This window comes from Eublepharis macularius, chromosome 7 (genome assembly GCF_028583425.1).
Source record: "Eublepharis macularius isolate TG4126 chromosome 7, MPM_Emac_v1.0, whole genome shotgun sequence".
Lineage (NCBI taxonomy): Eukaryota > Metazoa > Chordata > Lepidosauria > Squamata > Eublepharidae > Eublepharis > Eublepharis macularius.
The window spans coordinates 12,044,189-12,115,497 of record NC_072796.1 but is presented as its reverse complement, the minus strand read 5'-3'; the positions used below and the strand labels follow the sequence as shown (position 1 = coordinate 12,115,497).

The window sequence follows — 71,309 nt, the reverse complement described above, 5'->3', positions numbered from 1 at the left end:
AATGCGCGCCATGCTTTTCTGTGAAGTCTGCATGCATATTCCGCAAAGCTGCTCACACCAACGCAATGAAACAGACTATATACCATGTTACAAAAATCCTAAAAAAGGAATAATAACTAGCTATGCCTGGGAGGTGGGGGGGGGGTGAGATCAACAGAGGGCAAACTCAGGGCATAAATGGAGCTGGCAGCAGCAGCTACATCTGACTCTGCAAGGCTGCCCAGAATAGCACATCCTTCTGGAACTCTTAGGGAGCAACTTGTAAGCTGTGGTGCCACTACAGAAAAGGCAACACCTCTGATAGAGCTTTAATAATATACAGGACCTTGTGCTCTGCGGATAAGCAACTAATAGTGGTCCCCTGCCCGAGGGACGTTCGCCTGTCCTCAGCCAGGGCCAGGGTCTTTTCAGGTCTGGCTCCAGCCTGGTGGAATGCACTAGTGTTGGACATTCGGGCCCTGCGAGATATGTTGCAGTTCCGCAGGGCCTGTAAGACAGTGATGTTCTGCCAGGCCTTTGGCTAAGAACCAGCATATGTCCTTTTTCCATCTTTTTTCCTGACTGCCATGCCCCGTTTTCCATCCCTCTCTGGTGCCATTCTATAGCCAACTCTGCAGAAGTTGACCTTATGCCTTTTATAGTGGCTTATGTATTTTAACGAGGCCTGAAAATGGATTACTTTGATTGGTGATAGCTGTTATAGTTTTATGAGTTTTAAAGACTGTATTTATTGATGTTAACCACCCTGAGCCCATTCGTGGGGAGGATGGGATATAAATCTAATAAAAATAAGCAAATAAATGTGGGCAGATGAAGGCAAGGCGAAACCTGAAAACATACATTTTGAACCAAAAAAAAACAACAACACCGTAATCAGAGTGTGCAGATTTGGCCTGGGATCTTTCTATCCAGCCGGAGAACAATCGTGGCTCACACTGGTTTGGAAAACAAGACAAACATTTTCCCTGGCCTCAGCTAAAAAAAAGTGGTTTGTTTTGGACAAAGGAATCCCCCAGTTAGCAAGCAGCTTTCCCACCTATTGACCTGCAGATAGTTCCCCCCTCCCCTCCCCAGGGCTCTTGTAGCCTTTCGTCCTGGCAGAGGCGTCCTTACTATGGAAACCAGGAGAGTTTGATAAACAAAAGAAGCACCTACTTCTCCCACTCCTTCTCAAGTTCATCTGTCAGGGATTATCGAGGTTAAATGTCCTAGAAAATCACAGTACTTTTTTTCTCTGCAGGGTAAAACAGACCTTGAAATGTTGCTATTGTATTTATCTGTGGGCAATTTGATCTGAACATCGGTTCCAGTGCTCTGGGCACAAAGAATTCTTTTCCTAGAAATATGCATTTTACTACGGGAAGAGGATTGTAAATCCTGACCATTCCCACTGATGGTTCTGAAGGCAGCACTTTGAACCTTTTAATCTTCCTTTCACTGTCTTTCATTGTATTCGATTTTGCGTGACCCCTGTCTTAGACACTCAGGTCGCACGTTTCAGACAGGAGCTTGTTTCCTGAGTAAGGCTGTCCCGTCCCTATACCTTCCAGGTGGGGGGGGGACTTACTTCCTGCTGGTTTTGTGCTCCTTTTCATGAGAGCGCTTTGCACACGCATGCTCCAGCACCTCATAGAATCACAGAGTTGGAAGGGGCCATACAGACCATCTAGTCCAACCCCCTGCCCAGTGCAGGATCAGCCTAAAGCATCTCTGACAAATATTCATCCAGCCTCTTCTTGAAAACTGCCAGTGAGGGGGAGCTCACCACCTCCCTAGGCAGCTGATTCCACTTTTGAACTACTCTAACTGTGAAAATGTTTTTCCTAATATCCAGCAGGTACCTTTGTGCATGTAATTTAAGGTACCAACTTAATGTACAGGGTCCTACCCTCTGCTGCCAACTGGAACAGCTCTTTGCCCTCCTCCAAATGACAGCCTTTCAAATACTTAAAGAGAGCAATCATGTCCCCCCTCAACCTCCTCTTCTCCAAACTAAACATTCCCAAGGCCCTCAGCCTTTCCTCGTAGGGCTCAGTCTCCAGACCCCTGGTCATCCTCGTTGCTCTCCTCTGCACCCTCTCAATTTTGTCCACATCCTTTTTGAAGTGAGGCCTCCAGAACTGCACACCTGTGTCACTCCTGGAAGTGATGTCATTGCACAAGCCGGGGGAGCTCGCCTGCACTTCATGTGGGGCCAATTTGGCCTGTTTGAGGCCAAAATCAGCCCCAAACGAAATGCAGGCAAGCTCCCATGGCCGGCGCAGCAGCAGCAGCAGCAGCAGCAACAACATCATAACAACAACAACGACAACAACATTCGATTTATATACCGCCCTTCAGGACAACTTAATGCCCACTCAGAGCGGTTTACAAAGTATGTCATTATTATCCCCACAACAATCACCCTGTGAGGTGGGTGAGGCTGAGAGAGCTCCAGAGGGCTGTGACTAGCCCAAGGTCACCCAGCTGGCTTCAAGCGAAGGAGTGGGGAATCAAACCCGGCTCTCCAGGTTAGAGTCCCACGCTTTTAACCACTACACCAAACTGGCTCTCATCACTTCCAGGAGATACATCATTGCGCCCCCCTGGGAGCACGTGCAGTGCACATGCTCTCGCGGTGCCTGCCAGTGGTGGGTGACCTTTGAACGTTTGTCACCTTGCGCCAATTGCTGGCAGATTGGCAGGCAAGGGTGCAATCCCCCCCCCCCGCAGTTTGCCTGCCACCAATGGGCACCAGAGCCAAACTGCCAAGGGCAGCAGCCACAGGTCCGTCCCGTGGCTGCTAATGCCATTTGGGAAGCATTTGTAGTTCTTTTAAAATAAAGGGAGAGCAGCCAAAATCAGAACTGGAGACAAAAGCTCTCTCTGATAAAACAGTATTACAAAACTTCTTTCAATTTATAAAGTAGTCTGTAGAGTTCATCCGTAATTAGTAAAGTGCTCTGCAAAGTTCATCAAAAGTCACTGATTACAATATAACCTCATACAAAAATGTCAACAATAACAACAAGATTTCATACAATACAGCATGTAACTAATCATTCAGTCCAGTCAATAATGCATGGAGTATCCAGTCCGTCTGAATATCAATGAATTACTGATGAACTTCGCAGACTACTTTATAAATTGAAAAAAGTTTTGTAACATTGTTTTATGAGAGAGAGCTTTTGTTTCCAGTTCTTTTAAAATGGTCATAAGGCCCTGATTCGGAGCATGTGCATGGTGCAGCAGCCCCTGGAGCAATTCTCCCCCATCCAGGCCTAGGGCTGCCAAGTCCCCTTACTCTCCTGGAGCGGGGAGGGACCTGGCATTCACCTTTGGGGATGCCTTCGCAAGTGCAAAAAGTGTGCACAGGCTCCCGGGACAGCGTGATGACATCCCAGAACTGACATCATCGCACCGGGGCAGGAGTGCTCCCACACTTCTCAGCGGGCCATTTTGGGCCCACTGCAAAGCACAGGAGGGGCCAGAATAATAATAATAACAACAACATTCGATTTATATACCGCCCTTCAGGACAACTTAATGCCCACTCAGAGCGGTTTACAAAGTATGGTATTATTATCCCCACAACAAAACACCCTGTGAGGTGGGTGGGGCTGAGAGATCTCTGAGAGAGCTGTGACTAACCCAAGGTCACCCAGCTGGCTTCATGCAGAGGAGTGGGGAATCAAACCTGGTTCTCCAGATTAGAGTTCTGCCGCTCTTAACCACTACACCAAACTGGCTCCTGTGCTTTGCAGCGGGGCATTGTGGGGCAGCATGATGACATCACCTCTGGGAAGTGACATCATTGTACAGGGGCAGGAGCAGGGCTTTTTTCAGGCGGAACGTGGTGGAACGGAGTTCCGGCACCTCTTGAAAATACTCAGCAATAGTGCTTGAAAATATTATTTCAAAGAATCCCGTGTGTCTCTTCCACATTTCCTTCTTGAGAGTTCCGCCACCTCTTTTCCTAGAAAAAAAATCCTGGGCAGGAGTGCTCCCACAATTCAAAGTTGGCTGATTTCAGCCCCTTTGGGGCCCAAATCAGCCCACTACAAAGCACAGGAGCACTCCTGAAGTGCCGCAATGATGCCACTCCTGGGAGTGATTCTATTGTACAACCCCCGGAGTGCACCCGGGAGGCCCGTTCCCTCACCTTTCCCCCTTGCCATCAAGGTAAGTGTTGGTGGGGGACCGAGGGTAGGGCCCCCACCCCCACCAGGGAGCCTGGAATCCCTACCCAGGACTTTACAGGTACCAAAACAGCCCCTCCCCATTGCTGTTTTGGCACCTGGAAGGGCGGAGGGGCAAGAGCTCCTGGAGCCATCATGCCACATTTGCTATTTGGGGCCCACAGCAATTATTAAAGAACTACAACTGCTTCTGGAATGGTGTTGATGGCCACAGGATGGACCTGTGGCTGCTGTAGCTTGGCTTCATTGCAGTCCTAATTGTCACTTCTGGTACTAAACTGAATGTGGTATCATGATAATGTCGTACATTCTCTTTACACATTCTCTGTTTGTTTATTTCATTTATAGTCCGCCTTTCTCAGTGAGACTCAAGATTACATAGTGTAAGTCAATATGAACTATGGCTAGAACACCCCATAAACAACGTGACAGGTTACAGCAACAGTCAGTACATGATAGAATAGTCTGCAGTCACTATCTCTTTTCCAAAGTATCTTTCTGAACCATTTCTCCTGGTGGTGGTACAAAGTGCTGTCAAGTCATCGTTGACTTATGACGACTCCCCCCGCCCCCGGGGTGGGGTTTTCATGGCAAGAGAGGTGGTTTGCCATTGCCTGCCTCTGCAACCCTGGTCTTCGCTGGAGGTCTCCCATCCAGGCCCTGCACCTGCACTGCTCTGTTCCTCGCTGTTGGGTGACACCCGCTCTTCCTCACCTGCCCAGGCTCCCACACCACTTCCTCCACATAAGGGGGTGGCCCTGGGGCTGAGTCTGGGACAGGTAGCCAGGCCAGCCCCCACCCCCAATCCAGCCTCCTGCATGGCCCTGCTGGGAATGGCCAGCCTGCCTTCCTGCTTACCTGCTTGGAACTGAGGGCGGAACAATGTTGTCACTTCCAGTAGTGACATCATTGTGCCAGGGCTGGGAGCCACCACCTCCCCCTGGGGTCCAATATTTTTCCAGATCCCATCTGGCAACCCTAAAGTCAACACGCCATGGTAATATCATAGAGTTTGGGAGGAATTCTAGAGCATCACCTGATGTCACATCCAGGTGACAAAGAAAATTCCCCCCCCCACACATTTCTTCCAGATTCAAGGGCAGTTGGCAGAGCTGAACACCTTCTAACCAAGGCACACAAATGATAAGCCTTTATCAAACAAGCTGGTTAACAATAGGATTTTTGAAATACAGAACTATTTTTTTAAATATAAGTGTCCGGGGTCTGATGCTCAGCCCCCAGACTTGCCAAGAGGAACAGGTGGGGGACAACCGGGAGGCAGCTCCTCTGCCGCCCCAGCAGACCAGGTCCCAAACTTGCCAACAACAGAGGGAGGTAAAGAAGCACCTAAGCCTCAGAGGGCTAAACGGGGCAGGTGGAAGCCAGCTAGCCCCACCCTCCGCTGGGAGGCTGGGAACCCAGGCAGGGAAAGTGAGGACAACCAGGAGGAGATCAGACCAGAGGGAGAAAGCCCAGGAAGCCGGGACAGCCAGCTAGCAGCAAGACAGTCAGCAGCCTTACCTGCAGTAGAGGAAGGGCAGCACAGGGCCATGCCTCAGCCTACAGGCAGGCTAGAAGGAATCAGCCAGAACTAGGTGGGGCTGAAAGCAAAGCAGCCACAGGTGGAGCTGCCTGAGGCCCTTAGCAGAGCCGGCCAAGGCAGCCAGCAAATCATCCACAGGTGTGACTGCCTAGGACAGCCAAGACCGTGGCTAGGGTGCTGGAGGCGTGGCTGGCAGGTGGGGCCTGGAATGGATGAAAGGATATAAGGGAAGTCCACTCATAGGGTGGGGTGGGGTGTTGCGTAGGAGTGTGGTGGAGAGTTAGGAGCCGAAGGACAGTCGGTTGGTGGGTCGGTCAGTCTGAAAGGGAGTTGTAGAGACAGGAGGCAGGCAAGGCGGAGAAGCAGATGAGAGGGTGAGGTCTACCCCCTCTGGGGCTGTTGTCCCGAGGCCTCTTCCAAGCCTACAGGAGGCCTCACAGAAGCCCTAGACAAGCACTAAGGCAGCCAAAGCAACTGTGTCCCAACTGAGGCGGGGCAAGGCTGCCTATAGACAGCCCAGGTGCAGCACTAAGGCCCCCAGCACAGCAATGTCCCAGACCCGGCTGGGAGGAGCTGACACCCAAGGGCACGCAACAGGCAGCGGTCCAACCAGTGCAGCTGCACCCAGACGTGGACCTGACAATAAGTTTTACAAAGTTTAAGAATCCAACCAATTCAAGCTGTTCCCATAAATGGCATCTCTGAGTATACTCCCATCAATCCCTTGATGGTGGACTTTATGATTCTCAAACCCTCCCCCCCCCCACCGCCCATAGGGAGCCGCATAGCTCCTAAACCACATTTTTCAGTACCTCTTGCTGAAAGAATCCTATTTATGGGATATCTGACTATGAAAAAATAAGAGCCATTTAAGGCAACCCAAAAAAGGGCCTTCTCAGTTGTGGCACCAAAACTTTGGAACTCCCTCTCCAGGGAGATTCATATCTCTCCACCTCTATTGGTATCTTCTGCTAGCGGGTGAAGACTTTTGTTTTGTCTGGTATACCCCCAATAACTGTTACTGGCCCTCCTCCCCATTCTCTGTATTGCGTGTTTGTGTAGCTGTATTTATTGTATTAATACTATCTTAAATGCTGTTTTAAATTTAAATTGTTTTAAAATGTTGTTTTGAATTGTTTGTTAATGTTTTAATATGTATTAGGAGCCCCGTGGCACAGTGGTAAGCTGCAGTAAACAAAAGTCTGCCAAGAAAATGCGACGTCCCCCCATGGGTCAGTAATGACTTGTGCTTGCACCTTTACCTTTACCTAATGTGTGCCTCCTTGGGGACTCTGTTTTGGGTGGAAAGGTGGCATACAAATGTTTTAAATAAATACATCAGTTTGCACTGTCAAAGTACAGAGGATAGAAAATAATTGTGAAATTCGTATGAAGCTCTTTTATGGTGGAGAGTGCCCTCAAGTCATAGTTGACTTATAGCAACCCCTGGTGGGGTTTTATGGCAAGACACTAACAGAGGTGGTTTACCATTGCCTGCCTCTGCAACCCTGGTCTTCCTTGAAGGTCTCTCGTCCAATTACTAACCAAGGCCGACCCTGCTTAGTCTTTGAGATCTAACAAGGTCAGGCTCACCTGGGCTATCCAGGTCTGGGTTTTCTCCGTGGGTTGCCCTCGGAGAAAATGGTCACATGGCTGGTGGCCCCGCCCCCTGATCTCCAGACAGAGGGGAGTTGAGATTGCCCTCCGCGCCACTTGGCATGGAGGGCAATCTCAACTCCCCTCTGTCTGGAGATCAGGGGGCAGGGCCACCAGCCATGTGACCATTTTCAAGAGGTGCCGGAACTCTGTTCCACCGCATTCCCGCTGAAAAAAAGCCCTGATCACAGCATGCCAGGAGAGTGTGCACACTTCGTGTGTGAGGAAAGAAAAAATGTGCGTGCCGGGTTCCCCCCCTCCTGCCAGGAGGGTAACGGGATCTGGCTACCCCAAGCATGGTCCAGCAGTGCAGGTATTAAAATTATATCCAGAGCTCTCAGGCTACAAGCAGGTAGCCTGCCATAAAAACAGTTCACAAGACGGAACCCTTCACTTCAAATAATTCAGAATTTTAAAAACCTCTATTACATCAACCTTGAATCATTCTTTCAAACAAAGCGGTTTTCAATTCTTTGATCATTTTGATAGCTCTTTTCAGTTTGCTATTCTTTTTCTGATGGAACAACCAGAACAGCACACTGTGTTCCATGTGAACAGATCACAGATTCATACAAAGGCATTGTTCTGACAGCAAGTGGGTGGGTGACCAACACCCACCTGAAACTGTGATGCAGACAGCAGGATTTGGGTCTAGTGGCACCTTAGAAACCAACAAGGTTTTCTGGGTATAGGCTTTCAAGAATCAGAGCTCCCTTCTTCAGACACCTAAAACTATGATACTGACAGTTTCATTTTCAACCCCTTCCCCCAAAATAAAAAGGTTTTCTCTCAATTCTCTGTAACTAAGCATTCCGAGACAAGGTCATGCTAACAAAGGATGCGATGTTTGCTTCCATACAAGATGGACGTCCTCTTTGGTATCAACAGTGCAATCCTAGGCAAAGTTATTCCAGTCTAAACCTGTTGATTTCTGTCCTTAAATTGGAAATACTCTGCATAGGATTGCACTGTTAAGAACTTAATCAAACAGTGGCCATTTCCGCACGTCCTTAAAGAGATGGCCCACTCACCGAACATGGGTGGCTTTTACACTTCACTCCAGACCTCTACGTTTTCAAAATGGCTGTTTGGCTTTTGTTTTTTCGGGGCCTTTTCTGGAAATGCATTTTCCCATGGGGCCAGAAAAGGTGCCAAAAAAACAGAAGCCAAACAGCCTGCAACCGTTTTGAAAACGTAGACATCTGGAGCAAAGTGGGAAAGCCACCCATGTTCGGTGAGTGGGCCGTCCCTTTAAGGATGTGTGGAAATGGCCAGTGGCTGGGGAGTCTCAGATCTGAATTTCCTCCATATAATTTATCTAGTTGTCGCAACTTTCATACATTGTGCCATTTCAACATATATGTGTATAACGCTGAAGGATTTTTTCCCCTGAGGATGCGGCACAATGAGTAATCTTTGCTGCCCTCTGGTGTATGTTAGCTGGACTTATCGTTCCAGATCTTTAACACACAACAGCACCACCAAGGGGAACAAACCACAATCCACAGAATACATTTATTAGGTCCAGAACTCACAAAACAGCGCACAAGCTTTCACATTCCCCAAAGCTTTTCCTCAGGCTGGATGCTTCTAAGGGCCTTCTCTCCAGTCATCTTTGTGCTGAATGTTGGGGCATGTTGGTGCCTTTGATGTATGGTTGAACTCACGTCCTTCTGGGCAAGAGAGAAAAATAAATGGCATTTCTCCACTGGAATCACAAAGGCCAGTAGCCTTCCTTTCATCTCTCAAACACCTGGTGAAATATACAGATTCCCTTCCAAGGCAGGGAGAGCTGCAAGCATGTGACAGAAGCCAGATGATATCACAGCCATGTTATGCCCAGCATCAATGGACAGGCAGCTCAGATGGCGGCTGGGGCAGCACCTCATGAGCAGAGGCAGAGACAGCCAAGGCGCATCCCCTGGAAAGGCCCTGCCAGCCCTGTCCTGCAGGGAAGACTAAGGGAGAAGGGAGGGGGAAGGAAAGGAGGCGCACCTGGGGGGAGCCTCAGCTGGGATACATTCTCGTTTAACCCCGCCCAGCTAGAGAGGCAAGGAAGGCCAGGAGGTGTAAGGGAAAGGGAAGGAACACCTGAGGGCAGACACAGCTGGGCAGCATCAGGGGAGGGAAGGAGCGTGGAAGGAAGGGTGGGGGAAGGTGAAGGAAACCCTATAAAAGCTGGCTCAGGAGAGTGTCCATGGTGGGTTGTGTAGGAGTGATGGAGTGGAGCGAGAGAGTGCAAGGAGGCGAGAAGGCAAGCTGATGATGGCGGAGGAGATCAAGGGGGATGACGGAAGCAGGTTGAGCAGGCCAGCGAGTGGACTGAGAGGGAGTCTGGGTGAGGTATACCGCCCCTCCTTCCACAGAGCAGGGTCCTGCAGTATCCCTGACGCCCCTTGGGAGTCAGAGCCAGGTACGCCGGCGCCCTGCCCAGCAGCAAGCCCTGACATAAATGAATAAATAATAACTAATCCCAATAACAACCACATTCAGCCGCATGGAATGGAAATCTATCAACCTCACAAAAAATTGCATAGGTACAAACTAATCTTTCTTACCAAATGCAAAAGACTGGATATTATACTCAAAGGACTGAATATTTTAAAAATCCACTACAAATCACTTATACCCTGAAAATCTTGTTGATCACCGGACTCAAATCCTGCTGACATTCATAATTAGTCTTAACAGGGCTTTTTTCTGAAGAAACAGGTGGTGGAACTCAGGGTAGCGGCTGCCAGCAGCTGGGGCAACTCCTAGATGGAGGCGGCTACCCTGTCACCACATGCGCACCAAGTGCAAAGCGCGCTTCCAGGACCATGCAATGACATCACTTCCAGGAAGTGACATAATCACACAGGGTGCCACCGCCCCAGGAGCGCTGTAAAACAGAGGGTAGGGGAGAAGTCTTGTTATCCAAGCAAGGGGCTCTTTAAATTTTAATTACCCTATGACATTGTTTATGGAAGTGTTCTTGATACTGAATGTACTAATCTCACACTGTGTAATCTGCCTTGGGTGTCAGTGAGAAAGGCAGATTATAAATGACATAAATAAATTTATTATAAATTATGCTTAAATTACAATCTACCCCAAAATAATTAGCTCCATGTGTACTAATGTTCATATTTTTAGTATGCAATTTCCTTTAATTAGCTATGAAAGAGGATGTTAATTACTGTTATCATTTCATTTTAAGCCAGTCAAATACATTTCAAAAAGAACCTCAATTAATACTGTTTAAAATACATTTCAAAATAAATCAGATGGCACAAACAAAAGCATTTCAAAAGGAACACCATTCAAAAGGCCATATTTGAAGAAGGTAAAAAAAAATAGTATTGGTCTCTTTCACAATATATGATATGCAGTGAAATGAGAATTAAAAAGTTGACCAAAAATGTCTATTTCTGGACCAGCTCAAGCAAGGTCAGAAATAAACTGATTTATTTTTTATTTATTTACATTTCAATTTATATACCGCCCATCCTCAGGGGCTCTGGGCGGTGAACAAGTTAAAATCAATAAAAACAAGAAAACAACATTACTAAAATCAACATACAAAACAATAATGAAATAAATTAACCAAGTGTAATGGTGACGAGAACCCCCCACCCCAAAGGTGGGAGACCGACCTGCACATACCGTGATACATGCCAGAAGAGTCATACTTTGGCTTTCATCTGTCATGTTAGCATTAGACAGTGCTTTTGCGCCAAGGAGATTAACCTCAGGATGTATCCCATTCTCTAGAAGCATGGGACTACCATAGAGTTCCCAGGTACCCGCTGGCGGCAGGCAAACTCCCAGGGATGTGCCCCCTTGTTCACTGATCGCTGGGCAGGCATCTCAGGAGTGACATCATCGCGCCAGCCACAGGAGCGTCCCCGTGCACAGGAGCCCTTCGTTTGGGGCTGCCGCGGCCGGCCCAACGATGTCACTTATGGAAGTGGCATTGCCACACAGCCAGTGCTCGGTCCCAGAGCACATGCATACACAAGGAATTTTAAAAAAGAAAAGGTAAGTGCCAGGTCCCAACCCTCCTGGCAGGAGGACAGAGGGACCTGGCAACCCTAGACTACCAGGAGAATAAAAATTAGGATTTGCATTCATATTCTATTCGTATCTGAAAAAGTGAGCTCTGGCTCACATAAACACATAGCCTACCACAAATGTGTTAGTCTTACAGGTGCTACTGGACTCTTGCTCTTTTCTACTGCTACAGACAGACTAACATGACTACCCATCTTGATTCATATTCCAGCATGATATAGCAGTTAGATGGGTTATATTGGAATGTGGGTGATCCAGGTTTGAATTAGGGTTACCGGCCTCCAGGTGGTGGCTGGAGATCTCCGGGAATTATAACTGATCTCCAGGTGACAGAGATCAGTTCACCTGGAGAAAATGGCTTCTTTGGAGGGTGGACTCTATGGCATTATACCATTCTGAGGCCCCTCCCATCCCCAAACCTCTCGCTCTCCAGGCTCCACTCCCAAAATCTCCAGGAATTTACCAGCCTGGACCTGGCAACCCTAGTTTGAATCCCTATTCTGTCTTGGTAGTGGCAGTTGCTCTCTACCAGACTGATCCACCTCACAGGGTTGTTGTAGGGATAAAACGGTAGGGAAGAGCCATGTGTCACCCTGAGCGATTTGGAGAAAGAGAGAAAGGTATTAACAAATAGGCTTTTCCATTGGCAGAAGACTAGGACTGCAGAGGCAGGCAACAGCAAACCATCTCTGTTAGTCTCTTGCTTTGAAAACCCCGCCAAGGGGGCGGCATAAGTCAGCTATGACTTGAGGGCACGCTCCACCCATCAAGCGTCTCCATGGCTCCCACCCGCCAACAAAACTCCTGACTCCACCCAATCCCTAAAACTTGTGAACAGCCCTGGTATGGGTGGCTACTCTATTGCCTGTTTGGATTCAATGCGATGCCGCTGTCTTACCCGAGCAGCGGTTTCCGGCGAAGAGGAGACGGAAAGACGGCTGTTGAACGGGGCTGACGGCGCTTAGGTCTGTTCTCGCTCAGGAAAAAACACGGCGCTCCCATTCAGGCGGGCACTTCTGCAGATAACTATACGCCGCCTCGTCCTGCAGGGGGGCCCTTCTTCTTGTGCGTCGCTCGGGGCCTTTTACCTCAGTCGCGGGTGGGTCGAGCGGACGGTCGCCGTTGCTTTCTGAGGCGGGTCGAGGCGCGGCGCATGGGCCTCCGCCGCCGGCCGCACCATGATGCCCGGGGAGACCCCGCCGGCGGCCGCGGCAGCGGGGATCGCGGCGGAGGCGGCCACGGCCTGCGCCAACTGCGGAGCCCTGCAGCAGGTGAGGCGGGCGGGGCGCGCGCGGGCAGGCTCCAGCCTCATAGAGGCTTGTGTTTGTGATTCTAGGCTGTGCCTCTGACCATGTGCAGAGTGCATTCGCCTTTGGTTGCTGAGGCGCGGGGCTTTACGAGGAGGCGAGGTTCTTTCGCGGAGGGAAAGCTAAATAGCCCTGAAAGCTAAATAAAGGGCACCTCCAGCTTTTTTCTGCCCTTACGTTTTATGTATTTACTTTCTTCCGTCCCGCTCTCTCTACTAAAGGTGGTTTCTGATACAAAATTCTGATACAAGCGCAGCATCAGAATTTACCAGTGCGAAAAATAGGCATTTGTTAAAGCGGTAGCAGTAAATGAAGATGCTGCTGCTCTAACAGTAAATGCTTCAGTGGCGTCGGAACAGAACCTTAAAAGAAATTTTAAGGTTTAAAATAAGCAGTTGAAATCCTGAAAGCTAAATTGTGCTGCTTTAAAAATGTTACAAATTTATAATAACAATGATAATGATAAATTCAATTTATATACTGCCCTTCAGGACAACTTAACAGCCACTCAGAGTGTGTTATTATTATCCTCGTGACAATCACCCTTTGAGGAGAAACCAATTTAGGCTGTAATGCTTACCATTTTTTAACTTGCAGATAGTTTCCAGGACTTAAAATGTGAAACTGCTGGAAACATTGAAACAGTTTTTAAAAACTGTTTATCTTCTTGGTGGTATTAGAAGGGGTGCATTATGTACAGTTGTTACTTTCTTACAAAATGTAAGATGTGATATACTTAGTATAAATAACTTGTCTTATCAAAACAGTTATTTACAGTACCATCAGAATTACTTAGAATTACTCTAAGTGGTTGAGTTGCACATCAACACCCTGCTGGTTTAAATCCCGCTACTGCCATGAGCTCAGCAGATGGCCTTGGGTAAGTCACTCCTCTCAGGCCCAGCTATATTGTGGGGATAATAATAAGAGTGACTTCCTTCACCACTCTGAGTGTGGTACTAATCTGTCCAGAAGGGTGGTATATAAGCATAGTTATTATTGTTATTACTCTTAAATTAGAGTTATTTTGAATAGGATTAATCTGTTAAAGTGCTGATGTAGTGCAGTATCCTATGACTTATGTGGCTTGGGTTCAAATCCTTATCCATCTGTGAAGTTTGGCATCATCACTGTATTTCAGTTTATCATGTATGCTTTTCTGAGTTGCTTGGAAGAACAAACTATTACAAATTGGCAAGGGCAAAGATTAGACCCTTAACTGACATAGGTAGATACCAATCTAGCTGACCTTTTAATGGTTTTATTGCCTTTTGTGAAGTATACTGAAGCTCCCAAAATGGTCTATGCAAGGACTCAGTATGAGTGTGTTGAGGCTTTATATTTGTGTTTTCTTACTTCATTTATAACTTGACATTATCTTCACAACAACCCTGTGAGGTAAGTTAGGCTGAGAGTATGTGACTGGCCCAAGGTCCCTGAGCAAGCTACCATGACAGAGTGGGAATTTGAGCTTGGTTCTCTCAGATCCTGGTCTGACACTAACCACTACACCATGCTGACTGTCTGTTTATGAGCTGCAGTTTCTGATCTGTTTTTTCCTCGGTGTAAATGTATCTTTGATCTGGGCTTAAACCAGGAGAGGTCTTTTTGCTTTTTTCTGCATTGTTCTTTTAAGGATTTTTTCCCCTCTAAAACATAGATTGTTACACGATACCTTTGTTAGCATTGTTCTGAGGTCTTTAACTATCTGAGGTCTTCTCTGATAATAGTATATTTTAAAGTTACAGTTGCGTGCAAAATAGCAGGCTGTTGCATCATAAGATACCCAAGCATCCCTTGGTTTTTTTTAATGGAAGCCTTGAATATGGACAAAAGGAGCCTTTATTATTTTGCTTTAGAAACAATAGACTGTATCTAATGCGCCCCAGGCACACTGCTCAGAGAATGAAGCTTCCCTTTCTTACCGCATCCCATTGCACTCCTGAAATGCTGTTCAGGGGACCTAGGAACTGTGCTGGGTGTGGCTTCTACTGTAGAAGGAAGTATCTCAAAAATTTGGAGAGGCTCTCCTTTGGAAATACCCTTTCGCCATCAAGAAAGTAGCACTGGATCCAACCCAGTACATTGACCACTAATTTATCATATAGAAAGGGGGGGAAATGCCTATTTTTGGAACTTTTTTTCTGAAGATGGACATCCCTATAATGCAACAAAGGAATAGCAGTAAAATGTCATAACAGCTCTTCAGTAATATATCATCATACAGTAAGTATGTGGCTGTATTCGCACATGTACCTGGGAGTGAACCACTTAATATATTTATTGGTACTCGCTTCTGAGTGAATGTGTAATATCGCCTAGAAATGTAATAGTTATTGTGGACAGAATTAACTGTTCTGAACATATTTTAGAGTCATTTTCTTGCTAGTGTTCCTGGAAATGCTATCATAATTCAAGATTATTTTATTAATCAGAAAGACCCATAGCTGCTTATTCTGAACTTTCATGTTGATCTTCATGAACCTCATTAAATAGAGGATTTCTGTGAATTAAAGCAAGGTGCTCAACTTTCACATGTTAGTTTTGTTCCTTGATTGCGTTGTAAGCGATTCCTTGTTGGTTAAGTGACTGTTCCCTATCAGTTTGTGCTGGTTCTTTTATCTCCTTTCACTCTTTTGCTGTGAACAGCATACTAATGTTGCCATCCGTAGCAGATATAATCAGAATCCTGTTCCATGGGGCTTACTCCCAGGAAAGTGTTCCTAGGATTGTGCTGTAAATTTTAACAATGTGCCTAGTTTGGTTAAAATGTGTATACAGTATACTTACTTTATTAAAATACTTTTGTATTGTTTCATGATCTAAAGCTCCCCCTATAGCTAACATTAACAAGAAATAAGCAAAACATTTAGCAGTATAGTAACTGAAAATGATAAGATCAAACAGAAAAGCCATGTATCAGAGAAGCAACTGATCAGTTTTACACTGTCCACCACAATGGATCCGTGTTAAATATGTGCTGTATATGCCACACACCAGTCAACAATCCAAGCATTACTATGAACCATTTTTAGTTTCTGGACACTTCTCAGTGGTATGGAGCATATTACACTTGTTACATGCAGTAGAATCAAATGTTCTGTTTTTTAGAGTGTTACTTGTTTAACTTATGTTTCTTCTTGCAGAATTTAAATGAATATTTAGCTGCCTTAATTGCCTTAAAGCAAAAGATAATTGATACAGAGTAAGTATATCTTCATATTTTGCAAAAAATGTAATTTTGATGGCCTTTTTCAAATAAACTTGCTTTTACGTTTGCAGCCCCACATGCCATTCAGGTACTTAAACCTCGTTAAAGTAAATTGAAAGAATTTCCACTATGCAAGATTGCAGGTAGATGCACAACCCTTGTGTTGTCCCAAAAGACAGCTTCTCAGTTCCTGTTTGTGGAAGAGACAAGAGACTATAAAATACTGAGAGTTGTCTTCATGCAAGTTCTGTTTGCCCTGGTGCGGACTGTTTTATACATGGTAGCTGAGGTAGGGAAAAGGTAATCATATGCTTGCAATCTGCTTTGGTTTTTGCAGAGCCGAGAGAAGGCATAGAATATTACCATCAAACCTCTTTGACCTTTCCTTCTCCCCCTCTGTCTTGGTGACCAAAGCCAGCTCTTCTCTGCTAGTCACATGTGGCCAGGAACATCAAGAGTATGCTAATTCAAAAGATCTGGCTGCTTTAGCACTCAACCCTTAAAAATAGATAAACCTCTTAGTAGTATTTTTGTTGAAAGGTGCTACATTGACACTGGCCTAAGTGCACCAGTTTGAATTTCCTGATGCCAGTCCCAGCTCTGTGCCTCTACCACCCATTTCTCTCTACCCAAAGACTTTCTTTTCATTGCTTATTTGGCAATGTTCCCAAGAATCCAGAAACTCCTTTCTTCTGCCAATCGGGGAATATACCTGTGAGTTTGTCTGGATTCCCCTCCCTTTTCTCCAAGCCTGAGAAAGAGGAATTGCTTGTTCTCATTTAAGCCGCTAACTGATGCCAGAATCTGTCCCCCATTTCAGCTTGTGCTCTACTCCCACTATGTACCCTGAGCGTGGGGTCATGCTGTGCTTAGCTCTGTCTTCGAATTACTTAATATGCTCTGAAGCATTTGTTCTCATTTTCTGCTTCAACTTATACCCTGAAATGCAAATCTCCGCTGTGCCCAAGGCTACTGCTATACTCCCTTTCTGGATTATCTTTGGGGGGTTATTGGTTGGTGAGCTGTATGAACCTCTGTCTAAGGTGGATGTGTTATGACTACAGACAACAACAATTTGCCTATGTTAACCACTCCTCAAAACCCAGAAACCAGTTTCAGTACAGAGCAGAGTACAGCAATATTCTGTGAGTACTGGCCTGGTTTTGGATTTGATGTGCAGATCCCTAATTTTGTCATATTTACAGTTATCTTTAAAGTGTGAAGCGATAGCTAATCCTTTTTCTCTCTTTTTTCTTACAGCCATTTGTTGACAGATTATGAACAGAAGTGCAATGATATCCTTTGTGTTTCTTTTATTAGATTTGATTTGTAGTTTTTGCTTGCTCAGTGAAGTGTTATAGGAAATTGTAATTCAGTAACCAGTGTCAGAGGCTCCCACTACATCCCTTGCAGGGCGCTGTGCTCTGTGGACAAACAACTCCTGGTGGTCCTTGGCCCAAGGGACATCCATCTGGCCTCCACCAGGGCCAGGGCCTTTTCTGCCCTGGCCCCAGCCTGGTGGAGTGCTCTCCTCCTGGAGATCCGGGACCTATTACAGTTCCGCAGGGCCTGTAAAATGGAGATGTTCTGCCGGGGCTTTGGTTGAGGACCAGCAGGTGTTCCCCCTTATTCCATCTAAGATCACCACCGCTTCTATGACTGCCCTCGGCTATGCGTTCTGCCCACAGCTATGACGTATGCAGGTTTTTGATCAGTATCTAAAGTAGCCTATGTATAATAGCGCCTGGAGTATTTTAGTGACAGTTTTAAGTGTGTTTTTAAAGATGATTATTAACTTACTGTATTTTATTGATGATGTAAGTCACTCTGAGCCCATTTGTGGGGAGGGGAGGATATTAATCAAACCAAATCAATAATAATAAGTGTATTGGGAGCCCTTTTGTGTCTTCTTGCCGAACTGCAAGCTTGGTGGGCTTGTGAAAAAACTACCCGCAAACAGGTGACTTCTGCAAACTTGAAGTCATAATATGTAAAAGCTCCAGTTACCTGGAGTTGCATCATACAATGATACACAGTTAGGTGGCAGCAGCCACAGCACTCGTAGAAGGAAACTGGCACCTCATTTCCACGGCAACAGAGCATTTGAATCCTGTACTAAAGAACCCTTGTGGAAGGGGAATCCTCTGTAAGTGAGGCCTTGAATACAGCCTGACCCAGTGTTCTACTTCTGTTTACAGGCTGTTGCTTTGAGGTGCAAATAGTTCTGTACAAAATGCAGAGGGGCCACTGGCTCCCACCTGGTGGAACACTCTTGTCTGCTGAAATCAGGGCCCAGCAGGACCTACTACCCTTCCGCTGGGCCTGTAAGACAGAGGTTCCGCCAGGCATATGGCTGAGACTGGGCTTCCGTCGGTCTGAAAAAAGGGATGTATAAAATCTTAACCTCCCTGTGAAGGCTGTCCACCATCCTGTTTTAAATGTGTATGGATTTTATTGTATTTTAATATGTTGTTTTTATTGTATTTTGTATTTTAATACGTTGTTATCCGCCCTGAGCCTGCTCGCGGGGAGGGCAGAATAGAAATTTGAAATAATAATAAAATAATGAACATCAGGAAGTGTGATATGTTGAGGAACAAGTCAAAGGTTAGAGTAATTGATTCCTCTCCACCACGAAGTAAATTCACCTTGCCATCCTGATGTTACTCTCGGGCCGTGTGCAAACAGAGACATGGCGCCCTTGGCTCTCTTTGCTTTACTACCCCTGACATTGATAGTTACTGGCTCAGTTCAGACATAATGGAGAATTATAGTTTATTTTAGCTGTAGCTTGTGTAACCAGGACTTAACTCACAGACAGAAATTCACATCTTGGTCTGCCTCTCTTTCCCCCACCTCCCCTGCAGGAATTTGGCTGGTATCTCCAGCCTGTGTTGCCCCACAGACTTCACTGGGGTGCTAGTCAAAATATTTGTTGTGCTCTCTGCATTCCAAGGTTTCTTTAACTAGATTTCACAGCTGAAGTCTGCTGAAAGGTAAGGACTTGGGTTTTTGCCAATGTGCCCACATCTCCAGGCAGGGGTGTTCTCAAATCAACCTATAGGATGTTTACTTAGATGTTTTAATAATTGCTGGAAACGATAAAGGCAAAGGCAAGAAAGATGTGATCAAAATTTAATACTAATTTTGCCTTTTTGGTCAGAAAGACACCGGAAGAATACCTGACATGTTTTGAAAAACTTCTTCTGGGGATTTGACAAAAATATATAAATTTCAGTAATTTGTATTAGAGAAGAGTAAACTAGAATTACCTAAGAATAAATTATACTCTTAAAAGAGATAGGAAAGTTCATTCCCATTCAATAAAAATTGAACATGTGGTAAAACCCATGTAAAACATTTTATATACGTTATATGCATGGATCCAGAGGCGTTAGCCGTGTTAGTCTGTAGTAGCAAAATCGAAAAGAGTCCAGTAGCACCTTTAAGACTAACCAACTTTACTGTAGCGTAAGCTTTCGAGAACCACAGCTCTCTTCGTTAGATGCGTGTGGCTCTCACGCATCTGAGGAAGAGAACTGTGATTCTCGAAAGCTTATACTACAGTAAAGTTGGTTAGTCTTAAAGGTGCTACTGGACTCTTTTCGATTATATGCATGGGAAAATATATTTTCAGATGGCACTGTTCTGTTGTTTCTCAAATATGATTTTGTGATATTTTTGTGCTTTCTTGAGAACTTTCTTAAACACTTAGGGATTTTTATACTATACATCTGACAAAATTTCATATTACAAACAGGGAATTTCAGAGTAGATTTTGGCCCTTGTGGTTATCTCTAACCCAGCTCCAGTGTTTCTTACATCCTGTTTAATGTGACATGTCAGACTGGCTGATACAGATGCTCTTTTATAATAATATGAAAGGTTGGATTTACTGTGTGGCTTTAACCAGTGTGCTGAAGTACATAATAAATTGAGGGGACACTGAAATCTTGTTTAAGATTATTGTACTTAGCCCAAGGTTTGCTTCAGTTCCATACTCATTATTTGTCCATTTCAGAGAAAACAATGCCCTTCGTCAGCAAGTGGAACAGATGCTCCAGAAATTGTCACCTTTAGAAAAGTGTAAAGAAGAGCTGGGGTCCATCAAAGCAGAGCTGGAGGAGAAGAAGGTAGTTCTTCCTTGCCCACACACAAAGAGGCAGGCTGGGAGTGGTCTGGGCTACCTTGCATGGCATTTGATTGGCACCAGGTTCAGCCTAGTTGCTAACTTCAAAAGTAGAAAGGTTCCCTATCACTTCATTCCCCAGGAATAACCAGAAAATCCCTTTTGCCCACAAATTAAAGGGGGTGGGGATACAACAGAGAATGTATTATGAACTTTGGGATGGGGAATATTTTTTCCTCTGCGTTTTTCTGGTTCCCCCCCCCCCCCCTATTTTCCTGTTAACAGTTTTTATCTTGCAATTAAAGGAAGCTAGGAAATGCATTCAGAGGCCTTCTGCACTTGTCTGCGTTATGCATTCTTTGCAGAACTTGCCTCCCCCTCCAGCAGTTCCGAATGTTATCTATAGAACAAGCAAGTCATCTGCTATCTGTGTGTATATGTATGCTAATAATTGCCATTTTCTTTAATCAGAGTTCACTCAAAATATATCAAGAAAGTCATCTGGAATATGTTCATGTGAAAGAGGAAATGGGCAAAAGTGATGCTATGTGAGTAGTGAATTATATACAGTTGGTTTTATTTTCTGTACTTAACAGAAAAACATTATAAGTTACAATTAACTGTTGTATTGTTAATTGTGGACTTTATGGCATTTCGCTCTAACCCTCGTAGTATAAACTGGTAATGTTCTGTAATCCTTTTTGATTATAGATATCTACTTAACCATGATCCAGACTTAAGAACTTAGAAGTTCTGCTAACTTACATGGTATCCCACAGGTCCGTTCTGCCAGCAGGGTGCTTTCTGACACAAGGCGCTTGCTTCCCTTGACATTCTTGCTGGATCCACCTATTGGTGCTTTGACATGCCTAACTTTGGCTGAGTCAAGACCACTCTGTTTTTACAATATCAGAAGAATACATCTTTTATTAGAACAAGTTCTTAAAAGTTAACTTGTGCTTCACAGTAAGTTATGTATATTAATTAGAATAAGCAACCCCACAAAGCAATAGCACAAAATGTAGGCCTACCTCCAAAACTATTTTATAGGTCCCAAATAAGTAGATAGGTTGCTGGAGGAAAGCAGAGAAGGTGGCACACAAAATATCACCTGTTGGTTGTGGAAGGGGGAAAGATTTTCTGAAAACTTCTAAAAAATACACTTAGATGTGTAATCATAAATCAAATATCTATCAGCCTTTCTTCTGCTAGGACTTGAGCAAATTCCATCAGTTTCCTTAATCTGATTGCTATTTTCTCCCATGGTTTCTGAAATCATATCCCTTGAGCAGCTCTCAGAAGTAAAAGTTTCTCTTCTGTGGTTTCCTCTGCCTCCCTTAATATTCTCAGCAGCACTTGTTCCATAATGATTTCTACTGCCCCTCTCTGCAATTAAAAATCTTCATACCTTGACGATTCTTAAGCTGTTCATTCACAATTCTTCCGAAGAAATGCCTGTTTTGATCAAACAACATGAAGCTTTGCTTCTGCTTCCTACTAACCTGCTTTGGCTGCTGTTGGAATAATGGCCGAGGAACACAAGCCACCCAGTCTTCACTAGATAGTCATAGAAACTGGAATGACTCACAGGTTCCCTATGTGGCATCCTTGCCAGCTAATTAGGAACTGTATCTCCTCAGGCAATATGGGCGGGGGGGGGGGAATGCTATATGCAACAAAATGGACAACAGATACATGCCCTGATGTGTCAGAGTAAACAGACAAGATCCGTGAACATGCACGAATGCCCAAAGTAACCACGCACATACACAACAGACCAACAGCCAAAGTCTGGGGCAAATGGAAGGATTTCATAAACTGCCTAGGCTAATAGTAAGATTAATTGAGGTAATTCAATATAAAGACAAGAAGATAAAGCACAGATACCCACCCCTCACCTCCAGATGACAGGCCAGCTTCACCTGCAGGTCCCTCCCCATGCGAGGTGGCAGCCATTAGGTGCCTGAGTGACAGAACTACAAAACAGCTCTTTAGGCCCACAAAAGCTGCAAATTGAGCAGGGAAAAGGGGGGGGGGGGTAACCAACCACCACCCAGGGACTGTAGATCCTTGCTAAGCTAGTAGAAATAAAGTGTGCAGCAAACCACTCTTCAGATGATTGCACCCCCCCCCCCTAGCCTCAGCCAGGCCTTCACTGCTGCTGCTGTAAGTAAGTACACTCTCCAAATAATGTGAAAAAAGTGAGGGAGGCCTAGATAGGCAGGAGGCCTACAGGGGCTGGGCCTAACCCTGCTTCAGCCCTCCTGACTGACAGTCACTGATAGCCCAGTATTCCCCTCCTCCCCTTGGCCACTTCATCCTCCTCAAAGGAAGAGTCTGCAGGGCCGCTTTGCAGGAGGCCTATTTTCTGGCTGCTTGCCCTTAGCAGGGCTACTACCTTTTCTGGGTGGCATGATGGAAACGTACAGTAATGTACTGTACTGTTAAATGACTGCTTTTAGAGCTTCAAAGCCCAATAGGAACACAGCACCCCCAAAATGGCAGCCCAAACACTGCGTAGGCCGCAGAGGCCACTATAAAAATGGCCACCAGTGCAAAGAAACTTAAGCAGGCCACCATGAGACATACTCAAAATGGTCACTTTCAGCAAAGGATAAGCTGCAAAGCCCCACTAAAATGGCCCCTGCTGCCAGTAAGCAGGAGGCAAATCAGGCCACTCAAAACCCACACTCAAAATGGCCACCCCTGGTGCTGTGCATATTGTGGATGCCTTCACAACATGGCCGCCATTGCCAGGAAGCTAAGCGGACCACTGGGTGCCACTCTCAAATAAACTACCAAGCCCTCCCACAAAATGGCCCCTGCTGCCTGAAGGCCTTAGGCCGAGCTGTTGCTGCTGGAAATAATCCCTCCCACGTAAGTGTAATGGCAGGGGAGCCTAGGTAGGCCTGAGGCCTGCAAGGGCTGGGCCTCACCCTGCTTCGGCCCTCCTGACTGAGAGACATCAGGTCCTCAATGTAAATAAGAAAAAGCCTCTGCCAAACCCCTGAGCCTGGCGCTGGGCCCTGGCTCTCCTCCTGGAGTCTGAAGGCAGCAAGCAGGGGAACAGCACAGCTTCTCCAAGGCAGCTAATCACTGCATGACCAGGAGGGCCTTCGGCAAAACAGCCTCAAAGAAGCTTGGCTGAGAGAGCTTGAGATGGGCTCTGCTCAGGCCAAGCACAAAGTGGAACTGAGAAGCTGGGAGGGCGGAGTGGCTAAACAGAGCTGCTGTCTCCGCCCCCACTGCATACCCTGATGGCCAGGAAAGTGCTGCTGCCTCTTTCTCCTTCCAGGACGGCAAATCCCGGCCTCCAGCTGTAGTGGCTGTTGCCACCAGCCGGGAAGGGCCGCATTAATTGCATAAATAAACAAATAAATAAACCTTTGATACAAATTGCAATTGTAGAATATTTAGTTTTAGTTTTTTACGATATTAAACATTTGTATATATTACAAATAATTCAGTAATTCTGGCTAGTTCAATAAAACACTGTCTTTTATTAATACAAGCAGTGTCAAATCATTCTAGGCATAATATTAATCCTTAGCTATAGCTACTTGCTTTTTTAAAAAAAAATTGATTGTGGCCAGTGTTTCCCATTTGTGCATAAATTAAAGGTCTTGGGTATAGATTTGAAACTTGGGAATATGCTCTTTCAAATGCCTTTTGATTTCATTCTTCTGTCAAAAGATGTACCTGTAAGAGAGTAAAAAAACTAAGAAGAGCATTACGAAAAAAGTTAGGAGGATTGTTGTAGGTGATTAAGTACCACTTCCTGTGCATTTTGGTATAAAAGGCTTTTGTTCCCATTCATTTGCAATTAAACCATATATTTCCTGGACTAGTGTACATGGCTGTTCACCTGCCACCTATTTGGAATGGCAAATCTGGTTGCCACTTGGGGCAATACAGTGTCTGTCCTCATCTCCCGTTGGTTACCTGTTTTTTTTCCCTTGATAGTATGAAATTTTATGGGTAACCCTTACAGTTTGTGATAAGAACTTTGGGTGTTGGGTACTTGATAGAGCTGGCCATGAATTTAGAGTCTTTTTCTGAAATATAAGCTTGAATGAAATACCTGTTCTTGTATAGCACAGTGATCTTGATTCTGCAGTTTGGATCCAATGATCCATCAGCAAAAGGTGCTGGCGGTTGTCTGTTTTTTGCCACATCCTCCTCCTTCCTTCCAATCACCTGCACAAGGAGCAGTTGGTAACTTTTCCCCCTTACCACTCCTGAGCGTAGCAGCTCCTAACCCACAGACCTGCCTGTTTGTGTGTCTTCTGCAACCCCAAGAATCAACTTTGCTGGGCTCAGAAGAGGAGGCTGTGGGAAGGGGAAAGGGCCAGAAATCCAAATCCACCAGTGCCGTCTGCCAACACGTTGGATCCAACCTATTTTCAAGTTATTTTTTTAATTTATTTATTTATGTCATTTATAGTCGGCCTTTCTCATTGAGACTCAAGGCGGATTAAACAGTGTGAGATTAGTACAATCAGTGTCAAGTACATTTCCATACAGTATCAAGGACATTTCCATAAACAATGCCATAGGGTAAATAGATACAAGTTTGAAAGACATAGCATTAGCAAGATTCCAGTATAGAGTATTGTTACTCATCCAAAAAACTATCAAGCGAGAGCTCATTCCTTGTGTCTCTTTATGTTGTCAGGAAGAAGAAGCTGGAAGCCAAAGTGAAGAAGCTTGAAAGTAATTCCATTTTCTGCCTATTTTTCCTTTTCATTTTGAACAATGAAATGTGTCACTGAATGCACAGAGAGAAGCTCTTTGCTCGGATGTGTTTGCACCCCATCTGCCTGCCCTTGACTCGCTTAGCTCATCCTTGCGACATTCAAATGTTAGCCCACTTCTTTAATGCAGCAATTCCATGTGTTAATGTCACTTGGCAGCTGGGAGTAAGCCAGCCCTGTTTCCTGGAACTAGACAGTTATTTGCGAACCGTCTCCAAGTCCATCACAGATGCTCCTTCAGGGTGAGAATCTTTTGCTTCGTGTCCTGTAGTTTCTTTCTCCTCTCTAAGTGATTGTATCGCAAGCTAGTTTTGTCACCTGAGACTGTTTTTTTCCTAGATGAAAGGGCATTTGTTTTGCCTACATGGGGACGGTGAGAAGAACACAGGCTTCCTACAGGTGTAAAATAAGAATGGGGGTGGATTAAAACCTACTAGAATCTATGTTCAGTTTAAAAACGGTAGTCTCCAGTCTTGACTGTAGCACTCAAACAACTTTCACAAGTGGTCCAACTCCAGAATAAAAGGGGATCAGGAACTGTTTATGAAAACTCCCACCAAGTTGTAGGAAATGTGCAGAATTATGTATGGCTTTTTCTGCAGGAGAACCTTCTAGATAGCTTGGGGACTATCTAGACTATTTCAGGTATGGCAGGTGTATAAGACAAAATTGCTTTGATTAGATTACATATGCGAGATAACTAGAGCTGAGGCACCTAGCCTGTAGATTATTGGACAACTAGCTAAAGGGCTGTCAAGCTTAATGCAGAGGGGGGAACGGCGAGATTTAGCCCCTTCCCCAACATCATTCAGTTCCACCCATACCCCTTCTTCCCAAACCTACTTGAAATTGGCAGAGAAAAAGGGGGGGGGGGTCAGCAGCCTTCATCCTGAATGGTTGGGTGAAGATTTCATCTTCTGCTCATCTCCTCATTGGCTCGAAAACTATTGCTACAGACAATGCAAAGGGCAGGGATACAGGTCTGTGGCTCTGACTGTCCCTGGGGCTCTGTCTCTGAAACCGAGATACGGTTATTGCTGTGACACATTGCTGGGTTCTGTTATAGCTATATATTGAATATAACTTTCTTTCATAAGTGAACTCACTTGGCACAGCCAAAATTAGGGGGGGGGTGCGCACGCACACGCGCCCATGGACTCCTCCTCCCAACTTGCAGTCAATGGGACTTGCACATGCTTAACGTGGCTGAAACGTGCTCTTGAAATGTCTTTGCTACAGTTTCGACAATCAATTGCAGAGTGTATTTATTTATTTTAAACATTTATTCGCTGCTTTTCTGCCATGCAAGAACTCAAGGCAGCTTACAATATAAACAAAAACAAACTTTAAAAACGCAGTTTAGGACTGCTAGTAACATAAAAGCATGTTAATTAAAAGCAGCTGCCTCCTGAAGAGCGATAGTGAAGGGACCAGGCACAGTTCCCTGGGGATGCTGTTCCATAATCATGTACCTTCCATTTTCCCGCTGGATGAGCTTCTTTAGCTGATAAGACAGTCATGATGGCTTCTCCTTGTGATCTTAATTTCCAGGCAGGATCATATGGGAGAAGATAAGTCCTTCAGATACCCTTATCCCAAGCCATATCGGAATTTAAAGGCCAAAAACAGCACCTTGAATTGTGCTTGGGAGTTGGTTGGTAAATAGTATGATTGTAATATCGAGGTCTCTTAGCCTCCCTCCTTTCCACCCCTGCTCTTACTGTCCCTGGTTGAAACACATGTAAGCTGCCATCCTGGTACTTTGTGCATCTTTCTCTTGGACCCCGAAGCTTTTGACCACCATAACCTCATGCTGTCATCAACGCCACTTTCTGCAGCCTCGTCCTGTTGATTTATCATAAAACCCTCTGGGAAGAGATCTTAGTTTTCAGGGCAGCACCCAAGTCACTTATGGCATTGAATATTACCAGGGCTTTTTTTCTGGGAAAAGAGGTGGTGGAACTCAGTGGGTTGCCCTTGGAGAAAATGGTCACATGGCTGGTGGCCCCGCCTCCTGATCTCCAGACAGAGGGGAGTTGAGATTGCCCTCCGCGCCATATGGCCAGGCAATCTGAACTCCCCTCTGTCTGGAGATCAGGGGGCGGGGCCACCAGCCATGTGACCATTTTCAAGAGGTTCCAGAACTCCTTTCCCCCACGTTCCAGCTGAAAAAAAGTCCTGAATATTATAGTGCCAGTACTAGGAGTTAAGATTGGAACACCAGTCCCTTTGCCCACCCACTCTTTGGTTATGTTCATGTATTTCATGAAGCGGAGGTTGGAAGTGGCAGCTTATCTTTAAAAAAAATCCAGTACAGTCAGCGAAGGCTAGGATGAGCGCGTCCCATTACTCCTGTAGCAGCCAGGGCCAGAACTTAGTAGTCATGTGCCTGGTATAAGTGCAGACACACCGAGGGCTGTTGATTCCTTTTCACTATCTGAAGGGCACAAAACGAACGCTTGGTTGGACTAGATAGGCCACTGCTGTCCTTCCCACTATTCATTAAGTTTTCTATATCCTGCCTTTTCACCAACCACAGTGCCTCAAGGCATTATTCCCAGGCTTGCTATGTATCCTGCTAAATTGGTACTTTAAGTGAAGGAAGATTTGTGCTGCAGTCTGACTTGTAAAGAAGGAAAACTGCCTTGGAGCACTTAAGCAGTGGATGGGACTGCTGGAGAACTGAGCGTAGCGATTCTCAAACGTTTCTCCCCTTCCTAAGCTTGCCTTGCTTCTGTATGTAAAGGGTAAGCCCTTTAGTTGCTCGCCAGCCAATTATTTGATGTGAGACATAGCACGTGAACATGTGCAGAGCGCCTTTTCCTGTACACAAATGATCGAGGAGGTTTGAATTTACCAGGGCAACTGGGGCACATGCCTCCCCCTGCCTTTTTATGCCAATGCCTCTTTTATTAGCACCCTGCATGGTCAGAACTCGGAACACGGTCCATTCCTTTGCTGCAGAAGTCCACTCCAGTTTTTTTCCTTTGGTCACTCTTTAGCAAAAACAAAACCCACACCAAAAGTACACCCGTTTTCTTTCTTCCTTTGCCAGCTTTCTACAACAAGCTCATTATTCCAGAGCTGAAAGCATAGTTGTTTTCAGTGTAGGTGAAGCTTAGCTCCATGGTGTCTCTCCTGTGTTCCACTGTTTTTCCCTGTTGGCCCCTTGCCTCCTGATAGGAGATCTAATCCTCCCCCCTCCCGCTCCCAACATGGAGCAGTTGTATGGAAGGCAAGAGCCTCTATCCTATCTCTTATGCTTACATAACCCCTGTGAAACTATGAAGACTCCTTTTTTGCAGCAGGTAAGCTGGCAACCTTTCTCAAACAGGTTTTATCAGTGCAGGAACCTACTCCACCTTATTGGCAGAGATCCCGGGAAGTAGAACCGCTGGTTCTAGGTCAGAGAGCGGGGAGCTCATCTATGCTGCATTCAAGTTACCTACCCCTTGGCAGTAGCTGGGTGCCTGTTTCTTTCTTCAAGCTTGCCATAAGCATGCACATGGGGAAGAGAGCAGGCAAATGGCAGGGGGGGGTGTGAATAAAAGAGGCCAGAGTCTTAGGAAATCCCAACCAGCCTGGTGCCAGCCCCCTCACTCTTGCACATGAGCCCAGTAAGGCTGATGGATTGCCTGGCTCCCTGGGGCAGCCCAAACCCTCGGAATTTTGTGCCCCTAGTTGTCTCTCCCCGCCCCCAGCCCCACCTGGCTGGCCCTAGTCTTCTCTAAACATTCCTTTTTCTTTAAAAGCTGCTCTTATTTTGCTTTATTTCTGTTTCCTTTTTTCTCTGTAACTCTGAGATTACTCTACTTTTCCAGGATTAAAAAACCAATACGAAGATCTGCTCAGTAAATCTTCCACATTTATAGAAACCTTAGTAGGCACTATAAGAAAGCAACAGTTTGAAGCAAATGCCATTGTTTTGTAATGAGTTAACTACGTTTGTTTTGCAGCTCAGATAAATACTAGACCTAATGATTGAAATTTTCTTCTTGTAGTTATTCTACATCTAGTTCATTGTTTTAAAATAATTTGATGGAGCTTTTGGAGGAGAGAAGAGAAAGCCACCAGGTCAAGGCTTGAATCCAGTGCTTCAGCTGTTGTATCAGCCTTGAGCTGTTGCTTTTTTAGCTGCAAATCCAAGAATAGTAACAAATTTATAGTGACAGGAGTAACAGGAGAAAATATATTTTTGCCCTGGTGAAGATGGGAGCAACGGTGTGATATAATGGTTAGAATATTGGCTTTAAGATCTGGGAGAGTCAGGTTCAAGTCCCTGCTCTACCTTGAAGTTTGCTTGGGCCAGTTATTCTCTCTCAGGCTCACCTGTCTCACCTGGGGGGACACAGGGGGGAACATTGCTCAACCCAGCGAGATCATTTCTGGGTCTTTGGCAACCGAGTGAATCCCTGGAGTATCGCCACCTCGAGTGATGCTGTCTCCATCCCTGGTTTTGCTGCTGTTGCTGCGTTGAGTGGCAGCTGGGACCAGGACTGTGGTGGCAGGAGATTTCAAGTGACTCCATAAGCCTAGGTTCTTGTACAGATAAAATGGAGGAGTGGGGGGGACATAGTATGCTGCCCTCCGCTCCTTGGAAGAAGGGCATGATAAAAGTGCAGTAAAACAAACAGTGCAGGAGTAAATTTAAGGAGGGGATGATCAGAAGTTAGAAAGATACAATCATCCCAAGGCTGTCCAGTTCCTAGTATGTGGGAAACAGGAACGCCTGCATAACTGGAAGCTCCTCCTCTCCTGTACCCCAGCTTTGTTAAAAAAAGAAACACTATATATGGAAATCTAAGGCGCTACTCTTCTGCAAGCGGGGGGTTTCTCTGTGTGAGTGTCTGAAGTTGGTCCATTCTTCCAGAAAGATTGCTTGGCTGTGGGTCTTTCAAAGACCTTTCAAAGGTCTTTCAAATGTAGATGCTACAAAGCTCAAGCTATAACTATTAAAATATATTCAAAATAAATATTTATTATAGTGTACACAGTAATAAAATTAAAATCAAAGGGCTGTGTAGGGAAGTTTTAGATAAGCTGTGTCTCCAAATACAGTTGATAAACATGTCAAATGACCAACACAAGACCATATGTGTTTGTGTGGCCCAAGGGAGTTCCTCAGTGATCAATAAGACACCTTTTTGCATTAAACAAAACCCACACACCCAGAAACTCATATGTTTCAATTCTGCCCTGGTGTTATTATCTGGAAATGCAAATGAAGAAAACGGGGGTGGATTTATTTGTTATAATGAGAATAAACAATTATACTGTAAAAAAAACTTCTTGAAAAAACACAAAGCCAGTTTTACCTCATATTGTGGGGTATGATGTGAATTGTTGCAGCAGGCCATGGATTCCCTTCACATGGTAACTGCATTCACACAAAGCTCTTCATTGGTGTTGTATAGCAATAAACAACCATCGTGAAATCCTGACGAAATAAGGACTTAGAAAAATTACAAAAGTATTCTTGCTATTATTTCCTAATTCCAATTGCCTTTCAATACAGTACCCACAGTCTTCATTATTTCTAAAGTCCATCAGTATTCTTGGAATTTTCTCAAGAAGTTCATAGGGTCAGAATTCAAGTATAGGTCCAGACACATGCAGGTTGGATAAGACCATCTAACGGGCTGACCGGTTCATGGGAGGTGGGGGGGGCGTTTCCAAGTCTTTTTCAAAGATGGTTATCACACTGACGTAATTCTCAGCCTTCAGAAGCTCCCATTTAAACTCCACTCAAAAAAGCTTCGGGTGCTGCTCCTAGAGAAGACTGTGTGTGTTGATGACGAATGGCAGTTGGAATTAGGAAATAATAGCAAGAATACTTTTGTAATTTTTTAAAGTCCTTATTTCGTCAGGATTTCACGATTGTTGTTTATTGCTACCTTTTCTCGTGATTCTCGTTATATTGTATAGAGCAAAAATTGTATATGAGCTGGATTTTACATAAATAAATATTTAAACCTAAAAATACTCAAATCTCCAAAAAAACCTGGTATTAAGTTTCCAATAAAACCTTGAAGTAGCACATCTTAAGAACCAGCTGTTGAAGGGGGCAAAATGTGTTGCGAAGCAGCTTGTTCTGACAGTGTTAAGAATCAAATCCTTGTGCCCTGGGACCAGAGATAAAAAGGCCCAGTAGAACTGGGGGGAGGGGAACAGAATTTTTCCCAAAGACTTCTTTTATATGGCGCACTGGGGAAAAAAGACCCATAATATATATATATTTTTTCTCTGTGAGTGAGAAAAACCTTTTCCTAAAAAGTGTTCTTACTCTAAATGTATAGCGTGGGGGAAAAAAATCTGAGGCTTTTAAAAAATAATTGAGTAGAAGTTTTGGAGGCAAACTGGGGGGAAAACCCCTCAGACTTTTGGAATGAGTGAAATGAAAGATAAGGTTTTATTTAAAGTGTGTACTATGCACATTTATATGTTAGACATTTTATGTTATTAGATGATGATAATTCCTATGTATACTGTAAACGCACATTTTCAAGAATATTTTTATATAACTAATTTTGGCAACAATGTTAGGACAATCACAGAGTTGGAAGGGGCCATACAGACCATCTAATCCAACCCTGTGCCTAGTGCAGGATCAGCCTAAAGCATCTCTGACAAGTATTCATCCAGCCTCTTCTTGAAAAATGCCAGTGAGGGGGAGCTCACCACCTCCCTAGGCAGCTGATTCCACTTTTGAACTACTCTGACCGTGAAAAAGTTTTTCCGAATATCCAGCCGGTACCTTTGTGCATGTAATTTAAGCCCATTGCTTTGGGTCCTACCCTCCGCTGCCAACTGGAACAGCTCCCTGCCCTCCTCCAAATGACAGCCTTTCAAATACTTAAAGAGAGCAATCACGTCCCCCTTCAATCTCCTCTTCTCCAAACTAAACATTCCCAAGGCCCTCAGCCTTTCCTCGTAGGGCTCAGTCTCCAGACCCCTGATCATTCTCGTTGCTCTCGTCTGCACCCTCTCAATTTTGTCCACATCCATTTAGCAGTGAGGCCTCCAGAACTGCACACAGTCCTCCAGGAGCAGCCTGACCAAGGCAGTGTAGAGAGGGGCTATGACCTCCTGCGATTTCAAAGAATCACAGAGTTGGAAGGGGCCATACAGACCTTCTAGTCCAACCCCCTGCCCAATGCAGGCTGAGCCTAAAGCTCCCCTAACAAATATTCATCCTGCCTCTTCTTGAAAACTGCCAGGGAAGGGGAGCTCACCACCTCCCTGGGCAGCTGATTCCACCTTTGAACTACTCTGACTGTGAAAAAGTTTCTCCTAATACCCAGCCTGTACCTTTGTGCATGTAATTTAAGCCCATTGCTTCAAGTCCTACCCTCTGCTGCCACCTGGAACAGCTCCTTGCCCTCCTCCAAATGACAGCCTTTCAAATATTTAAAGAGAACAATCATGTCCCCCCTCAATCTCCTCCAAACTAAACATTCCCAAGGCCCTCAGCCTTTCCTCATAGGGCTCCTTTTTGTAGTGAGGCCTCCAGAACTGCACACGGTTCTCCAGGTGCAGCCTGACCAAGGCGGTATAGAGAGGGACTATGACCTCCCGCGATTTCGATGCAATGGCCCTTTTGATACAACCCAAGACTGAGTTTGCCTTTTTTGCCACCGCATCACACTGACTGCTCATATTTAGTTTACAGTCCACTCTTACTCCAAGATCTCTTTTGCATATACTCCTACCCAGATGTGTATTCCCCCATCCTGTATTTGTGCTTCACATTTTTGTGGCCCAGACGTAATACTGTGCGCTTATCTATGTTGAATTGCATCCTGTTCACAACCGCCCTCTTCTCCAGAGTATTCAGGTCTTCTTGAATTTTAACTCTATCTTCTGGGGTGTTTGCCACTCCTCCCAATTTGGTATCATCGGCAAAATTTAATGGGTAGCCTGTTTACCCCTTCATCCAAATCATTGATAAAAATATTGAAAAGTACCGGGCCCAAAACCGAGCCCTGTGGCACCCCACTGGACATCTCCCTCCAATCTGATGAAACGCCGTTGACCACCACTCTTTGGGTGCGGTCCTCTAACCAGTTTCCTATCCACTGAACTGTCCTATAGTCCAGTCTACAGTTTTCCAGTTTACCCATTAGAATGTCATGGGGAACCTTTATCAAAAGTTGGTTGTTGTGGATTTTCTGGGCTGTATTGCCGTGGTCTTGGCATTGTAGTTCCTGACGTTTCACCAGCAGCTGTGTCTACTGGCATCTTCAGAGGTGTAGCACCAAAAAACAGAGATCTCTCAGTGTCACAGTGTGGAAAAGATGTTGGCACCACCACCTCAGCCACCGATTCACCTTGAGTATGGTCTGCTCCCTTTGCATTCCTCTTTCTTTGACAGGAAGCATAGAAGAGAATACCTCCTGTGCCCCCACTGTCTTCAGCTGTCTTCCAAGAGCTTCATAGTCCCCTTTAATTCTTGTGATGGTATTTGCAGCCATGTCATTAGTTCCCACATGAACCAGCACAAACGGGTACTGATCAATCGGTCAGATCAATTTTGGCAGTCGGTCTGTAATATCCTGAATTCTGGCTCCCGGCAAGCAACACATCTCTCGGAGTAGGGGATCTGGCCTGGACACATGACGTTCCATACCCCTGAGCGGAGAGCCCCTGATGACCACCACCTTCCGTTTTCTTCCACTTCCGTGTGGCCCCATGCCCTCTTCTCTCCCTCCTCCAGGTCTTTGTGGTTCTCCTTCCACTCTCGTCTCTGTCACCATCTCAAGCACCTCAAAACGATACATTATTAGAGTTCAGTGTTTTCAGTGTCATGAAATTTAACAATATCCAAATATTCTCATAATCCTACTTACTTTGACAACATGAGACTTTTTCTGTAGTAAACTTTTGTTTACTACAGAATTTATTTTCCATCATCAACTTTTTTGTGCCTTTCAGATGGCTAAAAATAAAGATAAATGTATACAAAGAGTACAGCAGTTTGCATCTCTTTCTGAAGCAGTGGGTACATTTGCAGTTTTTTTATAGCCAGTAAGACATTTATACCCTTAAATGTTATAAACATGCCAAATAAATAAGAACCAATGTGGTTTTATTTATTTATTTTAGACTTTTATTCCGCCCTCCCTGCAAGCAGGCCCAGGGCGGTCTGAATCAAAATAGAATCAGGTTCAAATCCTTACTCTACAATGGAAGCTTTCTGCGTGGCCTTGGGCCGGTCACACACAACCTAACCTACCTCACAGGGCTGTTGTTAAAATAAATGGGGAGGAGAATGATGTAAACTGAGTTCCCATTAGAGAGAAAAGTGGGGTGTAGATGAAGTAAGTAAATAAATAATACATTCTATGTTAAATGAGTAAAAAAAAAAGTTTAGGTTTGAGAGGAAAGGATTGCACATATTTTAATTTCTCCTAGACTTCTTTTTCTTCCAAACCAAGAAAAAAAAGGGGGGGATGTATGTTTTCCACTGGTTCCAAATTTGTAGACATTTTGCATCTCTGCTTTGGGCTTGTAAGTTGTGGAGCTGCTGCGTGCTCAGTTAACGGTTGAATGTCCTTCTGGAAGATGCATCCAGTGTGATGAAATCCTAATGAAATACATGTCAGCAGCGCAGAGCTGAACTCTTGCAGACCTTGAATAGTCTTGTCAGCGTTTGACAAACCCGGAGTGGACGGTGTTGCTGAGCAAGGGCCTCTCTTGCCTTCAGGATTGGCTTGCAGGGATTTTGTGGTTTAGCTTAGCTTTTTTTTTAAAAAAAATGCCTTTTTTATTCTTTCCCCCTCCTTAAATGAAGAAGCTACAGAAAAACACAACCAGGACTTCAGACAGCTAAAAGCAGAGAAGAAAGTACTTGAGAAGGAATTGAAGAAGGCGCAGGTAGAAAGTTTTGGTCCTTCCCCCCCTCCCTAATAAGATTAAAATAGGGGTTGTTGGTTCTGTATACTGTGGCAGTCAGTGTTATTAACTGTTGGTCACTCAGTGTCACCACATCTCTTAATTGTCTTTTTGTTCTGCAAGATAAAAAGTCTTTCTTTATAAACCCCAGTGAAGTGAAAGTTGTATGCCCGTTCCTTCTCCAGCTTTTCTGTAGATTGATGTTACAGGAAAGATGGGGGGAGCGAGGTGCATAAGAGTTGCTTTTCTGGCTTCTTACATGCTTTTATTGTGTTAGAAAGTTTCTTGATGCAGGGTTCTGGCCGCTGAGTATTTTGGCTGCCTACTGGTTGTCAGCTAGGCTTGGCTTATTGTTACTGTGTGGGCCAGAAGTGTGATGGCGGAGGTGCCATCTGTAGGTTGGTGCACTTACTAAAGTTCGGTGCCATCTGTAGGTTGGTGCACTTACTAAAGTTCAGGGCTAATAATACATTTTATACAGTACCAGTTCTGTGCATGAACTTCAGTGCAATCAATAGGTCTCTCTTTAACATAAGCTTTTCAGTTCAACAGTGTGACAATCCAGGAAGGGGGGATGTGATGGTATCAGCTCAGGAAGGGGGGATGTGATGATATCAGCTCAGGAAGGGGGGATGTGATGGTATCAGCTCAAGGGATATGACATCCAAGGCAAGGGTCACAGTCTGTGACGGAGGGAGAGAAGCGTGTTTCAGAAGGGTTGATTTGGGAACTGGCACAACTGCATGTGTTTATGGGGAGTGCAGGCAAACTGCTAAAATGTGTGGCTGCAATATTAGATCGTATCTATAAAGCATTTCAAAGACAGTTTTATGCAGGAAGGTAAATCATTTTCCGTGGCTAGTGCAGCGTTAGGGGTGTTGCCATTTTAGTAACAGCTGTTTTTCTTCCCCTCCCCCCCCCCAATTTAATTCTGACAGGAAAAGATTGACTGCTTCCCTAACAAAAAGCAGAAGAAAGGTAAGTGCCCCCTTGATTGATTGAGTGAATGATTGACTTTCCAGCCTTCAGATTTGATGTGACTCCCCCTGTTTTTTTTCCCTAGTGGTGAAGCATGCAGAAACCCAGAGTGAGAGAGAGTGGCCTGTAACAAACTTAGACAAAGGTGAGTATGTGTTGGTCTCCTTCCCCGCTGTTAGAGTTACGCCTAGAACCCGTGTCTTTGTGGCTGTCTTTACGAGCAACGCATCCTGCCTCTCCCCAGCTGCAGGGAATGGCTCTCAGTGGTCAGCAGTTAATAGAGTAAGAAAAGTAATGGCTTAAGTCCTTTGGAAAGTTTCCATGGACTATAGAGACTTCTGTGCACACAGCATGGCTTGTTACCTCCCCTCTGCTGGCAAAAGCCTCTCCTAGAGTCGCTGCTCCTGGGGACGTGGGAGTCCTAGGAACAGACGGCAGGGTGGAAGTCAGAGGTCTGCCTTGGGAGGGAGAAATCTGCAAAAACTCTTTCACTCTCCCCGCCCCCCCCCTTGTATGGCAATTTTCTGCTGGGTCCGAGCCAGTAGTCCTAATCCCATCTGAGCATTTACAGAAGGTTCCAAACTCATTAACAAAGAGTAAGTTGTCGAGGCGGGGTGGGGGGAGAGGCAGCAGCACAGGAGACTTTCTCTGGATTTTAAACCGCTGATCTTGATCTGCCGAAGTTGCTGGCTTCTTTCCAACACTGCCGGTGGATGGAGGTGGAAAAACGAGAACTCTAAAATCTCAGCTGGTTGCCCCTGTCTAGGACAGGGCTCTCAGCCCTAAGTTTCTGAGTCTAACTTCCTGGGCCTTTGGGGGGTCCCCCATGCTCCCCATTGTATGCCTGTCATATTATGTACTAACAACTGGATTTTCTTCATTGCTTGGAAGCCTGTTCCCCTAATAGGGCATTGTGGGTGCCTCAGCGGTAGTTGGTGTAATGCATACCCTTGCATCGGTCTTCCTTTGAAATCAGAAGAAGGGTGGAGCAGAGTGTGGCATTCACAAGTTTCTCCAAGTATAGAGGGCAAGCAAGTAGCCTATAGGAATGCAGGGGGGGGGAGTTGGGAGCTGCAGTGGAGTCTCACACTGTGGAGGAAGTAGGCAGGGTGGTGGTGAAGGGGTTGCAGCAGTCAAGGGGTGGATTCTGCACGGTGCTGAAATTTGCTGAGAGGTACTTTTGGAATTTATTCATTAGCCCCAGGGCTATTTTTCAGCTGGAACGCGGTGGAACGGAGTTCCGGCACCTCTTGAAAATGGTCACATGGCCGGTGGCCCCGCCCCTGATCTCCAGACAGAGGGGAGTTGAGATTGCCCTCCACACCACTCAGCAGCGCGGAGGGCAATCTAAACTCCCCTCTGTCTGGAGATCAGGGGCAGGGCCACCGGCCATGTGACCATTTTCGCTGAGGGCGATTTAAATTTTAAAAAACTCCCCCTCCTTATTCCAGCTGACCCAAAGTGACGTCATTGTGGAGTCCTGAGTTCCACCACTGAGTTCTACCACCTCTTTTCCCAGAAAAAAAGCCCTGATTAGCCCTATCCTTCCCCCCCCCCCCGCCCAATTTGGAAGTGAAAGTTTTGGGCCGCTGTCCAACCTTATTGCAAATAACTGGCTGATTGCAAGTCTGACTCCACGATGCTCGTAAGCAGCATGCTGTCTCCACAAAGCACTTAAAACGACAGCTGATCTGTTCCTTTTATTTTGCCCCTGCTTTCCAAGTCTGCAGCTTAAATAACAAGCAGAAGGAAGAAGGCAAATGATGCAATTTAGATTGACGTTGTTGGCCTGCTTGCAATTTGTTTATCACGCCAATTGGCTGAATTCTCCAAAGAGGCTCAAGGCCCCAGAGAGTCGTTAGTCACCAAGAGAAGAAAAGAGCATATTGGGATGCTTGCGTGTTAATGCTTTGCATGAAGCCGGAACCTCTGCCGAATATTTGTGGGAGATGTGCTTTCTGCGTGACCTAAGTTCGGACATTTTTGAATTACCTCTTTAGGGGTTCTCTCACTCCTCCATGAAAAGTTGTCAGTGTGTTTTTAATACACATTTGATATGTTTTGTTTATTCTCTTCCCCATTTGAGGAAGAAGACTATAAATGTATCACCTAATATCCTATCTCCCCCCCCCCCGGCCCCCACATGCTGTCCTGGGACCATGTGGGTACTGAATATCAGTTTTCTAACCATTACTTAAACATGGCTTGGCTGCCTTGAACCATGTGGAAAGGTGGGGATATAAAGGCTTTAAGAAATAAATAAATAAATATTAATTTTTTTTTGACAGAAAAAATTAAACTGCTGTTGGAGGAACTTTGGCTGTGTATTGACAGTTCTACAGGGAAAAATCACATCAACAAAAATGACTACTTCTTAGGTGAGATCAGGCATTGCATTTCTAGAATTACTTGGAAGTGGGTCATTTTGTCTGCCGCTGTTTTCCCTAAAAGAAAATATAGTACTAAACTTTCCCCCCTGCCTTCCATAACAGGTGGTTTTCACAATAATTCAAGACCTCATGGAAAAACAAGTACGTACCTCAAGAGCAATGCATTTCAGTAGGCTTTTAATATGAATACAGTTGAAGTACAATAAACAAAATTGCCTTGACGTTTGCTGTTTGTGGGGAGGGTTACAGGGCTTTGCAAGGACCGGTAAGGAAATTTCCTCTTCCAGCCTAACTTCCTCACAAAATGAAGAAAAGCTTTTTTAAAGCAGCTTTTCCTACACCCACCACTAGAGTTCAGAAGGGTGCTGCTAATCATTTGGCAGGATATGGTGCAATCCTGTGAAATCAGTGAGCTTAGGTCGGGGCACCTTAGCATAAGATTGCGCTGTTCATCTCTCCTTATCATGCATGCATTTCAGAGTAGTTTCCAGTTTCTTCTGAGCATAAAAGAAACTCTTTGACAGTTATGAGTGGTAAGACTCTAATCTGGAAAGTCGGCTTAGATTCCTCACTCCTCCGCTTACGCAGTCTGTCCTGACTCGAATCCTTCTGTGTGATTTCAAGGCAGTTTTGCATATTTAATCACAGACTGAAAAAACAGTACCCCGGTTTGTTGCTTTACTCCTAGCCTTGGCTTTGAAGAGAAGTACATCAGATTGGCAGAGGGGAGGGAGGGAGGATGCCGGGGCAGGAAGCAAAACATTGTGCCACTCCAGCAGCCAGCAGGGCACAGCACAAGCAAGATGCACTTCTCCACTGGTTTTTAGGGGGTTGTGTGGGGGGTTTGCCCTGTGTGTGTCTGTACCTAGTTCCACCTCCTGTGCTGAGTTTTTTGTGCTTGGCTCTGCCTCCAGCAACAGGCACTTCCTTGTGGCACCCACCCACCTCTCTCTGAAAATTCCGAAGGTGCCCACAGGCTCAGAAAGGATGGGGCGCCCTAGACTACAGCATGCATTCTGGGTAACAGTAGCAAACCCATTTTGAAAAACGTGTGCTTTTTGCTACCCTCAGCCTTCAGGAGGGAGAAAAAATTCAGAATGAAATTAAACAGTAGATAATCTTCTGTCCCCTAGAAGCAGTGCAGAACCCTCCACAGTTCAAGAGAGCTCGAGAAGAGAGGCCTTCTCATGGTTCTTCACCCGAAACCCGTACAACACAAACTTCTTTGACGTCCTTGCAGATAAAATTGGACAGCAGGCCTGCCAGGCATGGTGGCCCGATGGAAAACAAGGCCATGGAAACTGCTGAGGCCTGTGCCAGCGATAGTGCTGCTGCTGCTGCTGCTGCTTATGAAGGCAGCTCTCCAGACTTCGCAATACGGACAGATCCATCAGCAAGGAGCCCGGATCTTTTCAGCAAGGAGCCAGAAGAACCTGGTGAAAATCTGAGAGAGATTTTGAAGTGGGTTAGACCTCTCCCCCCTCTGCTGTCGCCCATACAGTTTTCACCTGGCACTACTCCAGTAAGTTCCAGAAATACTGGCATGATGTGATACGGGAGGTGGTTCTCATAAGCTGAAGCGTGTCTGCCATGGCTGGAGACACAGTAGTTAAGGGTTGTATGAAAGAGCCATTGTTGCCACTGGGGAGTGCTGTCTCGTAACCGCTTTACTAATGCCTCAGATTTAAACCTGTTTCCCAGAAGATAAATAGGACAGTAGAAATATGTGTATGCCCTGTTCGGTGGTGTTTCTGTAATATAACTTTCAACAGTCTTGGTGAGGGAGAGGAGATTATTGGTCTCCAATCTACACTAGAGCCAGATTTAAAGGATTTAAAAAGTTACACTCACTTGAATGCGTGCACCTTCAAGTTATACTTTTAGATAGTCCGAAACTTCATAGTTACAAATTCCAGCGAAGAGGGCTGTCTCAGTCTGTTGGAGCAAATACCAAAAGAAGTTTTCGGGCACCTTCCAAGAGAGCCAGTGTGGTATAGTTGTCAGAGCGTCGGACCTAGGATCTGAGAGGCCCAGGTTTGAACACATGCTCTGCCCTGGGCAACCTTGGGCCAGTCACTCTCTCAGCCTAAGCTACCTTACAAAGTTGTTGTGAGGATAAATGGATGAAAGGCGAATTATGTATGCTGCTAGATTTGGTTGCATCTTAAGCTCTTGTGGGCTAGAGCCCGCTATTGGATGCATGAAATGAAACCTCTAGACAACACACAGTTATGAATCGCGGGATTAAAAGGCCATGAAAATTCAGAAAATGCACTTTGTAATGTTTATAAAAGTCCTTGAGATAAGCACAGTAATCATTCTAGACAGCTGTAAATCGTGACAACTTACAGTGCAATCCAAAGCAGAGTTACCCCCTTCTGAGCCCACGGACTTCAGCTTTGGTTAGGATGGCGCTGTTGGTGTCCCTGGTTAAGTTCAGCTAGTTTTACCTCTTCTAGCTGGTGAGAGAGGTGTCATTTGATTTAAACTCTGGCTAATACAGTCAAGCCTGTTAAAGAATTCTAGTTCAACCATTATTGTTGGTATCGCCCTTTGAGGTTTCTCTGAAGAACGGAGACTCTCAGCCTGGCAGTGGGGTGTCTTCGTAGACTGAAGAGTTCTCCCATTGATTTCTGAACATTGCTATTTTTATGTCTCACATTGTATTTATTGATAGGAAATAGCTGCTGTGCTGTACACAGCAATTGCTCGTTTCTCATAGAATTTGCTGTGAATTGTACTTGCATTTCATGGCATTTTAACACTGTTTTTCACATTTTGTGTGTATAATATCTGCTGAGAGGTTTCATTTCATGCATCTGATGAAGAGGGCTCCAGTCTGCAAAAAGCTTTTTTGTTTTTCCAAACCTTTTCTGTGTTTGAGGAAGAAAACCAGACATTTTTACTTCTGCATTCATGGAACGAGTGTAGCAAGCAATCTCTTCTTGTGCAGAGACCTAAACATTCTGGGAGGGGCAAACCCTCTGCCCAAGAGGGCTTGTGGACCAGTTTAGTGTGTGCAGGAGTAAAATTTTCTCCTTCTGCATCAGATGACACTTCCATGAAACATTCCTTATACCTTCTGGATTACTTCTCATTGGAAGCCTGAGAAGCAGGGCAGTTTTATCTCAACTTCAGTATAACACCTATTGCCTTTACGTGTTTCATTAAAAATGTAGGTTGTAATGTGCTCCGCGAAAGGACTTGTCTTGGAGATTTCTGTCGGTTTAGAATCCAGCAAGTAGCTTGCTTGTGGAGAATCAGTCAGACAGGAGAATCAAACAGTTGGACTGAAAAATCTAGATCTGATTCTCAAGTGTGATCCTTCTTCCCATATCAGTCGTTCCCCACGCATGTAAGCCACGAGGCAGATCCTTCCATGTGTACCAGCATTCTGTAATGATTTCTTCTCATTGGTGGCACTCCATTATGGAACTTGTTCTGTGGAGAGGTTCAGCAGACCTTCTTGGTTTAGGTATTTTAAATAGAAAAAGTTGTACAGCCATACTTGGTCCAGGCAAAATCCAAAACCAGGATCAAAATCTTGCTTCCTAATTGCTTTTTAATGGACCAACCAAATTGACACAAAACATTGTGCAAAGATTCTATGGAAAAATTTGCTTTCTAACAGTCTGTTCTTTTTAAATTTTATAATATCCAGCCTGACAAAAAGTTCTGGTAAGCTCAGAAGTTTTGCATCAGTTTGGTTCATCTTAATTAAAAAAGAAACTTAATTAAAAAATGAAATCCAAACTCTTTTGTTCTAAGAGTTTGGGTTTCAAAACTATCTTGAGCTTAGAGCAGGGGTGGGGAACCTTTTTCCTGCTGAGGGCCAACTTTTTGTCCCGTGTGGGGAGGGCCCTTTCTGGGAGCGACATCACACGCGTGGGAGAAAGGACCCTTTCTCCCTGCCGCCACCGCTGCGGTCTGCTTGCGGTGGCAGCGGCAGTGGCAGCAGCTCTGTCGCCAGTGCCCCCCCCACTGTCACCGCCACTGCTTGCTCTCGCCGCCGCGGCACAGGCTGCTTTCGCCAGCACTGTGGGTTGCTCGTGGCGGCAGCGGGAGGCGCTGGCAACAGCAGGCGGCAGCAAGACCGGCCTGCTTTTACTGCTACCGCCGCCTGCTCTTGCGGTGTGGGAGCGCACGCCCCCCCCCCGCAAAGTGGGTAAGTGGGAGCAGGGGGGAAGAGTGGGATCAGGAGGGGATTCGCCCGCAGCTCCACCGCTCTCCGCGGGCCAGTACAAATGACTTCGGCCCGCGGTCCAGATGTTCCCCACCCCTGCCTTGGAGGAAAAGTTACTCTTATTTGAAGCTTCTGGTGTTTTACTGGCTTGTCTCCAACCACTTCACTCTGCCAAGTGTGCAGCCTCGCTCTTCGGAGCCTTTTTTATCAGAGGGAGATTCCTTAGGCCGGCAAAAGCCTTCAGCCCTGACTGAGCAGAGCTGACCGCATGGAGTCCATTGGGACCTTCAGGTAGCAGTGGGTTTGATAGTCACTTTATGCTGCCTTCATCTCTGATTGTTTTGCATTGGTTATATGACGTGGGTTTTAATGGCTAACTGCCTTTGAAGCTACTCTTGCTTCCTTTGTATAAAATACGTCGGGGGTATAATCTGAAGCTGTTTTTGTGACGATGTGAGCGAGGGGCAGTTCACAGATGCTGCCCTGCTCCTCCCAATTTCTGAAGTCACCCAGTGTAGAGCCAGAGTCGTTTTTACCTACACATTCTGTCTTGTGGAGCATGTCGCCCTGAAAGAGTTAAGAAAAAAGGAACACAAAGTTCTCAAAACATAGAAAGGGAATGGACAAAAGAATTAGAGGTCTCAAAAATGAAAAAATAGGTTTATTTACAGAAATCCAAAATGAGCCACACCTTAATCCATACAATAAATAAATGTTGGAACATATATACAGGTATTACTTCAGTGAGAACGAGAGCCAAGTTGTGGCTCCAGTGCATGTTCATTTCGAATTTTTTTCAATGGCCGTGGTTAAACATGTACAGTAACTTCGCTATGTACTGTGCTAATGTGTATCACTCTACCAACTGTTGTCGTTTCTCTCTTTAAGGATATATTGATTGGAGAACTAACAGATTCCAGTGATGAAGAAATGGACCAGGATGCCCAAATGCTTGAAAGCATTTTTAAAAATTATGATCCGAGTGCACCAGAGCCTGACATTGTGTCCGAAACGAATCCAGCAGAACTGCAGAACAAATACAACTCTTCCAGTGTAAATAACGAGAGCAGTGATCCTTGTGAGTCACCTGGAAGACCAACAGCTGTAAAGCACAACAAGTCAGTGCTATGTTTGGACCGTCTGGTGGCAGCCTCAGGTTCCCTTAGTAAGATAGGTGCCAAATCAAAGGATGGAGAGAAGCAGCTAGAGGAAAACTCTATGGAAAGGGACACAGAAATAGCAGTTCACGGTATAGAAAACATCACCAAAAGCACAGCTGATGTGACCGAAAAAGAAAACAAAACTTTGGTGCATGACTTAATGTCTGGTAGTTGCCTTCAGGCACATGAGAAAACAGCTGAACCAAAGCATGTGCAGGAAGTGGTAACAAGTAGCTTTGAACAAGCGCGAAATGAGCCTAGCGATTTAATGAAAGAGGAGAGGGAGGAGGCCACAGGAGCGGTAGAAGCATCCGTGTCTTCTCTCATAGAAGATGATCGGCCGTCAGCTTGCAAAGGTGGCAGTTCTTCACAGCAAGCTGAAGAGCCTGTTTTAGCTACTAAAAATACGCTGGTAGTTCCTGACGAAGATGGCCCCAGCAACATGATCAAAGCAGCGGAGATGAAAGAGGGCTCTGTGGACATCCAGACAGAACCTGATTCAGGAAGAGCAAGATCTCTTACTGAACACACAGCACCCGAACAAAATAGAACAGAAGAATTCTGTACACAACATCACGGTGAGCCAGAGTTCACGGACAGAAAAATGAATCTTGACCATTTTAAATTTCATTCTGCAACGGATCATCACATCGATCAGGCGCAGCACCAGTGCATTGAGGTTGCACTCATGCAGGGCGTTGAAAAAGATAACCGTGTCGCCGATGCATCCCTCAAATTGTACCAGGCAGAAGAAAATTACAGCAGCAAAGACAGCGAGTGTGATGTCTACAAACAGACTGAATTGGCAGATGTTGATGCTTTGAGACCAAAATTTAATATTATACAGGCAGTTGGTGAATGGGAGAATTCATTGTCTTGTACCAATGAAGTGATCCAGACTGGGAATGAATGCAGCACTGCTCCTTCCACTGCTAAAAATGAAGAGGGTGATAAACCAAAAATTGAAAGTGAAAAAATTGTAAGCAAAAATAAAACAGCTGGAAGCATTATAAAGGAAACCCTGTCAGCGGCCATGACAGAAAATTGCCTCCAAGTGGAAGACCACCACAACAAAAAAGATTCCATTCGATCGTTGCAAGGGGAGCCGAGTGACAGGAATGTTCCTAAGTTACCAGCCCAAGTGTCTGTTGTCACAGATTGTTTGTCACAACCTGAGGGACCTGTTGGAACTAACCAGGCAGCCCACGAATTGGAGACCATCACTGGAAACGCTTCAGACCTGGAGAAGTTTAACGATTCAGATGAGAAATTGGAACGTAAGCTCATAATACATAACATTTCAAATAGTATTCAGTCTCCTGAGGTTATGACGGAAGAGGAATGTCTTGAAGAGGATAGCAGTGAATCTTTGAAAATCACCACAGCGGGAACCGTGCAGTTGGCTACATCAAGGGAAGGTGAAAAGGGAACCGCTTCAGGGATTGTGCCTGAGAGACCTGCACAGTCTTGTTTGGGAACTGGAAATTCACAGTGTGATGGAATAGGCGATGTACTGTCTCAAGAGATAACATGCCAGAATGACAAGAGCCCCTCACCCGAGACAAGGGAAAGTGCAGTGCAGGACGTGGAGCGCTCTGTAACACACGAGTCTGTATTGGAAGAGAACCCTAATGGAGGTTCAGCTCAGTCTATGCAAGATGCGTCAGAGGCAGAAAATAGAGATCCCAGGGCAGTCATCCCTGTCGCACTGACAATTGGTTCCAAGTCCACAAACCTTCCTGCTTCCAGCCTGGAGGTCAAATTTGAGGTTTCAGGCAGAAATGGCCAAGGCACTGGTGAGACTGCCTGCGTGCAGTCTTCTGACTCGCCATGTATTGCCCCTTCAACCCGAGCCAATCACAATGACCATCATAAGTCTGAAGGTTCAGAAGAAAGCCGACACAAGCTCCTGGATGATTGCAGTTGTAATGATCCAGAAGAAGTAGAGAGCAAAAGAGCTGGAGAACAATCAACCAGCAGTGAAACCCAGGCAACAGTTGATGTTAGAGTATGTTGTGAAGCAAAAGATAGCAGAGAGATTTTTGAAGCACCCAGTGGCAACGATGCTAGCACAGTGCATACTTCTGCAGCAATCCAAACCATTTTAAGCGATGACAGGGGAATGCTTACTACTTGCAAGGAGAGAATAGAGAACCCTTCAAGAAACTGTATGGTAGAACATCCTCTTAATGCAACAGTGTCTAAAGAAATGGATGAACTATTGAACAGTGAGGCAAGGTCCGAAGAGGCGGATGAGATTAAGACCCCAGATGCTGCCGTTGGTGTGATGGATTTGTCCGCCTCCAGTTCGTCAGAAGAAGAATATCCACTCAGAAAGGTGAATCCCATGAAGCAGGATTCAAGGCATCTAGCGCCGCTAGATACCATCCAGAACAGCCAGACACGTGGACCACCCAACGCAATTGCGTCTTGTGGCATTCGTGGGCTTCCGTGTCTTGCAGAAGATGCATCTCCAAAAGATGACCAGGCCACAGTACACATTGATGACACTGATGCTGTTGAAGTTGCCACTGCAAAGACATTGGAGCAGTCCGGTGCAGCACCATGTAGCAGTGAAAACAGCTTCTCGGCATTGGAAGCCTCTAACTCAGATGAGAAGCAAGCAGACAAGAACATTGCACTGATGAACAGGGCACTGGTGGATAACAAGGAACCTGCCTCCAGGAAATTGCCTGCCACTGATCTAGAGCTTACTGGTGATGTACTTTCATCTGAGGCAGAGCGCAGCGGTACTGATGTTGAGACCTCAGGAGCACACTCCACCTTTCCTAAAGAGAAATGGGGTGCCAGGCAAGAGAGGGACTTTACTGCCTTGGGGTGGAGCTCCAACGTGGCACAAAACCATCTCATATCCCACCCTGTTGATGGCAGCACTACTGCATCCTATACAGAAGAAAACCATGTAAAAAACAATGGGGAAGTTCTTGCCGCTTTGACCAGTGAGAACTCCATATTGCCCAACTCAAAATGTTCCAGCACTGAACAGCAGGAAGTTGTTTCTCAAAAATCAGAGTTGTTTGTTGAGTCTTGCACGGGGAAGGGAGCTGAGCAGGTACTTAAACCATCAGAATTTGCAGTTGTCTCAGCAAAGACAGGAGCTGAGGGTGGCTGTGGTAAGCTTCTCCCAAGAATACCAAGCCGCAAGGGGAAAAGGAAAAGTCGGCAGGACTCACTAACTGAGACAATTGTAGCAAATGCAGATACTTCCACATCAGCAAAACACTTTCCTAAAACCCTAAGAAAAATTAGGCAAGAGATGGGACCCCCGTTACCTCCCTTACTCCCACCTTTGATAGCTACACCTCCGAGAACTATGCAGCCTGTTTCCCCAGTAATGTCTTCCTCTAGCCAATCGTCTTTGCCATCCCCACTCAGTGAACTGATTTCTCCTTTACGTGAAACTCCACTTCCTCCTCTGATGTCTCCGCTGTCAGATACACCAAAACACAAACTTCCTGCTAAGCTTACCGCTTCATCTCCATTTGAAACATTGATTGGCGAGAGAACTCTGTCTTCCCCTCTTCAGTTTTGTGCCATTACGCCCAAGCACGCCCTTCCTGTCCCGGGCAGACTTCCTCCATCTGCAGCTGGCAGTGCTGCTCCCACTGTGCCTCAGGAAAACTCAGTGAAAATTTTGGACAGTATGTATCCTGAGCTATCTGCCCGAGCAATAACACTCAACATCCTGAAAGGTAATATTCAGCTCAGTAGATCCTCTTCTCTAGATGGCAAAAATGTCCAGCCCTCTGTCCATCAAATAAGCGGTTTGAAGGAAATTGCTTCTGCCTCCACTGCTTTTGTTAAAACAGGGTCCACTTCGTTTTCAGAGCTGCCATCTTCCAATGTGAGCAAGACTGGGAAAAGGATGTTGGCATCTCCAGCTATGCCAAAAAGTGCCAAAAGGCTACGGCTAGATAGCGAATTGTTGAAATCGGATCTTGGGAAGGAAGAACTTTCAGCTAAAGGGGTGGATAGAGGCACCCAGAAACTTGTTGATGAAACTGCCTTAGGCAGCGGGGATACTGTTCTGTCAGTGGCTGATTCCAGATTGCTTTTGCCAGCGGAAGAAATTGATCCTGACAGCAGGACTGTGACTGTAGCACTGGAGAAAATTTCCGAGTCCTGTTTCGACCTATTCCCTGTTATACGTAGTCGCGTCCATGTAGGCAATACGTCAACTGTCCCAATAATGAGAGATGAAGAGAAAGAAGTTGTCTACGAGTTTGGCGTCGCAAAGAAGGTCAGTGACGTGTCTGTTTTTCTCCATGGCTTCTCAACGAGCTTGTTCTGTGACCAACGTAGAAGCAAGCGGTGCAAAGCACAGAGTTTTTTGGGCTATTTGTTGGAGTAATAGTAGCACTAGAGGAGTCATATTAGAGGCCTTCTGTCTACAAAACTAGAGTGTAGCAACCTTTGACTTGATCTTTTAAAAATACTTAAATATCTGGAGGAATTCGTTCTTGTCTCTTCTGAATTACGGCTTCCCCCCTTCCCCCCTAAATGTGTTGACTCTTCATTCATTCCTGGGCATCGCTAAAGGCTCTCATTTTTTAAAAAACAAGCTCACTTTTAAACATGCTTTACCTTCCAGCACCAGATCATCTGTTCCACAAGTCAGTGCTACAGGGATCTTAGCCTCTCCTTTCCATGAGGAAGGAGTTTGGTGTCGTGGTTAAGAGGGGTGGGACTCTAATCTGGAGAACCGGGTTTGATTCCCCACTCCTCCACTTGAAGCCAAACTGCCCCACAGTTTGAGAACTGTTAGTTTAAGCCCGTATTGAATCCTGCAGGTTTCTTTTGTTAATGCCTTGCATCATTATAAGATGGCTCCTTTCACTGGAAGAAAGAATCTCTCCTAGCAAACTAGATCAGACTCTGGGTTTAGCAGTTTTGATTTGTGAAAGCTTCTGAAAATAAGGTAGCCCATGGCCAAGGCACACTGAACCTTTCCCAGATCAGTTCTATGGGGATTAGTGGAGATTCACACCCTGTGCAGTTTTGTTTCTATTCTCTGCTTTGTGCTTCAAGCCTCTTAATGCCACTGCCCACCTATTGATAGATACAGGGGTGGGTGAGAGCACAGGAGATGCGCTTTCTGCTTCTGACTTCCTCTGCGTCCAATGCTCAGCAGATTGATCCTTGTAAGCGTTGCCACTGGTGTCATTTCCTTAGTCGTCTCTCCTCCCAGCTCTCTCCTTTCCTTTCCTTGACTTTCTCCTTTCCTTGTCTGCCTCCTATTGCTACTTTCTCCCCTCTTTTTTTTAACGTTGCAAGATTTCATCACCATTTTTTTTCATTGGAGAGGTTTTTTGGAGGGAGAGGAGATTTAAGAATACCCTTTTAAAAACATTTTCAGATTTTTTTCTGCAAACCTAGGAGCAGAAAAATTACCATTTTTGCACATGGTCCCATTATTTGGATATTTTGATCCACATTCTGTGCCTGTGTTCTGAATTAAATACATTCATAAATCCCAGGCTTATTTAGATATTTGCAATCTCTTGGAAGAATTGGCAGCAACATGAGAGCCAGTAACCATAGCTGTGTTGAGCCCGTAAGGAGCTCACTCTCTCAGATCTCTCTTTCGATGGCTCGTAAAATCATTTTCATTTATTCAGGAAGCCTAACTGTTAATGCTACTGTCAGTGGTGGTGTTTTCATTTGCTCCTGCTGTTTTGTTTAATTATTGATTGCCAACTTTAATCGTTGTAGTTTATCGGTATTATCAGTATGCTGCTTTTCATTTGTGGAAAGGGGAGTTATAGATTGCAACAATAAGATGGTCGGCACGCTTGCTTGCACTGATCTGTCCTTCCCTAATTTAATAGTTGTCTCTTGAAAACTTGTTTGCTCTTGAGAATCATTTCTTTTCATGGGCAATAGTATTTTATTTCCTTATAATAAGGTTTACATCTTGAGTTGCGATTGCTGACAAAATGCAATTTTACCGGTTACAGTGCTTAGCTGAGCCAGCATTGCAGGCTATTCTGAATAAGCTGAAGCATCAGAAGACGTCATTGGAGCCCTGTCACGTTCACGCTCTGTGCAGGGTGTATGTTGGGATATGCCGGCAGCTGGGAGACGTGGAAAAAGCACGCCTGTTTTGCTTCAGTCTGCTCAAAGAAGGTAAGATGTGGCTTAGTTGTTTGAAGGTTAAAAATGCATATTCTGCATTTTGTCTTCCAATTTATGATCCAGTGAAGTCCTTCATGGAGGGTTGGATCTCACAGAACTTTTCCACTAGCTGAGGAAAGTTCTTCCTTTGGTGGAATGGGTCCCCGAGGATCCGCAAAATCTAACCCAGTCTCGGATAGAGGACTAGTTAAGAGAACTGACTGACAGCCACCTGAAGAATTCACAGTCCTTGTGAGTATATTCAGCCTGGGAAATTGTTGCCTGTGTTACGGGATGGGGCGCACAAGTCCTTTCCCTCCGCTCTGCAACACCCTGCATTGCAAACTCTGCCTACGTATGAGTGGCTTATTGTGCAGGGAGCTGATCTATGCAATTTCCCTACCCTTCAGGGAGTTGAGGATAAGCCACATGCCTGGGCCTCCCTGTCTAAAGATATTAAGTTCTATTTAAAATTCCAAGTAAAATGAAGAATCGCAAGGCACACATAATTGTACTCATCCCCTCTTGTAGTATGTATGTTGGGATATGGTAGAAAACATAGTAAGAGTCTTCAGGTTGATGAATGTGTAGCACAATGCATTATGGATATAAATGATTAGGATTATTCCCTCTTACTTCCCACTGTATGAAAAGGCGTTGTTACTTTTGAGAAACAGGGAAAGTCTTTAATGCTGAGCTGAAATTTTTTATGCCTCCTCTGCCATTCAGGACATACCCCCACCCCACTTGGTGGACTTAAAAATCCTGTTATAGCATCTTGACTGATGTCTGGTGCAGTGCCTGATTAACTGAAACAGAGGCTTGGGGCCAGCCAATAAGATTGGTTTGCAAGCATGCAGTTTTCCATTTTTTTGCCTCTTAAGGTCTTAACATTAGAGATACGGCTGCTTGGATCAAATCCCTACAACTGTAACTCGGGTGGTTTAATGGTGAAGAAAATGTACTGGGAACTGGGAAGTCTATGACGCTCTGCCATGAACTTACCAAGCGGGCCATGTCTCCCAGGGTGGGCATAGTGGCACTTTTGTTGGCAGAAGAAGAGGCAAGATATCTGCTGGTTTCTCTCACTGCAGACCCCTGCTTGTCTCTTGATTCTCCCCTCCGAGCAGAATATCAGGGGCTGCAGCAGGAGGGGATAGGTGGGAAAGCCCCACTTCTCAGACTTTGATCTTCTCAAGGTGATTTGGGTCCATCCTTTAGTCTTTCTCCACCCCATCTGCAGAACGAGGAGTAATGTTGACCCGACTTTCTCCTAATTGCTTTATCCTAACTTGGATTGCTTAAATTTTGCTTTGTGTCTATTTTAATTCAGTAAGATAATAATCAACAAGAGCTCAGCCTGGCGTTAACGAACAGCCATTAGGATCAGCTCAGTAAGAGCCATTGCCAGCAAGACGAACACCTCTCTTCACAGCCTCACTCCTTCATATTCATATACACATGATGAGGATCAGAGAGAGAGAGAGAGAGGGTGTGTGTGTGTGTGTGTGTGTGCGTGTGTGCGTGCAGTCAGCTTGTATCTGACGTACGGTGACACACACACACACACACCCGGTGCCCTGCTTGGGATCTTCAAGGCCAGAGATGAGCAGAGGTGGTTTGCCATTGCCTTCCTCTGCATAGCAACCTAAGTCGTCTTTGGTGGTCTCCCATCCAAGCACTAACCAGAACTGACCCTGCTTAGCTTTCTAGATCTGATGAGCTCAGACTAGTCTAGACTGTTCAGGCTGCTATATTTTTAAAAAAATATATATATATATATATATATATATATATATATATATATATATATATATATATATATATATATATATATATATATAAAAAAATCTTGACGAATTTCTTTCATCTTAGAGTCACAACTTCTTTATGTTAATCTCTTTTCTTCCCTGCCAGACTTTCCCCAGCCTGGCAAGTTAATTTTGTATATGGGAAACATGTGGAATGAGATATTCACTTCTGAAGGTGTGATCAACAAAGCTGTCCAGTTAGTAGCCAGGAAGCGTTCAAAAGGACAAGTTCTGAAATACCTGAAAACTTTTCTGAATTGGGAAGAGGTAAGAGGGGCTGGGCAGGATCTGTTTTAATTTCTGTAGTTTTTGTTTTATTTATTTATTTTGCACGTAGCAAGCCTTAATGCAGAACAGAGCCTAATTCTGTTTGCAGCTTACCCAGGGGCATAAGAAAGGGGACACTGTAGATATTTCTCCAGATCACATGTTACTTTCTGCAGAGTGTAAATGGTGGAATCATTATTTCCTACCCTTAGTTTAAAAAGCAAAGCTTGCCATTTTTCAGGACAGTAGAGTAGATGGTGCCAAACGGAAAATGAACCTGTGTAAACTGTTGGGTGCATAGCCTTATAGTGTTTAACTTTTGTTAAGCTCCGTTCCCTCACTTACACCAGTGTAACTCTCCTGAAAATTTTCCTTTTGGCTGAAGGAACATGCCATGAGATCACACCCATCTTATTCTTTTTCCTTCTCCTCCCACACTGCAGCATTTTACATGCAGTTCGATGGCTGCTTGAGTTTCTGTTATAATGCTGCTTTTTGTTTATGTGCAGACTTTTAAAATCCGTACAGCCAGAGCTGTGTTTGTGGTAGTGCTCACTGGTACAGAGTACTGGCAACTTTGTGGAGGGCACTTCTAAGACCTGAGGAGGAATTGATAGAAATCATGGAAATCAGGGCAGCCATATAGCCCAGCACTGACACCTCCTTTTAAAAAACAGCTGTCCTTTCCTGATCCCTCCCCACCCCTTGCAATTTGCGTTATCTACCCTGAGGCCATAGCTTGGATCCCACCTAGCTTTCCGCATGTGCGAGGGAGGGGGATTTTTGCCGGTCCTCTTTCTCCCAAAGACCTCTGATTTCTCCCTAAGCTATTCCAGGGGGCTGCAGGAGGGAGGAATCAGCGAAAATTGTGCCTGCAGAAATCAAAGTGAAACTCCGAGCTTGCGTGTCTCGTGTTGTAAACCTGCATGTAAGCTATGGGGCAGGATGCGCATTTCCAAAATAAATAAATGAAAACCCTGGCTGAGGCATGGCGAGCACCCAGCCTCATTTGACTGCCGTGGCCAGGTGTAGTGATAGCTTTAACTCAAGAACCTGAAAACACTGATTTGTGCAAAACCTTTTATTCCAATACCCAAAGCAAGTTCAAAAGGGATAATGGTACACAGAGTCAAAATTACACAGCTGTGGACCTAGGACACACCAGCATGTGGTGGCTGAAGAGCAATAAGTTCCCCTAAGTTCCCATAGAGAGTTGCAGCACAAATTATATACTTCTACAGAAAGCGTGTAGGCAAACAACTAATGCAAGAGTAATGATAAATTACATTATCTCTTAAGCTCAGATCCCAAACTCCCAGTTCCTGTTTGTCTGCTTGATTTAGCAACAGTCTGATACTTCTTGCACCTAGAAACTGTGACCTGTTTCTCCAAGACCCCTTGTCAGGAGAGAACATGGATTGCAACCTCTGATGTCATCTGTGCTGAAAATGGTTTCAGCAGAACAAGTTTTACAGAACATAGATTGTGGTACAGAGGAAGACAGTTAATAAAGCTGGCCACCTTGCAGGGTGGGTCTTGAAACCTGGCTGCTTAGTAACTGTGGCTTAGATCACTGCCGACGCGAAGGATCCAGTGCCATTTGTATTCCAGAAGTTACAGAGCATGTGGTCCTGCAGCCTACTTCTGAACCCTTCGTAATACTCAGTGGCTTGGGACCCACATGCAGTTCTTTGGTATGTCACCTGTGGCTGTTCTGAGCACTGTTTAAGGAAAGTGGGTATCGCTCTTGCCTGATGGGACTTGTGGTTGATACTTGGTTCCCACCTTGACAGTGGGCAAGCGGCAGGCCTCCCTGAGATGCAGGCCACGTGCCAGGGGTGGTAGTGAATGTGGCTGTCCATGCGCTGTGGGGCGAGTGCCCCTGCCGTAGCCAGTCTGCATGGACTCTTTAGTTTCTCTCCAGCACCCATTCATGTAAAGACACATGGTGCATTTGCAGTTTTACAGTGTTTAGTTGCCTAATAAAAAGCAAAATCCATAGAGCATCCCTGACCAGCGAGGCTGTAGCATTCCAAACTCATTCAAACACTTCATGGTTTCTTCCCATGCAGTTCTGATAAATACCTAGATGGAGGAACAGCATAGAGAAGGCAAATAATGTGGTTACTTTTCCTATATAGGCATCATCACCTTGGGTTATGGATGGTGATAGAATGTGGAAAAGAAACCACATTATTTGTGGTGCCGGTAGTGTTCCTGGCTAGAGACTCTACTAGAAGTGTGTGGGGCTCAGGTTGAAGGTAAGTTTGCCGTTGTGGGCCTGGGAAAGGCTTCGTGGGGTGAGATAGAAAAGATCTCCAGTCATCATAGATGTCGCAGAAGTCGAAATGGTTCCATTCTAGACATTTTATAAGCCTTACTCAAGAGAGGAAAGCAATTAGGAACCGCATTTCTGCTGCATGTAGTTTAGACAAGTGGTTTAGACCTTTTGGATATGGTGACCCAAACGTCCAAATTTACTTGGTACAATGACCCATTCAGGGCTGGTCCATGGTTAGCTGGTGCCCTGGGCAAAGTATGACCTTGGCACCCATCTAGTCCAGTATTCCATTATCTACAGAGGCCATCCATATGTTTCTGAGAATCCAACAAACATTGCATCCTACTAAGAACCCCAGACAATTGACATCCCAAAGCACACAGGCTTTGCTTATAAGGGTTGCACTCCAGCCTTTGACCTCCCTCTTCTTCTCTATTACTTCTAAGATTCCAGGAAACTCACTCAATTAACCGTCGGGACACATTTTACTCGATTATTTATCAATTACACACATGTAGTGAAGAAAAAAATACCAAATAATGTATGAGATGGAAGACACTGTTTCAGGGTCAGATCTTCGTTTCCAAAACACAGGTCAAAGCCTTGCATCAAATTAAGCACTGAAGTTGGTTCTTACTGGAGTCCCTTCACACATGACTTTCCTACAGAAATATTATTCTACACAGGAAAATGTGAATACCTGTAAAGTTACTAGCTGCCATATGGCTTCCAACCCCATCCCTCATTGTTGCAAAGGGTGGGGGAAGCAAGAATGTGAAAAGTTGGGATGGAGGAAGAGGAGAGAGAGAGAGAGAGTGATGCAAAGGCCAGGGGTGGCCATTAGGGAGGCCTGGCCTGTGACCCACTTTCAGAGGTTTCCTGACCCACAGGTTAGGAAACAGTGGTTTAGACAAAGCTTGTTCTTCTCTTGGGTCGTTGTAGAGCAGTTTTGCTAACAAACCTCATGTCCTAAGCTGTGCATTTGGATGTGTGTTCTGGTCCATTAAAAAAAGAAATACGGAATGTGTAGCTTTGTGAGGGTGGAAAGTCTTCAGAGTTCCACACCGTAGAACGGTCCATCACTGCCACCTAAGCGGGCTGGGTCCGTGTTCTACAAAAGCCCTTCCCACATGGAAGTGCATCAGGGTGTAAGTGAAATCTTCGTTTTCTTATTCCTCTAGAGTGGGCCAGCGGATATCAGCATGATGATCTCCAGCTTGCTCTTGGCCATCCAGTTGTGTCCTCAAATGCAATTCCAGGCCAGCACACAGCATGGAGAAGACCTGAAAGAGAGTATGTGGGAATACGTGTTTGCTATTGACCTGCTGTGCTCCCATCAAAAGTGGGCTTGGACCCATGACCACATCATAAGGTAGCATCAGTTTTCCCCATCGGTGTCTTTTGTTTCCTAAACAGCCTTTCTGGTGCCCTCAACCACTGCAGCCCTGATAATGGTATTGAAGACTTTTAAGCTTGTCTGTTGAGTCTCTTCACACCCTGAACTGTTCCACAGGTCACAGTTGCTTAGGGGACGGGAATGTGCTGGGGCCCCAAAAGGCATTTACCAGGGCAAGCAGCAGTCTTCCAGTTGTATCACTGAACCCTGCCCGACCACCCAGGTTGCTCCATCTGCCTTCCCCGGGGAGGGAGGAACAGTAAGCGTTGGCCAACTCCACCACACTCCCCTCCATCCCTCGAGCTTCATGGTGGACCAGGCAGCTTGAGGTGAAGCAAGGCAGCATGCCCAGCTTGTCTTTCCATTCCCCTGTGAAGGAGAGAGGAGGCGCCTGTGGCTGCCAGCTCTGCTGCTTTCCCTGCCCTCTGGCTTTGAGGCTCTTGCGTGCGCACCGGCCCTATGTGCTCATGGGGAGAGGAGGGTGCTGCTACTGGTTGGCATAGGGTGCCCAAAGCCCTGTCACTGGTGCAGGTGACAGAGCTGTTTTATCACATTTTTTTTCCAACTTTTCCTCCAAGGAGCTCAGGGTTCCCCGTTTTCTCCTTCCACAACAACCCTGTGAGGCAGGGTAGATCAAGTGTGTGTGACTGGCTCAGGGCCACCCTGTGATCTTCATGTCAGATTGGGATTTGAACCCAGGGCTCCCAGTTCCTAATTCATTGGCTCTGTAGCTGTAGTTTGGGACCAAAAAGACTCCACTTGGGGTCTCCATCACTGTATCTGTCAACTGATTCCATGACCGAAGTGTTTGTAACCTGTGTATTTCTTGAACCATTGTAATGTTTGCAGTGTGTTAAACAGGGTGTGAATGTTTTATTTTTAAAATGATTGTGGTGCTTGGCAACTTGTGCTAGTTTCAAAAGTGAAAAGCGGGGGGAGGGGCTGCAGGGGTCAGTGTGCACGCAGACACCCGCCGTCTTGTATTCATTACCTGCCTTTTTCCACAGTAAGGAACTCTGGCCTATCATGGATAAGTGGATAAATAACCGGAAGGGCAGTGGGAACACTTCCTCCCCTTCTGATGTAATTGTAGCAACGGTGCTGAGGCTGATTGGTGAGTATGTTCCGTCCCAGACTGTTGAGATTCCTCCCTTGGTTTTCCTCCCAGGAAGATGATGTTATCCCTCGACTATTGCCACGCATTTGTGATCAGTGTTCTTCACCTGTTTGCACAAACAGAAGGTGTGGTTAACCTGAGCCAGTGCCGGGGCTTTTCATTTTGGTTACAGTTTCCAAGAGGAAAGAGAGCCAAGCGCACTGAGATTCCTCTGCTTCTCCCTTCCAACACAAAGCAGCGATCGGGACCTGCAGGAGATGGGGCTGAACATCCATCCACCCCACCGTTTGGTTTCCGCCTCCCATTTTGAGGAAACAACACAGTCCTTAGTGCCAGGAGGCAGCAGGTGGATGTGGAACGGAAGAGTTCTTCCCTCTGTCTCCTCTCGGCAGCCTTTATTAGTCATGTGCCACACCTTTGCTGCCATTAGCGTCCCGGAAGGCAGCTGGGATCCCATTCTTTTTCCAGTCCCTGCATTGTACAATGGTTGCCAGTTACTGGGAGATCTTTAGTTTCCATCTCGTGTTTCTTCCCACCAGGGACAGTCAAAGACTTGAGTGTCTTCATCCAGTGTCCCGCCGTACATGTCTGGTGATTTAAGAAGACCATACAGTTAGAGCGGTCCCTCAGTGGAACAGGCTTCCTCGGGAGGTGGTGGGCTCTCCTTCTTTGGAGGTTTTTAAGCAGAGTCTAGACGGCCACCTGGCAGCAATGCTGATTCTGTGAACCTGGGCAGGTCACGAGAGGGAGGGCAGGAAGGGCTACATCAGTGCTGAGTTCTCGCGGCCCCTTCTTACATGCCCAGGGTAAGGCCGATTGCCCCCTTGGGGTCAGCAGTTTTCTCCAGGCCAGTTTGGCCAGGGATCCTGACGGTGTTTCGCCATCTTCTGGGCCTGGAGCCGGGGTCACTGGGGGTGTGGGGGGGGGAGGCAGTTGTCTAATTTCTTTAAAGGGATCTTTGCCACCTTCCCCATACAGTCCCTTACACCACCTGCCCAAAAAAAAAAGAGTCCCAGGTGTCAGGGGATGCAGCAGATGTGACCGCAGGAGGGAGAGGCATTAGCAAATATCCCCGTTCCCTGCTCTTGCCCTGGCTCTTCGTGAACTGAGCAGGATTTTCTTACGTAAGTGTGTGTGAGAGATTCCCCCCAATTCTCACAGGAGCCGCCTCATATGGGTGGGATAGAGGGAGTGTTCAGGGGGGTGTAGCGGGAATCAGACAACGTAGCTGCCCTAAACTCAGCCCATTTGCAGTGGGCGGATCTAACCCCTGTAGCATTAATGACTTTGTGGGACCCCTAAGAGCAGCTGAATGCAGCTGATAATTGTCTTAGGTGGAAGGGACATGGGAGAGCAGAAGAGGAATGCTCTCCTCTCCCTCTCAGCTTTGAAAGAAAAGAATGGGGAGAGGGGCGGGGAGAGGTGCCAGAAGGAGGTGTGCAAGGAAGAGAATTCTGCTTCTCTCACAGGGCGGGTTGTGCAGCAGTGCCCACTGAGACAGTACCCTTGGGTGGTGGGTTTTTGGTAGGCAGTAACCGCCATCTTGCCTTGGAGCTGGAAAGACTCGCCCACCATGTGCCTCCTTTAAAAACAACACAGCAAGTTACACGTTGCCCAGATTCCCATGAGAGTCCTTCCTTTTCTGAGAGCTTAGCCATCATTTTCGTTCCCTTGGAAACAGGCAAACCCAATATGAGGACTGAAGTCTTGGGGAACAGGAAGTCCACGTGGTTTGCTGTGCTGTTTGGAGCAAGGAGATCTAGAGGGTTGGCTGTTTCTGGGCAGAGGCTGCAAGACAGTGAAGCGTCTTAAACGACACCATACAACACACCAGCACTCTTCCCTTGTGCCCTTGCACGTGTTCCTATTTCCCCCAGCCTAAAATGAGGAAGAAGATTAACCCCTCCCCACATTTTAGTGCCCTGGTAAAACAAATAGCTTGTCAAGGCCATAAAAGAGATGGAGGCTCTGTTCTCTCTGAGGCCCTAACCTCATGTCTTGGCTGTATGACTGGAGACTTGCTTAGTGTGCGGTGCTTAGATTATTTTTATAATTTTTCATAGCTGAGAGTCTCAAAGGTAGGGGGCACAGAATAAAGACACCCTATAAACAGAGTAAGCAGTAAAAAGTCGACAGCTGTACCAAGTGTAAGAATGAAAGCACATGATTGAAACACTTCTCCATAGGAAAAATAGGCTCTGACAGAAACTCAGCGGGTCAAGCAAAAGATAGGGCTTTTCTCTTGACATCTAGTTTTCTGTCTATAGGGAAGTTTTCTGTAGAGGAGTGTTAAGTTAGATTAGCTCACCCAGAGCTTCAAGCAGTACAACTCTGATGTAGGTTTCTCGCCTCGTGGAGAAATCACCTTCACCTCTTTCTTTGCTTTTTTTAGGACGTCTCAGTCAAATCGGACTGAAAGAAGGATTTTCTTCTGCTGTAAAAAATATCAGTTCTGTTATTGGAGCTTTTTTGCAACATGCCAAAGAGAAAGGTAATAATTTCCCTGCCTTTGTACTATAATATGCTGGGGATGGAGAAGTGTCTGCCAGCCATTGTTCTGGGCCGAAGAGAAGTTATGGAATGTTCATGAACAGTCTGCTGAGGCTGTGAAACTCTGAGCAGTGTGATTTCACACAGATTTCTGCAAGGGGAAGCAAAAGCTAAGTTTGCCTAGATAAACCTAGTATTTTGCAGTCTGGGATACCAGAAAATATTACTGAGCCTAACTGGCCATGTTTGCTTGTTAACAGATTGGTTGGCTTTAAAATGAGCAACTTTCCTGATTTTCCGCTTTGTGTCTTTTACAGATGTGCCCTGGGCTGTCCAGTTGGCAGCAGTGTATGCGCTCTGTGAATTGGCCCCTAGCAGTCCATCTGAAGTATTAGAAGCCATTAAAGCTTGGGAAGCAGTGAATGCAAACAGCCTTCCCCCAGCTGTCACCAGTGGCATAGCCGAAGTTAGTAGCCTACTAAAGCAATAGGCTGATGGTCAACATCAGGTTCCTTGCGTCTTTAGATCCGTAGAGGACAGCTTCCACAGAGGACAGCTTGTCGGGGGGGGAAACTTGCTTGCAACTACAGTAGTACAGGAGCAAAGCCCTCTGCCATTCTTCTTGGAGGATGGCCGAAAACAGAGATGTCTCTAAGTCAGTTAAGGCTCTGGCACATTGTGTCAAAACAGGGATTGAGCATTGCTCTGTCTTCTAGTAAGAGAAAAGAGGTGCATGGTCTTTTAATCCTGTATATGTCAGGGGAAAGGTGCTTAGCTATGCAAATAACTGTCTTGTAAATGGTCTTCCAGGGTATATGGGTTGAATCCAGTGCAAGGATAATTCCCCCCCCCCGCCCCCGCAACCATTTCCAACCCAGGGATTGTTTATTCCCCAGAGCTGCGGGACGTGCATGGAGTAATAGCCACTCAGAGTAGTAAGCTGCAGGAATTCCGTCTCTTCCATCAAGAGGAAAAAGAGCAGGAAGGGCAGTTTTCCCCCTCTCCCCTCCCTGCTGCAGTCTCCCAACCCATGTGGCTGTGAGAGGGAAGCAGCCGCTAAGGGAGGAAGGGGAAGTAGCGAAGATCCACAACCATCCATGTCTTCTACTGAGAGATTGCTGGGCCCAGTCCTATGGATTTCAGGCTTCTGTGACAACTTGTTTTTACTATAACTATGCAAAATGGAACTTAGGCTGAGCATGCTGCTGAAACAGAACTTTATGCTTTTAAACACATCCACCTTGCCTGCTTGCTCGTCGTCTGTTTTGAAATAGGTGGTAATTTATTCAGAGCTGAAGGTGGGTTGAAAGAAGGGCTGCTTCTCTTGGCCTATGCACTCGTCCTGCTTTTGTCAGTGGGGGATAGGTTGTTATAATTCTTTTTTTGATCAAACTCTTGCTTGATGAGAAATAACGGTAGGGCGGAAAATGTTTGCACCCCAAGGGAAGCGATGCCTCTCTCAAACTCCTTTCAGCATCCTTAAACTACCATCTGTCGAGAGCTTGAAATTGTTAACGTGTTGCTCTATAATCTCAAAAAGAATATAGGCTGACTTGACCAAATCTTGTCCCCCTCATTCAGTCCATCAGTCCCTTTGATTGTTTAATGCAGGCATGACTTGATTTCTGTCACTTGGCATGTACAGTATATGAAAGATTCAGAGATGCCTTCTCTGTGAGAATGTATATTATATATGGTGTATTGTTATAATGTGTTTCACATTTCACGTTGTTCCACTTTGGGAATTTTACTTGTATATAGAAAGTGATGTAAAAAAAATAGGCACCTTGCATTTGTTTAAACTTCAAATGTAGCATTACTTGAATTTAGACTTTTTTATGTCTTGTAAATACTTTTTCAAAATAAAATGGGTTTGTGCATTAAACTTGCATGTTTCACAATCTAGCTGCAGCAAAACCATCTTTTCCAAAATATAATCAAATAACTGCTTCAGAGTTTTTGTTGGGAGGACATGATTTCTCTGTCCCTTCACACCTATAATGAAAATGCCTTCCTTTTTATTTGTGCATCAGCGGCATTTGGAGGCTTAATAAACAATGGTGTAGAATAATTATTTGGAAAATTCTGATCTTCATAAAGCACTGGCACTGATGTGCAGATCAAAACGAAAATCTTAAACACTGTAAACAAGGGAAAGCAAATAATAATTGTAAGAGCTATGTCCAGCAGCCCTAACTCTCAAACTCAGTAGCTGTTTGGCATGTCACTTGTGGCTCATCTGAGCACTATTCTCTAATGTGGCGCATTCCCCAGGTTTTAGGAAAGTGGGCAAGGCTCATGCGCACTGAAACTTGTGGTTAGCAGGTGGGTTCCAATTTGAAACAGCCACTGCTGGAGGAAATGGTAAGCTGTGAGCCTCCCTGAGGTGCAGTTCTCCTGCCAGGAGTGGAAGAGTGAATGATGGTAATTGAGAATGTGGCTCGCTATGAGCCGGTAAGTGAATTCCACCGCTGTAAAATGAAATCTACATTGTAGATTCAAACAGCAGCAGTTGACAAACGGCTTCCTAAATAAAAACATCTTGGTTTGGTAGGAGCACCACATGTAAGGAAGCTTGTCAACTCGTTCATAGCTGAACATTTCTGAGTGGAGCATCACAGTTGAGAAAGCCGGGTCTTGAGCAGATCAGAGCTGAGTCACCCTGAAAAGCAAAGCAAGCCATTGCCAGCGAATCCAAGGGAGCAAGGAAGTGGATGTAAGGCGGAAGTTGACTCAAAGGACAAGCAACCGCAAGCTGTGCAAGGAGAAGTTGACTTTAAGCGATGTCTCAAGTCAAAGTCAGACACTGACACTGGAAGTAATTTAACTGTGATATATACAGAGTTTAGGTGAAGATTATGCAGTGGGCAACAGTGGTGGATAAAGCAGTGCTGGAGCTGAAAACGTTGGTTTGCTTGCAGAGTATGGGGTCATCCTAGAACCTGCAGAGCGAGTAGCTGGGACCCCACGATGTGCAGCCAGAAACAAACAGGGATAGTGCAGTTCTGCTTGCGTAAGAGCTTGCTTGACACCTGCCTCTTCCCTCCCAATGCCCAGAATTTGATCGCACAAGATCTCATGCAAGTGGAAACACTAACGGGGATACAATTTTGTGCTGGATCCAACTCAGTGTCTACAGGACAGAAAGCCATAATTCTTTAGGAGTTGCAATTGTAAGCATGTGGCTACTGGAAGCTATTCTTAGGGTTTTTAAAATACTGCCTTGCAGTTCGGGGACATGTTATAAAACTAGTGTTGCTTATAAATATGCCTCCCGTGCTCTTACGCTGAACAGTAAAATAAAAAAGAAATGCTGAAGTAGGCCATAGTCTGCCACATAATTTTATTTGAGCATTTATAAGCCCTGCGTGGTACCAAATGGCACTTGAGTAGCCTTGATGTCTAACCGGAGCTTATTAGACATTACTGGAATCCCCCGTTCCTAAAAAGAAAATCTGTAAAGGGGCAGGGGAGTGCTAGAATAACCAGCACATGTGGTCCAGTTTTAATCTATTGCTAGGGAGATCCCAGCTTAACTATGGGCTAGAGACCACAGAACTGTCACACATGGGTAGGTGTTCCCTGCCAAGGGAAGGAGTCTTCTCCCGATAGAAGGTACTTTGAGGATGTTGTGCCAAGGAAGGCTCCTTCAGCAGGAGGAGAATGCTTGCTGTAGCAGAACAAGTCTTTGAGCTCCAGTTTGATAAAACCAGCCCATTTTATTACATAGCCTCAGCTGTAATAAGAGAATCAAAGGAACCCTCTTCTGCTAATAGTTGACTGTCTAGTGTCTAAAAGGGGTTTCTAACACCAATGCACCCTGACCTGGGTGGCCTAAGTTAGCCCAAACACATCAGGTCTCGGAAGCTAAGCTGGGTTGGCCCTGGCTAGAACTCGGATGGAGACAATAAGGAAGGCTAGGGTCACTAAGCAGAGGCAGGCAACGGCAAACTACTTCTGAAGTCTCTTGCCTTGAAAATCCCTATAGGATCCCTGTAAATTGGCTGCGACTTGATGGCAAAGGGAAAAAAATCACTGCTCTTGTTGCCTTAAGCTGCGTATGCTTCTTACCAGCAGAGGGCATGTAGGTAAAGCAGTTGATGTTCCCATGACATTGCAGAAAAGAAACCAGTGCAAATGCAGAAAAGCCTCGGATCAAAGTGGCAACAGCAAAGGAAAGGAAGAGGTCCTGCTAACAATACCAGCAATTGCATGTAAGCTTCACCTTTCGCTGCAGAAGAGGACAGAGGGGTTAAAACAAGATTTTGTGAAAGGTGACTGGGAGGAAGCTTTTGACGGGAGAGAAGGATGGGGGTAAAAGGAGGAGAGGGTGCAATCATTTTAAATAGCTGAAAGTCAGTCAAGGGAAGAGAAATAAGGGCAGAAAGGCGGATGAGGTATTTGTTTATATCATTTATAGTCCGCCTTTCTCACTGAGACTCAAGGTGGATTACATAGTGTGAGATTAGTACAATCAGTAGCAAGGACAAGGGCAAGCATTTCCATACAGTGTCAAGGACATTTCCATAAACAATGCCATAGGGTAAATGAATACAAGTTTACAAAGATACAGCATCAGCAAGGATCCAGTACAGGGTCGAAGGATTGCTGAAACGGAACATAATCAATTCTAGGACTGACATTAAACAACATGAAGTACAGGCAGTATATAGGAGTGCATATTTAAAGCAACATATGTAAAGCAACATATCGCCCTCGTATCTGAGAAAAATGAATAATTTTGAATAATTTTGATTAATTCAGTTTTGCATTGTTTGTGGAAAGCCAGGAGAATGGGCGCTCTCTTGACCTCCTCAGGCAGGCCATTCCACAGGGTAGGGGCCACCACAGAGTAAGTCCATGTGGCACGCTGCTGTTGATTTCGCCCATGTGCAGGCTGGCACCTGCAAGAGATTCTGTTCAGCTGCCATGGAGCAAAGCTGCCATGGAGGGACATAGGGACAACTAAAAGTTGGGAGTTACTTTGCGTTCTTAGGAGACGCAAGAAGTCCTCTTCGTTTGTAATTCAAGCAAATCAGCAACGTTCAAACTAGCCAAAGAGGATCTCCCTGGGCCATTTCAGTGTGGAAAATGGTTGGGGAGCGGTCTAAGCCAGTGGTCTCCAACCTTTTCAGCACCAGGGACCAATTTTTGTGGAAGATAATTTTTCTATGGATCGGGGGGAGGGGATGATTTCAGGATGATACAATTGCGCACTTTATTATTACATTATTAATATTATTATTATTATTACAGTATATAATGATGCTGCGGCATGGCAGGCAGGGAAGCGGGCTGCCTCACTGCTCGCCTTCCGCCCCTTCACCTGCGCTGCCAGGTACCTCAGCAGCACAGCAGGCGGGGAAGTGGGCTGCCTCGCTGCTCACCTTCCTGCCCCTTCGCCGGCGCTGCCGGGTGCCCTGGTGGCACAGCAGGCGGAGAAGCATGGAGGCAAACAGGGAAGCAAGCTGCCTCACTGCTCGCCTTCCCACCCCTTCGCTGGCGCTGCTGTGCACCCCGGCAGCATGGCAGGTGGGGAAGTGGGGGGGGGGAGTGTGCTGTCTCACTGCTCGCCTTCCCACCCCTTCACCGGCACTGCCGTAGACCACACTATGTCGCTAGTGCAGCCCGGTTGCTAACAGGCCACGGACCAGTACCAGTCTGTGGCCCGGGGTTTGGGGACCCCTGGTCTAAGCCACTTGTCTTTGCAGCCTCCCAGCCCTGGGCCTGGAAAACATGGAGCTTCCTGCCAAATCTGTGACGGACCCAGGAAGGTACCTGGGGAAAATGTAAATGTGTAACTGCGATGATTCCATCAGCACACCATGTTTAAAAGTTTGAAAGTTTTATTTGAACAAAAGCAGGGCCTTCCCTGGCCTCTGCTAGTAGAGAACAAACAGCCTGCAACATGAAGGGGAAAAGAAGCCAAACTACTAGGCAGGCTTTTCGGCCTTAAGGGATCAGGGGAAAAATACTAAACAGTTCAATAAGGGGAAACAGTTCAATAAGGGAACATCACCAAATTCACAACTTGCCACGATATAACAGTAACAGTTTAAGGATCTGAGGAGAGAGGCCAACCTCCCCCAAAAAAACATATTCGAACTCCACAGTTCTTCTAAGGAGCTCAGCGCAATTTCCCTCAGGCAATTCCATTTTATATATTGGGCAGCAGATATGGCTCAGCGTCTGGTCCAAAGCCCTATGGCTGACCTTTGTAAATGAGAGGGCCCCTAAGGCCCAAGTTCCCCAATTGAAATCTGCCACCACTTGTGCTGCATATCCTGGTTCTCTCCCTGCCTAGCTTTCGTCCAGTTCACCTCAGTGGTAACAATAATGACAAAAATTTCACAAAACATGCGAGCTTTGAAGGGGCATGCAGCTTCAAAGGCTGGCACCATTTAAGCCTCTCACTGTTCAACTTGGGCCTTTGAAAACAGGTATCAGAGCTGGTATCACGACGAGCACTCTTTCCTCAGAAGGGGACTCGCCCTGGATCCTTACATATGCCTGCAAGATCACTAGATCAGGAATGGTTAGTAACTCCTCTAACAAACAAAGAAAGAGGGTTGGGGGGGGGACCTCACAAACTCAAACAAACAGTAGATACTATAAAGGTCAAGTTAAAAACCTTTAAAATATATTCAAAATAAGTGTTTATTATACAGTGTACACAGTCTCAAATTTAAAAAAATATGGCGTAACATACTCCAAATACAGTTGATACAATCAAATGACCAAGACTAAACCAGACCATACACGTTTTGGCTCCAGGGCCTTCCTCAATGGTCAGTCATACAGTTTTTGTAATAAGTAAGCAAACTCACACATCTAGAAACCAATATGTAAAAATGCTCTTGATGTTCTTGTCTCTCATAATGTGTGGTATGATGCAGATTATTGCAGCAGGCCCTGGGCAACTTCACATGGGCACTGCGCTCAAACATAGCTGTTCATTTGTTGTTATAATCCGGTGCTTGGTTTCCAGTGTTTCATGTATCATCAATCTGTAGCTGCAATCAAATATATTTTAAAGGTTTTTCACTTGACCTTTATAGTATCTACTAGTAACTCCTCTATCCAATTCAGTGAGAAAGTTTTCTTCATGGGCTCTGGCTTTCTTGGTGGCTGTGCTTTGCTATGGACCAGGGTCGAATCCACATTCACCCATTACCCACATGTTTATCGGATATCTTCCGTTTGCCTCCAATCTGCGATTTTTTTCCTCTTCGTTCACATTCCTGCTTCCAATCCGTCTTTCTCGCGCGTCCCTCTGGTCACACGGCCGCTCGAAAACCGCTTTTTGGGGCGGAACCTTTTTTTCCCACCCATTTATTTTTTTGAGCGCACTTTTCCGTTATTTCGATCTTGCCTTATAAAGAAACATCATTGAAGATAATGATGCCTCTCTTTCCCCCACTGACAGCACTGATGGCTCTCTCCCGTTTCTTTTTTGGAAATTTGGAAGCATGTGGGAAGCTTTCGTGGGCATTTCCTATGCAGGACAGTTCAGTGCCTGAATTTTACTGAAGTTTCACTTCCTTGGAGTGTCATTATTTCGATATTTCGTAGTTTCGATATTACAGTAATATAAAATAAAAAAAATAACAGTTAAAAAGGAAGTTTCGTGAGTCTGTTCTGAGGATGGATTCACCCCAAAATGATTTTTCAAAGTACCAGATTTGATTCAGAAACAGCATAATCAATAAATCCAATGCTATGAAGTCAAAAACAGTCTTTTGCAGACTACGGAGCACTTGCAAGTTGAATCAGCCAATAGGAACTCTCGGAACGGCCGGAGAGACAGAAAAAGGGGTGGTTTTTAAAAAAACCGCTTAAATTGCACATTGGCCCGTTCACGGCCACCGTGAAACTCCCGTTGAAAACCTGTGACCACATATTCGAGAGAAATGTGAATGAAATGTGTCTGTTTAATGAGGTAATGTGACCAGCACTCGGGATTGCGTGGGGAATGCGGGGAACATGCGACTTAGAATGAGTAATGTGGATTCGACCCAGGCTTCCTGACGAGACGAAGCACCAAACTTGCAAAGATTTCGGAGACACTGTAAAATGGAGCTTTTCCAGGGCGAGTGCTTCTGCTTACTTGTACTTCTGTGAATTAAGATTTTAGTGGGTATTTATTTCCTACTTTTCTCACCATGAAAACCTACATGGTTTGCATCATTCTCCTCTCCCCCATTTTATCCTCGCAACAATCCTGAGAGGCAGGTTATGCCGAGAGTGTGTGATTGGCCCAAGTTACTCAGCAAGCTCCATGGCGGAGTAGAAATTTGAACCTGTTTCTCCCAGATCCTAGTCCAACACTCTAACCACTATTCACACTGCCTCTCCAATTTTAATTGGTGTAAGGCGCTCTGAGTTCTATTGATTAGAAGAGAAGCCGACATAAATATTTCAAATAACTACCATTGCCCCATTGTTTGAATGATAGTGGGAGCAAGAAAGTCTTTTAATTTATCCAGTTTCCAAAATTTTTTTTGCATAAATTTTATTGAAAGTTTTTTTAAAAGCAGATACAAATTTTAAAAAGATTAGGAAAAAAGATTAAAGAAAAAAAACAAAAGAGATGTATAGGAAAAACTTGATTTTCTCTGCGACAAATAGCATAATTGCAGAATTCACACTTGTACTCTTGTCATCAAAATAAATCTTGTTGTTTTTCTATAGTCCTCCCCCGCCCCCGACCATCCTCTTACACTTGAAAGACAGAAGTCATCAGTTTGTTTTTTTCAGTTTCACACACAAAGTCAATAAGAGGTTTCCAGTTTGTTATAAATGTAGATAGTGTCTTCTCCGTAATTAAAGCGGTAAAGTTTAGCTATCTCAACATTTCCCAGATTTTCTTGATTCCTGTTTTAGGTAAAACAAAACTAAAACTTTACAAAGAACATACTAGATATTAAGTAGAATGAAGTAGGAGATACATAGGAGATACATAACCAACAGGTAACTTTATTTTAACCACAACGGTGCATTTGGAGGGAACCTTTATCTGAACTGGCAACTCACAAGAGCCGAACTCAACTGGAAAATGAGCCTGTTCTTGTTTGGTGGAAAATGCCACCAAGTTGCAGCTTACTTATGGAGACCCCCTCATGGGGTTTTCAAGGCAAGAGATATTCAGCAGCGGTTTGCTATTACCTGCCCCTGCACATGACCTGGACTTCCTTGGTGGTCTCTCATCCAAGTACTAACCAAGAGGAACCCTGCTTAGCTTCCAAGATCTGATACCGGGCTAGCCTGGGTCTTCCAGGTCAGGATTTGCTCTTGCTTAAAAGGCTGACTGCTGGCATTCCAAGGCTGGAAGGCCCATATACTATATCCTTCTCCGCTACATTTAGCGGCCTGGAAGGTCCTGAGGAAGGGCTGTAGTGCAAAGTGGGCAACCCAGGTTGATGAAGTGACCAATGGTGCCTCAACAAGCTCCAGCTCTTTGGGGTCTGTATCAGGATCCACATCAGTTTGACCTGGTCAGCACGCCTTGCGACTGGAGCACGGGGGCTTGCGGAGGACAGTGGCGACCCAGGTATACACTTCATCAGTTGCACATGTCGTTGTAATGCATTGCCGGCTGGTATCTCATCACAGTAGTCACTGTTTCAGGGATCAATGCTGAGCCAGATCCAATGTTCCTGATATAAACAAGGTCATCTGGGGGCAAATACGTACAGGGGCATTTGGACTCCATCTGTATCCATCCTCCCCCTTCTTTGGCCAGTTCCCAGTGAGGCCACAGTGCCTACCATCTCATACTGCTGTCAACCTCCTCTTCATTAATGGCTCCACAGGACTCCTGCTTGTAGAAGTACATGCTGTGATGTGCTGTGTCAGAAGGGAACTTGCGAGATCCTGATTTGCCCTTGACAAGATGTTTTAATGTGTCCTTTGGTGTCCTTTGGGCCTGGCTGGGTGGAAGAGGGGTGTGGGGGTCCTTGAACCAAACTGGCTGTTAGCAAGATCTGGAAAGCAAACCCGTTCTTGCTAACAAGCAGAATTTTGGCTCTTCCTAATATGGTAAGCTGGGAGGGTCAATACAATACACTGGAGACTCATACAGAAATCCTCCTTGTTTCTTCTTCATCCCCCCCCTCCTCTTTTAACTGCAAATTAGACTTTTTTCACAGAACCGGAACAGATGGTAGAGGCTTCATTTAAAGTGCTCATTAAAATAATGTACAGTGCCAAGTCACAGTTGGTTTTTGCCACTTCGGAGGGTATTAGAAGGAAATGGAATCAATCAAGTCTGCATGAGGGTAGGGAATGTTTACAGGTTAGTTGGACATGACATTTAACAGTGAGATTCTTTAAAAACCCACCCAAATGCAACTTGATCTTGTTGGAAACCAGCAGGGATCGCTGCTGGTCTACAAAGCTTCAGAGATTCCACAAGCAGATCGGCCTGGAGCTCTCCTGTGCTGGCACAGCATGGCAGCGTCAATGTGCCCTGGAGGTATGAGCTCCCCACCCCAGCAAAGGCCTCTGCTTCCTGTGGCTCTCTAGAGCCAAATGTGGCTCAGTAAAGAACCAAATATGGCTCTTAAAATAAATAAAACCCAATCTTTAAGTGAAGTTAATTGGAGGGGATAGGTGGGATGCTAGAAGAACCACTGCGTGAAGGGAGTGGCGGGCAAAGGGGTATTTTGTAGGGACCCCCAGAGTCCCAAGGGCCAGGTTCAATTTCTAGAGAGATGTTTACAAATACAAAATGTAAATCCAATTTATTTAAATATAACAGAACACAACTATGAAAATGTTCCCAAAGTTATCAATACTGGGTCACTAACCAGCGACCCCAGAGCAGAGTCCTACCCACAGTCCACGTGGTAGAGGGGGCAGACAGTTCTGTGGGTTTGGGCAGAGGCTGTCCCAAATATCCAGAAGGCCTTACGGCAGCAGAACTCTTTGTGTGAAGATGCTGTATGAATCCTGGCGCTTGCTTGTTGCCCTAGAAGTTCCCCTTTCCTCCTGGCAAGACAAAGTGGGGCAGCTCTGTACTAGGGTGCTGGTCTCAAGCAGTCAACGAAGAGTTCAGCTGCCAGCCGTTCCTGCTCTTTGCTCTTCCTTGCTTCTTCAGCTCTTCCCAGCTACTGCTGCTCTCCCAGGGAAAAGGGTTCAGCTCTTCCCAGCTAGCAGTTTCAGCTCTATGGCCTTCTTAGATCCAAAGGTTGGAAACAAGCCTTGCCTTCCCAAGAGCAGTAGCTTCAGCCCTCCTCTCTCTTTTCCAGTCTTTTAGCTAGCCTAGTCTTGTATTATAGTCATGGTGACCTTTTTTTTAAAAAAACACATGCCCTATGAGCTTCTGCTAAACATGCAAATTAATGCAAACCTGGGTACACCTCCGTTATCTGCTTGTCCTGTCTGCTAGTTTGGTCTATCTATGTATCTCCGGTCTATTAATCAGACCTAGGTTCTAGGCCCCAAACCCTTTTTTCAGTACAGGCTTATATATGCTTTACAGAAAGGGAATTGACAGAGGTGAACACAGTTGTCAGTATGCCAGCAGTGAACTATACAGACACATAAGGTCACACAGGAAATTCCCACTGAATCAGACCTTCAATCCGTTAAGGTCACTCTTGTCTACTCACAGGGGCAGTGGCTGTCCAAGATCTCGGAGGTCTTACACATCACCTGCTACCTGACCCTTTTTAGTGGCAGTGCCAAGGATTGAACCTGAGACCTTCTGCATGCCAGCAGATGCTTTACCTCTAATCCATAGCCCCTCCTATACCCATGCATGGATTTATGACAGTGCCTTATAACAATTGCATGGGGTGCTCGTATGTAAAAGTATTACTTTTCGTGAGATCTCAAGTGTGACACTTCCTATCCAAGGACTTGCAACAAATCAGTATTTCAGCTGCAAAAACTCTATGGATTATTGATCAACATGCCTATGATCAGTAATGTTAAGCAGCAGAGTTTCAGTTACGCAGGTAGGTTTTCTCAGACAGGCTGTCTATTAATCTCTTACCGTGGACTTTAACGTCATTTAGATCTTTCCTCCAAGAAACTTGGGGCAGCCTACATGGTTCGTTCTCCCTCTCCCGCTTTTAACTCTCACACCCCTCCTTCAAGGAAGAAGTTGAGATTGGCCCGAGGTCACTCAAGCTTGTGGAAGTGTGTAGGTTTGAAACCAGGACTCGCAGATCGTAGTCCAGCACTGTGATCTCTACACCACACTGGCCAGTAGCTGAGAGAGGCCTGATAATTTCATAGCGCTACTTCAGTGCTGGAAACCTCTGAATACAGTCAGTCACTGAACTTCAGAAGCTGCTGGAATCTGCCTATATATACTATCGTACCACTCCACAATTCTGTAGCGTTTTCTCATTTGCAAGATTGAATATTATAC

The 71,309-nt window shown here is 45.4% G+C and overlaps 1 protein-coding gene across 2 annotated transcripts; it reads left to right on the top strand.

Moving 5' to 3' along the window:
• The first annotated feature begins 12,545 nt into the window (after positions 1 to 12,545).
• ICE1 (interactor of little elongation complex ELL subunit 1) lies at positions 12,546 to 60,809 on the top strand. 2 transcript variants are annotated; one of them, XM_054984939.1, is made up of 20 exons: positions 12,546 to 12,701; positions 15,884 to 15,942; positions 17,209 to 17,244; positions 18,927 to 18,944; positions 19,970 to 20,081; positions 20,549 to 20,625; positions 24,753 to 24,790; positions 34,622 to 34,704; positions 35,661 to 35,700; positions 35,786 to 35,845; positions 37,989 to 38,078; positions 38,193 to 38,231; positions 39,224 to 39,612; positions 43,162 to 47,694; positions 49,412 to 49,580; positions 51,486 to 51,646; positions 55,109 to 55,299; positions 56,331 to 56,437; positions 58,833 to 58,931; positions 59,248 to 60,809. In XM_054984939.1, exons 1-20 carry the CDS (start codon positions 12,609 to 12,611, stop codon positions 59,418 to 59,420), a joined length of 6,567 nt encoding a protein of 2,188 aa, XP_054840914.1. In that variant the 5' UTR covers positions 12,546 to 12,608; the 3' UTR covers positions 59,421 to 60,809. The 2 variants fall into 2 exon arrangements, with proteins under 2 accessions (XP_054840914.1, XP_054840915.1); XM_054984940.1 differs by lacking the exons at positions 12,546 to 12,701; positions 15,884 to 15,942; positions 17,209 to 17,244; ... (5 more) ...; positions 35,661 to 35,700; positions 35,786 to 35,845 and having other exon boundaries at positions 39,331 to 39,612.
• Positions 60,810 to 71,309: the final 10,500 nt, after the last annotated feature.

Bases quoted from the DNA above. Each gene is read 5' to 3' on its own strand.
- ICE1 (XM_054984939.1), top strand. From the start codon at position 12,609: ATGATGCCCGGGGAGACCCCGCCGGCGGCCGCGGCAGCGGGGATCGCG. The intron at 24,791-34,621 runs GTAATTCCATTT...CCTTAAATGAAG, and splicing joins CAAAGTGAAGAAGCTTGAAA to AAGCTACAGAAAAACACAAC. The intron at 35,701-35,785 runs GTAAGTGCCCCC...TTTTTTCCCTAG, and splicing joins TAACAAAAAGCAGAAGAAAG to TGGTGAAGCATGCAGAAACC.